Here is a 72,089-nt window from a genome sequence, read left to right as displayed (position 1 = left end):
TTTAGATTATGAAAAATTTGAAATTATTTCATTTTCTCTAGTGCACCAATCAATGAAAAGACAACAATAACCAACAAATTAACCTTTGTAAATGTACAATTTAACCAAAAATATACTAAACACAACAAATAATAGTAATGTCAAACCAAACATTAATGAAAAGCAAACCAAACTAATTAAGCCCTACATTCATAATAAGTCAAAGTGCTAGTGCTATGCAAACATGGATGATTTGCTAATTAGCATTTAAAGTGTTTGTGCTAAAGTGACTGAGGTAAGCTTTGGTGTTAAGTTAAAGTGCATAGAGTTCTACATGGTTAAAGTGCCTAGTCCTATGCCTGAGACCCAACCTTGCATTGTGCTGCAAACCCGGCCATATATTGCACTTAACTAATCCCACTCCGATCGCAATAATGCTTTAGCTTTACCACTACGCTCATCTGATAAGAACCAACACTAAATAGGGCATAACTAGAGAGCAAGAATATTAGCAGCAGCTGAAATCTGTTTCACAAGGAGCCATAGGTTAACTTCAAGAATACAAAAAAAAAAAAACCATCACCAACCAAGGTATACAATAAAAAAGGTATTTTCCTAGTATTTGGAAGATCATGCCCTACATGGGGCTAGGGGCGCAATCGGAGCGCCACCATTACCACCGCCAACTGCCTTCAACAGACACACCGTTACCCACTGAAAGCCTCAACAACAACATTGAGGCGTGCACACATTTTTCTAGTTTCTAATCAGTGACGCACGGTGTTGCATTCACAAACGCACTGCGGTGGGAAATTGTGGTACCAGTGACCACCTTGTTGCACTTTAAAAACATGCATTCTTACTGTGATTGGGCTTACTATAAGTTTAATGTCATTCTCTGGAACACTATCAGCAAATAATAAAGTCCATGGTGACAGGGAGATTGCACACCCTCTTCAAGAAAATGTTACATAGTGCAGATTTAAGAAACTAAATTAACCAACATTAGTGTGAAACTCAAAATGTGTTACAGGCATGTGTGACCAACTCCCTAAGATAAAGGAGAAAATCAAAACTTATAATTATTTTTTGGGTCCAGTCTGAAGGTGTTCTTATTGTGTTTCTTTATATTTTGAAATGTTATGGCAATAACACCAAAATACATGACTTTGACCTGACAACATGTGTTGTGTTAACCAGCTTTAAACAGCACGGTTGAACCCAGGCCTCCGGGTCCTTCTCCAACTTACTTTGAGACCACCACCATCCCTACCCGCCCTCCAGGGAACCAGACCACTCCTGGGTACAACAGTACAGGAGTGGAGGGAGAGGTGCGTCTGCTCAATGGGGGGAACAGCTCTTGCTCTGGACGAGTGGAGATCTTCCACCGAGGACAGTGGGGCACTGTATGTGACGATTCCTGGGGCTTGCTGGATGCCCAGGTGGTGTGCAGGCAGCTGGGCTGTGGCAGGGTGCTCTCTGCTCCTACGAACGCTCGTTTTGGACAGGGCACTGGCCGCATTTGGATGGACGATGTCATGTGTACAGGACAGGAGACTGAGCTATCCCAGTGTCGTCATAGGGGCTTTGGGAGCCATGACTGCAGCCACAGTGAGGACGCGGGTGTGGTGTGTGAAGGTAACGTCTCAGACTAGTCTTTAACAGGCTTCTAGTATGTGGAGTGGTTGTGTGAGCAGGACCTTATGTATCTCCAACCTTAACACAGTTTACTTGTGTCCTCAGCCCTGTCTCCGGTGCGGCTGGTGAACTCGAGGGACCGCTGCTCAGGCAGAGTGGAGGTGTACCATAACAGCCGCTGGGGCACAGTGTGTGATGATTCCTGGGGCCTGAATGATGCCAATGTGGTGTGCAGGCAGCTGGGCTGTGGCCGGGCACAAGCTTCACTTACAAATGCAGCTTTTGGACAGGGCACAGGACCCATCTGGATGGACAATGTCAACTGTGTGGGATCTGAGGCGTCAATAACAGACTGCAACCACAATGGATTTGGAATTCATGACTGTAGTCACAGAGAAGACGCTGGTGTCATGTGTGAAGGTAAACACACTGGGCTGTTCAATATATGGTGGCTATTCAATGGTTAAGTGTAATACACTGCAGTTTATGTTACTTGAGTGTCTGTAAGACTCCACATAAGTCTTTCAGCTTTGTGACTGTTAAAGGTTCACTATGTAACTTTTCTGGTGGGGGTCAGTTACCTGTTAGTAAGTTGTATTTATAAAATTACAGGTACTTTAATGCTAAAAAAAAATAAAATAAAATAAAAATAAAAATGACAAAGCTTTATTTTAGATTATGAAAAATTTGAAATTATTTCATTTTCTCTAGTGCACCAATCAATGAAAAGACAACAATAACCAACAAATTAACCTTTGTAAATGTACAATTTAACCAAAAATATACTAAACACAACAAATAATAGTAATGTCAAACCAAACATTAATGAAAAGCAAACCAAACTAATTAAGCCCTACATTCATAATAAGTCAAAGTGCTAGTGCTATGCAAACATGGATGATTTGCTAATTAGCATTTAAAGTGTTTGTGCTAAAGTGACTGAGGTAAGCTTTGGTGTTAAGTTAAAGTGCATAGAGTTCTACATGGTTAAAGTGCCTAGTCCTATGCCTGAGACCCAACCTTGCATTGTGCTGCAAACCCGGCCATATATTGCACTTAACTAATCCCACTCCGATCGCAATAATGCTTTAGCTTTACCACTACGCTCATCTGATAAGAACCAACACTAAATAGGGCATAACTAGAGAGCAAGAATATTAGCAGCAGCTGAAATCTGTTTCACAAGGAGCCATAGGTTAACTTCAAGAATACAAAAAAAAACAAACATCACCAACCAAGGTATACAATAAAAAAGGTATTTTCCTAGTATTTGGAAGATCATGCCCTACATGGGGCTAGGGGCGCAATCGGAGCGCCACCATTACCACCGCCAACTGCCTTCAACAGACACACCGTTACCCACTGAAAGCCTCAACAACAACATTGAGGCGTGCACACATTTTTCTAGTTTCTAATCAGTGACGCACGGTGTTGCATTCACAAACGCACTGCGGTGGGAAATTGTGGTACCAGTGACCACCTTGTTGCACTTTAAAAACATGCATTCTTACTGTGATTGGGCTTACTATAAGTTTAATGTCATTCTCTGGAACAATATCAGCAAATAATAAAGTCCATGGTGACAGGGAGATTGCACACCCTCTTCAAGAAAATGTTACATAGTGCAGATTTAAGAAACTAAATTAACCAACATTAGTGTGAAACTCAAAATGTGTTACAGGCATGTGTGACCAACTCCCTAAGATAAAGGAGAAAATCAAAACTTATAATTATTTTTTGGGTCCAGTCTGAAGGTGTTCTTATTGTGTTTCTTTATATTTTGAAATGTTATGGCAATAACACCAAAATACATGACTTTGACCTGACAACATGTGTTGTGTTAACCAGCTTTAAACAGCACGGTTGAACCCAGGCCTCCGGGTCCTTCTCCAACTTACTTTGAGACCACCACCATCCCTACCCGCCCTCCAGGGAACCAGACCACTCCTGGGTACAACAGTACAGGAGTGGAGGGAGAGGTGCGTCTGCTCAATGGGGGGAACAGCTCTTGCTCTGGACGAGTGGAGATCTTCCACCGAGGACAGTGGGGCACTGTATGTGACGATTCCTGGGGCTTGCTGCTGGATGCCCAGGTGGTGTGCAGGCAGCTGGGCTGTGGCAGGGTGGGTGCTCTCTGCTCCTACGAACGCTCGTTTTGGACAGGGCACTGGCCGCATTTGGATGGACGATGTCATGTGTACAGGACAGGAGACTGAGCTATCCCAGTGTCGTCATAGGGGCTTTGGGAGCCATGACTGCAGCCACAGTGAGGACGCGGGTGTGGTGTGTGAAGGTAACGTCTCAGACTAGTCTTTAACAGGCTTCTAGTATGTGGAGTGGTTGTGTGAGCAGGACCTTATGTATCTCCAACCTTAACACAGTTTACTTGTGTCCTCAGCCCTGTCTCCGGTGCGGCTGGTGAACTCGGGGGGCCGCTGCTCAGGCAGAGTGGAGGTGTACCATGACAGCCGCTGGGGCACAGTGTGTGATGATTCCTGGGGCCTGACTGATGCCAGTGTGGTGTGCAGGCAGCTGGGCTGTGGCCGGGCACAAGCTGCACCTACAAATGCAGCTTTTGGACAGGGCACAGGACCCATCTGGATGGACAATGTCAACTGTGTGGGATCTGAGGCGTCAATAACAGACTGCAACCACAATGGATTTGGAAGTCACAACTGTCATCATGGTGAAGATGCTGGTGTTATTTGTGAATGTAAGCTTTCTTAAACTACCATTTGAGGTTATGTTTATGAATGTGGATATTTCCTTTTCTCCCTTTGCTCATCATATTTATAACCATTTGTCTTCAAGTGAATGACGTATCAATCCCGGTCTACCAATTTCTCTGTGGACAAGATAAAATCATAGTTAGTCTAGATATGAGAACTGTGTCCTCCTCTGGTCTGGACCCTCTGTCTGGTCACCTGGTGGACCGTAACTGCCCCTTATCCAGTGTGCAGAATAACATAGTGCGGTATGAGGTCGAGCCAAGAGCGGGAGTCTGTGGGAATAGCAGAAGGGTAAGGGTGTTAGCTGTACTGTTTTAAACTGTATTATCAGTGTTTTGAATGATTGCATTTATCGTCATGTTTTTCAGACTAACAGCACACACGTCATGTACACTAACAGCTTATTCATCTACGCCCACAATGACTCTTTCCATGTTCCTGCAAGTCTCCCCTTCACATGCGTGTATCCCCTAAACATAAACACCAGACTCAACGTTGCTCTCTATCCTTTTGTGTAAGCATGACAAAGCTCAAAATCAAATCAGTATTTTATGATTCACTATGTCCCATTAAATGTAAGTGTCTTTTCATCTTTGCAGACCAGCCGGGGGCATTATTCAATCAGGTGGAGCCCCAAGAGCCTCAATGTCTCTGTACGCAGACCCAAGCTACAGCATTCCTTACCCACCAGGCACTGTGAGTGTGCCGGTTGGCAAGCCACTGTATGTCGGTGTCTATGTGGAGGAGAATGACCTAAGTTTTGTGACTGTTCTGAACAACTGCTACTTCACATACTCATCCAACCCAAATGATGCAATGAGACATCCTCTAATCCAAAACAAGTATGTTTATCTATAAAGACTAAAACATCAGGTTTAACATAAGAGCCAGGTGCCCTATTATGCATATATCTAGAGTTGTTTAGAAAGGACAAAACTAATATAAACTTATATTTTCTTTCCTTCTTCTATTCTAATTATGTTTAGTAGATTACATACTGATTAAGCATTAAGAATTTGTATGATTCTAATGATAACATCTATTCACATAGTGGCAGTTATAGTGGTGGAAGGCAAAAGCTTTAAAGAAAGAAGGAAGTAGCAACAGTTGATAGTACAAGTACAAGTTATGGTAAAGGTACTAATAAACTATTTTCTTGCATTTTAGTACTTTGATCTGTTACTTATGCTTGAGTTTGTTAATACATGTTCCATATAATACTGTGACAATTCTCTCGTAGGTGTCCTTCTGACCCTCAGCAGGTGGAGGTGGTTGAGAGCGGGACGTCTCTTCGTGCTCGTTTCTCTGCCCTCTTCTTCGTGCCTCAGGGTCAGTACAGGACAGTCTACCTTCACTGCCACCTCAGTCTGTGCAGCGGTGGTCCCTGTGTTCCAGTAAGTCTCTCCACTAATCATATAATAAAACTTGTTATTGTGGTAGTTTAAAACTCGGCAGCATGCATTTTAGTCTATTACAGTGCAAAAATGTGGTTGATCTGAACAATTTTATTTGTACAGGTTTGCTCTGGAAGGGCACCCCGCTCAGTTTCTGAAGGTGTAGCAATGCAGTCACTCACTGTTGGACCCATCACATGTGAGTAACAAATTACTTTATTGCTGATATATTAGCATTTAACAACCCAGTTACACATTTTCTTCTGTTTACAGGGGGATCTAAATGAATGTTGTCCATGCATCTGCAAAGATGTCTGTGGTGTTACTGTAATGGCAGAGCAGCTAAAACAACAAAGCCTGTGATTAAATGCATTTATGTGATACATGTTTCTGCCCTGTGTCTGTGAATATTTGTAATATTTTGTAGACAGTAGGTCTTTTTGTTCCTTCTCAACCTTGAAGAGAATTAGATCATTTAAACTAATGTATATACCATGTGCCCATTGTGTTATTATGTTTATTTGTCCTGGCCCAGATATAATTTCTCCCAAGGAAGACAAATAAAGTAACCTTGAACCACCTTTGCCTTCACATTGTTCATTCTGTGACACCTAGTTGTAAGGCATCGGGTTTAGACACTGACATTGGTTTGAATCTTGCTCAGAAAATCCCCTTGACAGGGGCATATTTTATTACCCAGCATGCCATGTGCTTCACTGCAGACATAGGTTACTGACTGGTGAGCAGAGGAACCAGTTTGAAACCAACAGGAGTTTCTGTCAGTGATAGTAGGGCATTGATTTTCAACCAGTGTGTTAAACTCTACTGTTCCTTCAGGTATTGCCAGGTGTGCCTTGGAAAAAACATCCAATCAAAGTTGATTCATGCATGCATTTAACTGAATAATTTACTATTTTGAACTGTCCTAAACTGAACTGGGTTGAGGAAGCAAAATGATCATCATTCCCCAAGATAAAGAACCAAACAAAGAGTTAAGGAAACTATCAAAATGGTGTAAATGGGTCTCTTTAAGTGGGTGGTGTGCCTGCCGCAGAAACTTTTCAATCAAAAAAGTGTGCTGCAACTCAGAAAACACTGATATAGCAGATACACCACAGGCCTGCAAGTCCTAGGTTTGCTGGTAAAAGTCCCAATTCTACCCATTTGGTATTGTAATAGTAACACTATAGACTCTTGTTTCATTTTGACCATTTTGACCTCTTCTATCTCTCATACTTATTATTTCAGTGTCTCTTAAACAGCACTTTGAAAGTACTGGACAATATGCTGTATCCTTATTACAACAGGATCTTGTTAAATGAATGACATCAATAGCACTAAACTGCAGAGACTGTATAAAATGTCAGTCAGTGTCCTTGAAAGGCTGAACGTTGAGTGGGGCCAGAACACACTTATTTTAGCACTCATTCACTTTATAAGACACTGCAGATTTATGGAGGACACACTTGGACATTGGACTGTTTTCAATGCTCAAGTATGGCCAAGAATTTGTATGTACTAGTCCCCCATATTTTTTAAAAGTCCAGATTATTATGTTTGTTAATTCAAATGTCTCTTATTTTAAGTGCAATTGTCTTATCCATGACACCACATTAGAAGGTATTTTAGCTTTACCTAAGAAGAAATATGTATCACAAATTGTTCTTCAATGATTTGTTTTTGTAGGAGTGAATTGTCTCTCAATATACACTTTTTTATCAGAAGGTACAAATGCTCCCACATTTTTGTTGTGGTCTCATTAGAGTTCACAGAATTTTCCCAAAGCCTCTGGACTTTCATTACACTTGATCTTCCTGTTTAAGATTATCTCTCAAATTATGGTCAGCGGTTAAAGATTAGGGAGAGGGGAACACTTCCATAAAGTGTTTGGATCGGAAATCAGCAGTTTTATGTGGCATTTACTTTATTTATCCAGTCAAAACAAACTCTATAATTACGAGGGTGCTCTGAACTTTGATGTTTTCTTTCGTACATTCCTGGAGAGCCGATGTATTTTTTCTACAGTGTACAATAAGCTACTTGATCCCTTATTGCAACAAACGGTGACTGATGGACGTCATTGCAGACAAGTGGGGTGTGTCCAAACACTTGAAAATGTTTCAAATAATGCCTTAAAGTAGAGTTACCCACTGCCAGAAATGAAGATGGATGACCCAGGAAGAGAATAAGAGCCAGAGGTCAAAGTTTGCACATCGTTCTATGGCTCACATTGCATTGTCACTTGGAACTCCACCTACAGTCCCAGGGCAAGAGCTTACACAGACACACACACATATTACTGTAAACGCTGACAGTTATTGCTCATATTAAGTTACCAAAGTCTCAAGTTATATTTTATTGAATAGAGTAATGTATCCTCTATGACAGTATGGTCTCTGTGGCATCATAGACTCATGAAAGGAAGGAAAGGAGAGTTAAAATACTTAAATAAATAATAATTAACAAGTAATAGCTATTATCATAACTTACATGAGTATTATCACAGTATCATAAAATAATTGTGAGCACATTTTAATATTGATACTTTACAGCTGTCATCAACGTTGCGTGCGATGCTAACTGTAGGCTCTGCTCTGTCTGAAGCTCTTTTTCTCAAATTCGACATAATTTGACTGAACACAATCATTGTGTTCTGGTCAGATTGTGTCACAGTCTGACCAGAAAGATCTGATTTAGCTGGAAGGTGAGATGATTTGTGCTCTTGAACAAGTCTTTCACACATGAAATGACTTTTGTTTTAAAAATCAAACATCCAAATAGGACCATAAACTCTCGTATTAATCATAGACTTGTGAAAATGTGTTTTTTCTTGAGTTTTTAGACAATCTAAAAATGTTTTGGTAGTTATTGCTAATGTGTGCATTGTGTCACTGTCACCATGGTAACTGATGAACATTCTGCCATAGAAATACAGACAAATACACCCCCAGCGTGATGTCACTGCAAAGTATCAATATTATTTTTTATGGTAAGAAATATAGGGTCAAGTGTAAAGTGTACACCAGAATTAAAAAAAAAAAATCTCTGTGTGAGTAGTCAATTGCTTATAGTTATTTTATATACACTTATTTATAATTTTGTATAAATTGTCATCTAGCAGACATTTTCTACAGTGCAAACCTCTGCTGTGGCAAACGGAATGACTCTAGCTCTAATCTAGTCCTTATGGTTTTCCTTGTTGCTTTATACGTCCAAAGAAAAGCTAAATAATGCATGTGTTACACTGGTGTGGTAGAATAGTCCTATGAATCACAGCTTTGGGACTTGACTGGAATTGGTTTGTCAGCGGGTCGCCTTGGACAATAAGTGCTTATTTCTGCTGCGTGGCTCTGAACCTGTCAGAAAGCACACTGCCACTGCTCCCAGTAGTGTTGGTTCATCACAAATACTTCACTGGAACTCGCACGTCTGACTGTTTGGACTGAGAGCAGAAAACAGTATATTTCTATGGAGTGTATGGATGTGTCATTCTATGGAGAGAATATATTTGATACTTTACAGCGACATCACGCTGGGGGTGTTCTACATGTATCTCTATGGTGGAATGTTACCCATTTGCAAAACTGTCACAAAGTTTAGAGAAAAAATATATGGATTTAGACAACACATTTTTAGGAGTCTGTGCTTAATGTGAGTCCATGGTCTTGTTTAGGTGTTTGATTTTCAATAAAAAGTAAGTAAAAATAAGTCAGCTCTTTCAGGTGAGACTGTGTTAACATAAAAGATCAGATTTAAGTCTAATAGAGCTTCTGATAAAGTACTGTCATTACTTGCATCAGCTGGAAAGTAACAAAAAAAAAAACTCAATGGTGCATGTTTAAATTTTTTATTTATTTATTTTTATCTTCATGATCATAAACATGGTGAATAAAGATGAGAGTAAACTGCCCTAAATGTCTTGCGATCAGCCATGCAAAATTGTTGCATTCAACACTACTTGCTGAAAGTATTTAACTTTAATTTCATTCATTATCCTTTTTTCAAACCATGGAAAAGAGGTATTTTCAATCTAGCAAATCATTCATCTAACTCAGGTGCATGCATCTTTAAGAACTTTTCCAGTCAGCAAAGTGAAGAAGGGGTCCACCGCCAACACCCAGTCAATCATATAGGCATTTATGGCTCTTTCTACCAGAATTCTGATCAATAAAATACTTACAAAGTGCTGCTTTTACATTACTCTATGGGGGGAAAAAACTACATTTTCTCATTTACAAGAATTGTACAAGTCAGGTACCCAAGCTTTAGGTAATATGAGTTGAATGAACTTGTTGGTTTTAAAGTGAATGGAACCATTTTCTGCTGACACATGTGCAGTGGTCTCCGTGTTGCCAACTGGCCGCTCTGATGATGATGACATATTGACAGAGGCTCCACAGGGTACCTCCAAGGCCCTGTTGCTTTTGCCTGGGCCTGGGGTGAGTGAATCCCACTTTGGGGAGATGTAGCTGGGACTGATGATGCCGGTGGGCCCCTGGATGAGGATGGATGAGGACATTTGGCTGTCAGCACTGCAGAGGGCCGGGCTAGAGCTGTCAGGAGCAGAGGAGAGAGGAGGAGACACTGGAAATCTCAACAGGAAAATGGAGAGAGCATTTTTTATGTCAACTGAGATGCACAGATATTTGTGTGCAAGGGATGCTTTAACTGCCAGGATGTTGCAGGAATGTTTGGTTGGAAACAAACGGATATGTGTTGTGGGAACATTTTGGAAGAACATTTCGAAAAATGGTTTCAAGAGAATATCAGTCAAAATCATTTAAAAACACTGTTTCATTTAGTCAAACAGTGTAGCTTTATGGTAAAAGTGTATGGTTCCTATACCTACTGCAGTACAATCAAATTAAAATTCAGTCCCAAATCCACTTAAGTGTATTTTACAGTTTAATTCAAATGCTTTGGCACATTTTCTGAAACGTTTCATGAATCTGGCAAATCGTCTTTTACTTTGCAAAACTATTCACACAAGACACAAAACAATTTAGATTATTTGAAAAATTAAACTTTGTGAACTCTTGTAAAAAGAAAACTTTGTGGTTCAAACACAAACAGTCATCAGATTTATAAACTCATCTAACTATCATCCAGACACTGCCGGAGAATGCTCCCACACTTTTGGACATGTAGTGTGAGGAAGTCACAGAGTTCAGGTAAATGTTCTAAATATGTGTAAAATCTTGCACAATCATTTAGGGAACAGAAAGGCACAATTTTCATGCCTGTGTTTTTTAGCAGTTGGTATCTACACTACGTCTGACTTGGACTCCAGAGTCTCTGGATGCTTCACGCAAGTCTTTTACGTTGTGTTTCTAGTGCTTCTGTGTTACTTCATATTGTGATTTCCATGTGTTCAGTTTTGTCCTTTGTGTCTTTGCCTGTAGCATGTGTTGCAAAAAAAAAAAAAAAAAAAAAAAAAACTGAGTGAACTCTTCAGATGCTGCAGTTTTTGACCAAATGCTTGGTCCCAGCAGATATACTAAAGTTGCATTGAAACAGTGTTGGACTTTCCCGTTTAACAGAATGTTAAAAGCCTTGATTGCTAATACTGTGCAAGTATTGAACTTGTCAGATTGAAACCAAGAAAAGAAAAATCAATCATAGCAAGTAGTCTTTTCAACTCTTCCTGCTGAGTAACCTATTGATTGAAAAATGCATCTTTGCAGTTATTAGATATCACAATCCAATCAGTACACAAGAGTAATATTAAAGATCAGCGGTTGTGTCAATGATCAAATGACTGCAATCTCAACCCGGTTCTTATTCTTAAATCAATGGACAATGTATTATAACAGTTCCCTCACCTTAGTTTGACATTGACGATCCAATAGTTGACATATTTTGAAAAAAAAACTCTTCTCCTCTGGCTTGGCTGTGGGCACATGCAGAGCCACTTTAGATGATTGGAGGAGTTGATAAGGGCCCAGCTTGAGACAGTCATTGATTTCACTGTCTTTCTCTGCTCTGTGCTCAGGCCTCCAGGCTGCAGCATCAGCCTGGTATCCCACCACAAACATAATACATTGGGATCCATGTGTTACAATAGCAATCAATATGACCCTCTGGAGAACCCAGTCCCCCCTCGCCCCTGTGGGTCCCACTGCCCCACAGGCTGCTTTGCCTACTGACTCGTAGAGCTTCAGCAAGAACAAGCTGCACTCATTATTGGAGTGTTCTTTTCACTGATCGCTGGAGGGGTGACCAAGCGTGCATAGAGTCTGATCACCCACTAGGGGGCACCAAAAGCCTGAATGTCTGTTTCTCAGTGTTACTTTAAACATGGGAAAATAATTGTTATTTATTAAAATAAAGTAAGAAGTGTATTTTTATTTATTCATTATGTTTTTTATTTTTTTATTAGTTTAATTTGGGCCTCGAATTACAGTTACTTATCTTACTCAAAATGTATGTAGACTATAGAGGACTTATACTATATAATTTAAGGTCTGTGTCTGTGGGTAAGGAACATGTTTTAATTTGAGCCTTTAGCACCACCCAGTCCTTTCTGCTGCTCATTCAGGAAATGGAGCCTCCATTTGAAAAAAATGTATGTGGGACATTTATACCTAAGACACATCACACATCTCCCACCTCATACATCATAGTATAATATAATAACAAAGAGAAAAATATATAAATGGTAATAAAAACATCTAAATAAGTCGCAAGAAGATAACAAGAGGCATGTAAGTAAGTAAATAAGTAAGTAAGTAAGTAAGTAAATCTTTATTTATATAGCGCTTTTCACAGACATTTTTTGTCCCCAAAGTCGCTTTACAAAGCATTATTCAGCATTATTCATTCACTCTATACCTGGGGATGGTAAGCTACTATTGTAGTCACAGCTGCCCTGGGACACACTGACAGAAGCGCATGTGTCAAATAAGGCATAATTATATAAATGTAAATGTACAAGTCAAAATAAAATAGAAAAATAAGTAATAAACTATAAAATCTCAGCTATATACAAGAGGTCATAGGAAGACACTGCAACAATGATATGATGATTGACAGGACATATGATTATCTGTTACATAATGGTGAGCTGTTGTACAGTTGTATGGAGTACGGTATCAATATAGTCCTGTATCTCTCAGTGTTTAAGTGGAGCTGTAGGAGGCTGTTGGAGAAGAGGTCCTCTGTCCCTCTATAGTCTGATGTAGTGGGTGAACAGGAGTGTCCATGATGAAGAGCAGTTTGTCCAGTGTCCTCCTGTCCCTCAATGTGACAAATGTCCCCAACTCACAGCCGATCACATGACCAGCTTTGTGGATTAGTTTGTCAATCTTCCCAATCTTCTTCTTTTACTGGTGCTGTTCCCCCAGCACACTACAATGAAGTACAGGGCACTGTCCACCACAGACTGGTAGAAGATCTCCAGTAACTTGCTTAGTATCCCCTTTCACCTTTGGCGTTATGTGTTCACAGCTTGTTTTTCATCATGCCATAAATATCTTCTACTGCAACTAGCAACAGTAATAGTTATGTAAGTCTAACATATTCAATAATCAGTTTAACCACAGGAATGTAATAGCTTTGTCTGAAATGCTCCACAGACAAGCAAGTGATGGACTCTTCTTCAGACAAGTTACACAAAATTTACATAAGTGATTTTAACTGCAAATATGGGTAAATTGGTTATTTAGCAAATCATTGGGTGAGTAATAACAATTCTTTGTTTTTCAGGAACGGAAAAAAGAGCATTTAATAAATGAATATAGCTCTTATGGGAATTGTGGCCTGGAATGTTTTCATTTTGTTCCGACTGTGCACCTTTCCTCTAATTGGGTTTTGTGGGTTCAAAAAGGAAGTTGTCAAGCTTCAGGGGTTTTTACTCACGCCTGCTCATCCAATCACGTTCCAGCGCACTGACCCTTAAAGGTGACGCCCCCCAGAGGCCATTTAAGGTACAGCTGTGCAATGAGTCACACCAGAAGCAACACTTCCCAGATTGTGAGGTGATAGGGCGACAAAAGGCAAAGGCCACACAGCTCGGTATTATCGGAGTCTCACAGCTTTCTTAAGGGAAAAAAAAAAGTTATTGCTATTATAGTGCTGCAGTACAACAGACAATACAAAATACATACAATACAACATAAAACTGACAATAGATGGTAAATAATGTGATTGAAAAGCTGCACTGTTTTATCATTTGTGAACAAAAAGTCTACAGTTTATGTAAAGAAGCTGGGGCAGGGCAAGGCTATGAAAAATATGAGTTTGTATCTCCCCAAGAATAATAATAATAATTAAAAAAAAACTCTAAAAGATTATAACCACAACAGCATTATAGTACAATACCTTTTATTACGTCTAGGGCTAATCTGCACAAAATACACTCAAAAGTGGAAGATGGAGTTGACCTCATCCTTCTGCTATCAATATTTTATCATTATCATTATTCTGGTACAACATAGATATTTTTGGAAAAGGCACCAGTGTGAAGTCACAAACCCAAACTTAAAAAGACTAAACAAATACATAGTTTGAGCTAAATTACATTATAGCAGATTGACTGAATTTGCAGACATACTCTTTAGATTCTGTGAACTAAACAATGTTTATTTCATTGGAAATTTAGCATTGACGGCAGCAGCCAGAAGCGTGCCTGTTATTTGTGACATTTTGCAGTAGATTCACTTTGACATTTTCTCAGGAGTCAATTTTATATTTGTACATAAAATAGGCTTATACAACCCTCCAATGCGATTTAATGATTTTCAGGTTCTGCTGCTGTTATGGTGCATTGGAAAGTAAAGTGCTTGGAAATGTATTGAGTCAAACGTAATAATCCACTTTGACACAGATTTTCCTCCATTTTTAAGCCAAGTCTGAAGTAGTGCTGCTGCTAAAATTATAGGCCCACCCTGAATACACAGATGTGCTCCACCTGCTCAGACAGGACACTGACTTATAGACTCAAAGTAGATCTCTTTTGATCCTTTGTTACAGTACAAGGTGAAAAAGTTAACAATCAGATGCTAATAAAATGTTCAGACATCAATGACACAGTGGGATAAATGGTTTTCTAATAGTTTCCATACAAGAAGTACAATTTAAAAATATTTTAATACTGTTAATAAACTAACTAAATAACTAATAAAAATTTAATACTGTTTTACAAATTTTCACCCAGTTACCAACTTAAAATCATGGTAATTGTTTTGATCATCTGTTACCAATTTGATACCTTGAAAAAAATTATAATAATAAGTTTTAATAAAATTTTTAAAAAACAATTTAAAATTGTTTGGGGTTTTTTTGTTGTTGCTTAGGAGCTGAAACAACTATGCAACTATGCAACATGCATGACTTCAACATTAATAATAGTAAAATATACTTTCGAGAAAAAAAAGACCTAAATGTAGACATGCTGCCTATATATCCATGTAATTCCAGCGTGCCTGTCTGTGCATGTTGTGTGTAATGTGTGTCTAAAAGCGGCTACAGTCTGCAGCCACTCTCGGGGAATTGAAATTAATGAGTGTAATCAGAAGCAAACAGCGAGCCAGGCAAGGGCAATTAATGGAGGCGTGTGAGTGGAGCAGGCTGAGCGAGCTGAGCGGGCAGGGCTGGAGATGCAGGATTAAGATGCTTCCACAGCAGATGTCCACAGAGGAGGAGAGGAGGAAGAGAGAGAGGGAGGGGAGGAGAGGAGGAGAGAAGAGAAGTGAAGAAGAGGTGACTGGGAGAGAAGAGGAGTGGAGGGGGAGAGAGTGGGAGGAGGAAAGGAGGAGGAAAGAGAAAACAAGAGCAGGAGAGGAAGAGGACAGGGCGAGAGGAGAAGAGGTGGGAGAAAGAAGGGAGGAGGAAACAGAGAATAAGAGCATGAGAGGAGGAGTGGAGGAGCGGGTGAGAGGAGAAGTGGAGAGTGGAGGAGAGGAGGAGGAGAGTGGGAGAGGAGAAGAGGTGGAACAGAGGAGGGGGAGAAGAGTGGAGGAGAAAAGGAGGAGAGTGGGGCAGCCTGGTATCCATACTCATCCGCTCATCCACCAACTGGAGGCTCTCTGCAGCCGGGCACAGTCCAGGCTCCTGGCACAGTCCCGATAACAGCCTCCTCTGTGTGAATGTGTGGAGCAGGCCCACAGGACACATGCACTGCATATGAAAGAGCAGCGCGCCACACTGGAGCCTCTGTGAGGGACACACAAAGAGATAAAGAGGAAAAGAGGAGGTCATTGTGTGGAGTTCAAGAGCAGCTTAATATGAGGGGTATTTCTGTACAGAGGTGGAGTGCAGTATTTACTTTACCATGTTCTTAAGAGTACCTTTAACACATCATACTTTGACATCTACTACTAATATTATTTTTGAAGTAAGCAGATGAAAATTTGCTTAAAGGTGCACTATGTAACGTTTCTGGTGAGGGGGCTTCGCATCTTTCCATAGATATTTGCTTTGCCTGCATAATCCAAAAACTTAAATTTTGTCTTCTCTTGAACATTAACTTCTTGGGTTCTTTTTGTTTTGTTTGTATTGTTGTTAAAAAGAATCCAAAAAGTTAATGCTTTGCCTGCATGTTCAACAGTAAGATATTAAATGTATATCTTGAAAAACCTGTGTTTGTACTGTGACTTGGCTCACTTCTCTCCACATCTAGGCTCCATCTTGGTCTGGTCACGTCAGTCTGTCTCCATGGAGATAAAAAGCAGTGACGGAATGTGAGGAAAGTAGTAAAAAAAGTAAAGTACTGTACTTAAGTATACATTTTTATCTGTACTTTACTTAAGTACATTTTAAAGTGAATTCTTTATACTTTTACTTTGCTACATTTGAGAGCAGGTGTTTCTTCTTTCTACTCCACTACATTTTGAACAGGACTAAAAACTAAAAGTTTTTTTTTTTATATATATTGTCTGAGACTTCCTATAAAGGCTGAGGGTTTTTTAACACATTTGTAGTTTGAGGAAACAAACTACAAATGTGGGGGGCATTGATTAAATTTTATTGTTTCAACAAAATTCAGCACAAATCTTTATCAAAATCACTAAATTTGAAGTTTTATTTTTTAAACAGGTACTTAAATAGTTTTACTTAAATAGATTTTTTCATGTGATCTACTTCTACCTTTTCTTGAGTACTAGTATTTCTTTGCTCTGGTATCTGTACTTTTACTTAAGTAACTAAATTGAGTACTTCATCCATTACTGATTGATTTAAAGGTTAAATTTAAGGCTATACTGTAGAACATTCATGGCAAAGCAATTATATGTTCAAGTTTACATAGTGCTCTTCTTTACAACATACCTTGTCACTTTAGTTTGAGTAAAATGATTTGAAAGTAGTTACATCCTGAGTGAGCACATGTTCATTTGCTGTTCTGCCTACCTCTGCAGATGTGAGAGCTGACATCACCACTCACTGAACATGAATGGACGGGGCGGCCATGACGGTGGTTTGTGTTGGCCTGACTGGTGTCTCCTTACACATGCATCATTATGTTATGTAAACAGAGGAAACGTGAGAGTACCCAGAGAGCGGAGCTTGTTCAGACAGGCCCAGGTCTGAGTGAAGAGATCCCAGACAGTGACAGCGGAGTTTAGTGTCAATATAAAAAACAACGACGGGCTGCTTCTGAGCACAGCTGGGACCAATGTGTTTGTATACATAAGCGCAGATATGTGGATATAAAGTGTACACCCAACCGAGGATGTTTCAATCAGAGAACCACAGAAGAACACCGGGGTTAGAGAGACAGCCAATAATTACACAAGCAAGCATTTTGGTAAGAGTATTTGTTGGAAAAAGATACTGCAGCCAATGTGGATAATCAGAGAGGAAAAAATATACAAATAACAATAAATGTAAGATGATGTAAAAAGAAAAACATATTGTACCTAAACATAAATTAGCCATTTTAAAGCATTACTCAGGCTTAACTACCACTTTAATTAAATGGGTTAGTATTAGTAATGGGTATTAGTATTAGTATTAGTATTAGTATTAGTATTAGTATCAGTATTAGTATCAGTATTAGTATTAGTATTAATAGTAATCTATTTAAGTCTTTAATCATACTTTTGTTCAGGCTAAGTGAATATATATGTCAGAAAGTCCCTCAAGTAAATACAAGTATTTCTTATCTTAATTAAGAAACACCTCCATATTGAGCTGTAAGTTATTGCCATTTTGCTAATAAATACAAAATACAAAACTATGATGCAGTAGAGAATAGAATATATTGATCCTCTACTACACTGCTGAAGTAATTTCAAAATGTGCCCCATTTCACAACCAAAATGTCTTGAGAGTGGTCAAAAACTGAAGTGAAATGAGCTAAAGAGAAATATAAGACGCAATAGCAATACCGTTAGATGTAAAAAAGTATTCAAAAAGCTTTAACTAGATGAAAAGTACAGCTCATTACCTACCTTTAACATCAGGGGAATCCACCTAAGAATAAGAAGAGGTTTTCCATGATCCCAGAACATAAGTGGTCAAGTGTACTCCCATTAAGAGGTAAAAGTCAATTGAAATAAAAATGGAGACATGAGTTTGTAGTTAAAGCTGACCTCGAGGCTGGCTGTGTGCTGTTAAACCTGCTTTGTCCTTGTGTAATATCCTTGAAATGTAAATGTTATTACTTCCATTTGCTGGCATCTTAAGTCAATGTACCTTTCCAGGAAACTACTTAGTGGATCTATCTGGGCCTGGGCTTCCACTATCCAACAAACAGATGTAGGGACACTCAGAACATAAGTGTGCCAACAAGAGCTTTACTAAAACAACAAACTTCTCTCATGCCTTTTCAAAGCATAGTTGCCTACAACTGGAAATGCAATACTGTTTACTTGGGCAAACAGAATAACTGACTGGGAAATATAGGTAAAAGATTAGTGCATTATGAGGAATTTTCAAGTCATTTCCTAATCTCATATATGTAGAAATAGTATAATAATATATTAAGAAATAAAGTAATCACTGTATAAAGGTTACCAAGACATGACAGGGCATTTCAGTAATAATTTGATTTCAAAATAAATATCTCCAATGACTGGACTTCATAAGTGTCAGGAAGAGTAGCCTTTTGTCCATAGAGTTGTGTCATCGATCACAAAAGTACTGTTCAGTTTTAATCATGCTTTACTCAAAGCCTGGTTTCTTTGTCATCATGTGATAAGAACTTGAGCCAATTTTAGACCTGATGTGGATTTGGTCTGGCTCTGGTCTAGTCAAGGATTAGATATGAGGCTTAGTCCTGTTTTAATCCCAGTTTTGATGTGCTGAAGTGTGAATAAATGCACCCTTACAGTCTTGCATGTACATTAGTGGACATATACATTTGAAGAAATTCAGTGATCCAGTTATTTCACTACACCTATTTATCACAGCCACAAATGTTCTGAATTGAGGATATTAGCCTATTATTCACATAAAGGTCCATTCATTTGTCTCACTTGTGTCAGGGTATAGGCCAGTCTCACATGACTCATTTTGTCCAAGTTCATACTGTCAAGAATCCAGCCCATTTCTCTAAAGCTGTTTATGTTTTAGCACCATTCCACAAAGGCGTTAATCCCCAGTTTCTGCTCTTGGCAAATGAAACACTTCCAGGTCAAATTCAAGAACCCAACAGTCACACTTTCATTCACTTCTCCTTCAGACTCCAGTATAGTTTTACCACCAGGAGAAATATTATTACGTATTGATTGACTGTTGCCGTCCATAAATCCTGCTCTTTATAATCCACTGGGCCCAGATAGTTGCTGTCTCTGACACCTTCACAAGAACAAATGAATTACTGACATAGGCTACTTCAATAACATGCTTTTGTGCCTATAAAGACACCATTTGGATGTATCTCTCTTTTGGAAACCTATTACTTTAATGGAGGACAAATTTATAGTTTTCTTAGTGGATGGCTAGAAGTGCAGCATCAGACCGCATTCGGATATTGATAACGTTTTCTCACTTAATAGTCTTAAAAGGATTTTCCCAATTCTCCTTTGGCTCAGGATCTTAAGTCAATCATCCTATAATTGTGTGGCTTGTCTGCCCTCTACAGGCTGATGTGGAAGTGCAATATATTTGGGCAACCAATAAAAAAATTATGTATAGGTTAAAATGTCTAATGTTTAGGACAGTTATGATTAGATTTGTTGATAAGAAACAACTGTACCTTTATATGGCTAGGGTTTATTGTCACAACTACTAGTGATGAAGTTGGGTGAGAGATGGCTTAATCACTCATCATCAATTAGAAGTAAAGATACACTGAAAATGTAATTGATAATTATTTAAGATTAATCCAATATTCCAATACATTTTCTGTAGTCTATACAACTAATGCACTCAGAAAGTCCATTCTTAGAAATATACTGCCCTAATAGGAAATGTGTCTACTTTCTTAGTTAAAGAAATCCAACGAATGATTTATAATATTGTTTGGCATTAAATAAGTGATTGATTGTCAGTCAGTGAAAATGGGCCCATAACAAACCAAACTAAGTGGCTGTTAGGTTAACTGTAGGTGGGAAAATTAAAACTGTATTTCCTGGTTGCCACCCATAAGCTGTTTCCAAGACATGTGAGCCTAAACTTTCCACACATTTCCTTATAAAAAAAAAAACACTTTACCATTAGAGAAAACAGGCCTCCAAAGTCTAAACCATCACCAGACGTGGTATTTTTGAAAGTAGTGCGTCAGAGCAGAAGCCACTGCCAAACCACCTATTAAAAATGTAAAGAGGCCAAGTGCCATAAAGACAGAAGGGAGCAGCTTGTCATTATTCTTAGTGAAAGGTGAACAGGCTGACATCAATGGCTGCAGTGGTTAGGCTCTCCCCACAACTATGGCACACTGGGCCTAGTGGCTCCGACCCGCACCAGCACATATTAACTATTATAGGACTCTTTGAAATGGCTGCCAAGAATAATTTCCCACATGTAACATTTGCCACAAAAACCATAGTCAAAGCAGTTTTTTCAGTGCCCCAGCAGGCCATTTATAATGCCCTATGACTCAATAGAATCCAAAATCAGATTTTAATAAGAAGAAACTTTTTTTTTTTTTTGCATATGGAAGAACTGAATAAGTGTCATCATTAGTTAAAGCATTTAATAGTCTATTCAAGTACTGAACATAAAACTTTAATTAGTGTATTTTTCATTTGAAATTAACTTCCATTGACATTTTCTAATTTGACAAAATGCTTTACCATTTTAGACATTCAGTTGAGCCTACCTTGATTTGTGAAATTATGCTGAGCAATTTCCAGAAAATTGCCTAGCATTATTTCCTTTTATTATTTCTCCTTTTTCCCTCTTTGTTTTTCTTTCTTTCTTTTTTTTTTTAATAAAGCTAGCATATTACAAAATCACATAAAAAAAAGAAAACCAAATAAGAAATGATCTATTCCTGCAAACAATAAACATTTGTTCTGCCCAAAAGCAAAAGAGTAGTACTGGTGAAAAGCCTAACTGAATGATACTCATATTCATATATTTAAGCTGATTTTTCAGTATAACATTTTGAAAATGAAAACATAGTAACTTTAATTAGAATACATACGAAGTTCAACATTTTGTCAATGAAACATTTTAAACAAAAACAGTAGACTGATGTTCATAGATGAAGTACTTATAATCTTTATTATGTAACAGTATTTACAAGAACATCCGTGTAGTAAGTGCAATAAGGCACAGGCCACCAAAACCAAATTTTTTGCTTTATGACATATTTCCCAAACAGAAATATATGAATAGTGCGCGCAAGTAAGGTTCTATAGCATAAAAACAGATGAAAATGAAACCTAATAAATAACAAATAAAAATTATGAATTTGTATCAGCTACAGAGAAGTTGTAAATCACTGGAGTTATAGTTTAATGTTGGAGCAGACATCTCTTTGTCTTTGAGTGAATCCTGTCCACGGATTTTTAAGTTGATAAACTTTATTTTCCAGTTGTTGTCCACCGGTGATTTAATAAGACCAAATATTTGCTCAAATATTCCCAGACAGGACTTGTCTCTGTGGATGGTCCCAGCCACAGCCACCAGCACCAGGCCGTGAGGCGACGCCAGCGCTCTCAGACCATTGGTCTCCAAGTTTGGACTAAAAATCAAGAGCTCCTCTCGGGTCAAGGCCAAAAGACGAAGACTGACCAGATCTGCGCCAGCAAACTCCTCCATCTGTTCTTCAGATGTTCTAGGAAAAAGGTTTTAAAACATCAGAAGGATGTTGTTATTTTCAACACTGGTCCAAGCTACATCTCCAGTAGTTACATTTGAGTGTAGGGTATATTCTTCAATACCCAGAGGTATATTTTAGTCCATTTACAAAATACACAAGAAGACAGTACATCCTGTCAAAGTACGTACCTGGCATGGAGACGAAGTTTAGCGTCAGGCCAAAAGTGCTGAGGTCCCCAGTCCTGATGCTCTTGTCCCAGGGCCGGGTTATGGCTGTTCAAAAGACCGTAGAACCACTGACAGAACTGCTGACCAAGTATTTGAGGATCAAAGCCTGGGTCTACAAACACTGTGTGCTGTCTGGCTCGGCTGTCACTGGGCTGTCCTTGAGATTCTTTCAGCTATAAGAAAAGTAACAGTCAATCTCTTGCTATATAGGTAATATATTTTCTGTTAGTGCGAAATTATTCCTTTCAGTGTAAACATACCTTCTTAGATGACCAAAGTTCGAGGGTCCTTTTGATAAGTGCGTGTTTTTCACTTGTTGCAGGCATAGCGATCCCTTCTTTGGCAAGATACTTAAATATCAGGTCACGATACACCTTCTTTCTCTTCAAGAGCTCTTCTGCAGATTTGGTGAAAGATAAAACAGTTTCCATTGCCTCTACAAAATGTAACAACAACGTTATAAACTCGCAAAGTTTTCCTTTTCAGCATGTTATTATAATCTGGCACAATTTAAGCAGCACACCCATTAATTGTCTTCCGCATTCATATGAAGAGAATAAAAAGGTAATATTTCAGGGAAATCGTACCTTTACTACTCGCCACAACAATCATCTTATTTGTGACGGTATCGCTAAGTGACATTAAGTCTGATTGTGTCATTTGTCTTAATATTTTGGTACATTCTGTGCGCTCCGTTACGGATAGTCCTGTCATTTTTCACGCTTCGACTTGTAAACAGTCCCCCGTTTAATAATGGTCCGTCCGGCTAGTGAGTCGTACAGAAACACACGTCTACACACAGTTCCGCGGACGCATAGCACAGGGATACACCATGGATCAATTAAGATACACTTATGGAGGTATTTTTCACAAGCTGTGTACTTGTAATACAATACGTAAAAAACATAAGTGCAATTAGCTATTTAAATTGTCATGGATTGAACATTTAGAGGAATACAGCACAGTAAATTGTCAACGGAAGCATAGCACGCAGGAACTCTGTTTACGTACCGCCCGTGAACGAATCAGCGCTAGCCTTCTGTACACGCACAGTGCCGCAGTGACGGGCAGCAAATGTGGATTATTTAGAGCCGAAGAGACGCTCGTGTTTTCCTGTTGTTTTCTGTAATAATTTTTATACCATCGGGATATGTTTTAAGCATATTTAATGCGTGGTACGATTTGATATCGTACTGGCAAACGCTACAAGAAAGTGACGCGCCATAAGGTAACATTATAAGTACCTGGCATTCCCTCTTTACTAAAATGGCTTTTCATTTCAGTAGCTTTCTGCCAATACATATAGCTAACTAATATGGAGCAAAGTTGTGCTGTTATGCTATACTATTCTAATATGACTGATCCAAATCCTGTAGTGTCATTATCTTAGACTTATTAGCAAGTGAAATCATTTATTGTACTGTTATCTTACATAAAAACCTGAATGTTGCATTAGAAGTAGGCATATATTTTGCAACAGATGTGTCATACGGAAATGTCTCTGGTGCAAACTGCAGTTTCAAAAGATTATGCAAACATTTCTTCATAGGTGATTTCACTTTTCTTTAAACAAATTTACCACCAAACACAATTACAAACTACTATTCTAATTTATGTTTGGGCTGCAATATTTAATGTGATAAAATGTGCACAATATGTCACTATTTTCCTGTTTCTGTTCTCACTTTCTCATCCTATCTGCAGATGGAGGAGATGGAGAGCAGTCCTCCGGGCCGGGTGACAGTGTACTCTATCGTGGGCTGTCCTCACTGTGTGCAGGCCAAAGCCACCCTAGGGCGACTGGGTGTTCCAGTGTGTGATGTAGATGTGGGGAAACATCCAGAGCTCAGGGCCAGGGTGAAGGAACTGACCGGACGCTCCACTGTCCCCCAGATATTTTTCAACAGTGTCCATATCGGGGGGAACGATGATCTGCAGAAAATTGTGAGAAATGTAACCTTTATTTAATCATATTTTAAAGGGATGTAACGATATCCAAATCTCATGGTATGATATTATCATGATATGTATCTCACGGTACGATATTTATTGCGATATTTTTGAAGAGGCTAGTATAATTGTAGATGGGACACTTTTTTGCTTTTAAAATACCTTGACAAGGTTTTGGTGTGAATTATTTCTGTCATAATCCCAAGAATTCAAGTAAAAAACATATTTCTTCATGTTGTCTGCACTGAAGTGAATCATGGGATATGTAGTTTCCGATGTTCATAAACTGTTGCTACTATAAAACCATGTATTTAAGCAAATGAACTTGTGATTTGATATATTGTGACAGCCCACGATATTATTGTGAGACTTTTGACAATACAATATCACAATATTTTGGTTATTGTTACATCCCTAAAGCTTATCTTTAAGTTATGACACAATAGTTGTAAATGTATTGAATTGTCATTCTATCCATTTTGTAGTTCAGATTTAGCTGTTATCAGCATTAACTCATAACCACAATAACCACAATACAGATATAAATGTGAATTGTACAGCATATTCAACATACCTATTACACAAACGAGTATATAATGTTGTATTTTAAACTTAACAGAATCCCACAGAACTGGAGAGGTTGGTTCAATTAGTTATGAACGAGCCAGTTTCCATAGATGCTCCACCTTTACCTATGGAGAGTCCTACTGAAGATACTGCTGCAGAGTCTGATGGAGGTAACTGAATTAACATTTTTGTCCACTTGTTATTGCCGTGCTTCATTATGAAATTCCTCCCTTCACATTCAACAGTAGTAACATACTGTGTGTAGTTGGGCGTAGAGTTGCTTAGTCATCTTTGTTTGAAGTGGAGATAAGAAGAGGCAGTGATGATGAAATGGTGCAGGTGGACAGCAGTGAGAGGTTTTGGAGCAGCAGGTGTGAGAGTGGGAGCTGAGAGTCACTAATGCCACAGAGACAGAGTCAGTTGATACAGAAACCTGATCTGGATAAGCCCAGAGCGCCAGGGCACAGCGAATTAGGCCTTCATCTGAGCAAACACAACCTGTCTACACTCATCTGTTTAGTGCAACTGAGTGTCTAAAATGAGATTAATAGGATTTATAATATCTTACAGGGGAAAAAGCTAATATAAACCACATTTTGTCTACTGTGTTGATGAAAACAACAAATGTATGGATATTACACTATATTATATGTTTTTATTGGCTTTTTAAAAATTCAAATTTTAAATCAAATGCCATTCATTTTTATCCTGCCTGCCTTAATTCTCCTTCCTCTGACTTTCTAATGAATTTAACATGGATTTTTACAATATTAAATTTCTTCCAATTACTAGGGTAAAATTGCTGCCCTCTCTGTAAAAGAGACTAACTCTGGATACCTGAGGTAGTAGTTTATCATTACAGGACCTGGAGCCATGCACAGTCAACTCATTGTGATAGTATTGTCCATCCAAGTGTGCCTATGCTTCCTTCCACATAAAGAGGTTTGAATGAGGTCACATATTGATAACTAAGAAGGCCAGTTGTGAGACAGTCTGGCTAGGGCCTATTGATAAGTGTGATAAGCGTAAAGCTGACCAAGGAAACTGGTAGTGAAGAACAGTTCTGTGACACTAAACATTACACAGAACTAACCACACTAATGTTAACAATGATAGGAAGTATGGCTGCCTGATCATAATTTGACTCATAAATGAAATCACAATGATTTAAAACAACATTAACCTATAGAGAAATGATATACGTAATATATGTTATTAGTAATGTTTAATGTTTTTAATGTTGATTTTTGTATATTTTATCAATTCAATAGAGTTATAATTGAAATTTTTGTTTAATTAATTGCACAGCTCTAACAGGAAGTGTCCTTTTATTCCACAAAACAGGGGATAGTAAATTCCGTAACAACACAATGGTCCTTTGTTAATTCAGACTCTACTAGAACATACCATATATAATTTGTTGTATTTGTACTTGGCATTGCATACTTGTGCTCCCAGACTTTATGTGTGAGAGAGATGAGTTGGCAAACCTGGTTGAGGACTTCAAACATGGCAGTGTGATCGGGAATCACAGGAGGGGGCTGACTGTGCACAAAAAGAGCTTCTCAGGTGATCAGCTGCTTAATTGGCTGCACAAGGAAAAGGGCATGGGTAAGTTTAGGGCACTTTCTTTGGGTTATTACAAACAATCGGCTATTAATAAAGGCTACAGAGCTCAAGAGTTCCACTGCTGTGCCAAATGTGATAGCCATCTTGTGAGTGGAGGAAGATTCTAAAAGAATATAATCTAGAAAAAAAGAGCCTGTAAAGTAATGGAATATAGGGTTTAAATTGAAAAATTTGTGGTATATTTGTAGTAATACTGCCTCTGTCAGGATATTTGTTTCTCAGAATTTTGAAAACATCTTCTTGAGTATAATGTGTCACTCACAACATGGCTATCTGAACTTTACGTTGGTTACATAAGTTTGCCATGATGACAATCCCTCTAGCCTTTATTAATAACTTAATGATTACAAACATGAAGACATACATTGAGAAGGCTGCTGATGTTGTTTTGTGTATTAGCTGGAGAAGAGGCATATAACACTGGGCAGGCTTTGTTGGAGAAGAAGTACATGGTGAGTGTGTGTTGCTCTGGAAAACAAGAGGACAGTTTTGGAGGGACTCTGTTTAGGTTACTGGAGGACGACCCCCATTCTGCCCTCAACGCAGGACAAACCGCAGCCTGCAGTCCTATCCAGGGTAGGTCAGAACCAGGTAGAACAACACACCCTAGAAACAAACTAACAGGGGTCGGCTTTTTAACCCACTCTGGTGATGCTGCTGCTGCTTGGTGTGTAATCTTGGGTTGTTGGGGAACTTTGGTTCAGTGCATTGCCTGTAAGTTGTGCTGCTGAAAGTGTTACATGCTGAATGGGTTTATGTGTCTGCTTGTATACATGCATCCAAAAGAGGTGGGTGATGTTGATCAAAATTAATCTATATTTAATTTTTTTTTCAGATTATCCATTGACAATGTTCTGATAGTATTACAGTAATCCATCAGACTTGTGCTACAACAACTAATGTGATTGTTATAACATTGTAAATGTTTTTCCTTTTGTAGCTTTTTTTGTTATTATAATTTTATGCTTGATATTCAAATTTTGATGTTCTATTTTTTGATATATCTCCCACCTCTAATGGTTGGCAACTATGTTAACTATATGCAAAAATGTATTGTGTTTCAGTTTGTGTTTAAAATATGTAATTTTTCTCACTTTTCAAAGCTGCACTTGTCCTGTAATAACTTAAAGCTACAAATTCTACCAGCTTGATTTATGTCAAAATTAACAAAGTTTCTGAAAAATTTACTAATTTTAATCATTTTGTCTTACTGCTATGATATGTTGTACTAAATATAACCTGCCATATTCTCATTCAGCTGCTGAGCTTTCCCTGATTTTACGGGATCTGATCCTGAAGTTGTTCTCTCAACATCTCTCTGCTGATGGCAAGGTACTGTTCTTGTTCACTGACTATCTTTTTGTGTCAGTGAGAGGAGTTGTGGAGCATTCTATTCATTCATAAAAGGACATAGATTTAAATCCTGTTTGTGTTGTTTTTCAGTTTGTGGACTACAAAGGCATGTCGGCTAACCCTGCATTTGAGCGATACTGTGATCTGGCCATTCAGCTGCAGAGAGTAGAGCTGCTGTCTCTGAGCCGAGAGGAGAAGCTGGCCTTCTTCATCAACATCTACAACGCACTGGTCATCCACGGCTTTCTGCGCCTGGGAGCACCCACCAACATGTGGCAGAGATACAAGGTAAGACTTTCTATGTTTGTATTTATTATTGCATTCATTACTTTTGAATACACATTTTCAAACTGATCTTTTGCCATAGTTCTTCAACTATGTGAGCTACTTGATTGGAGGTGAGGTATTCACGCTTCAGGACATTGAAAATGGGGTTTTGAGGGGGAACAGGAAAGGGTATCGCACAACTACGGAGACCCTTCTCCAAAACAGACCCACGACTTCAGGTTTGCCACATTAATAACATTCATCAATAACATTATTGTACTAACTTTTCTTATGAAAAGTAATTGTGTAATTCTGTTTTTATCTGCTAGATGGCACTACCAGAGGTCGAGCCTCTCATTCATTTTGCCTTGAATTGTGGCGCAAAGGGCTGTCCACCAATTAAAACATACACCCCACAGGTACAACTGTACAAGTTATTCTCCATCTGTCTTTTACATGCAGAAAAGAAAACACTAAAATACAATCAAATGTACTGTTTTGTCATTAGGACATTGACAGCCAGCTCAGGACCGCTGCAGAAGCCTTCTTAGAGAACGATGATGCCTGTGTGGTGGATTCTGGGAAGAAAGAAGTTCGACTCAGTCAGATTTTTAAATGGTACAAGGCCGACTTTGGAGGCACAGATGAGAAGGCAGGTTTGATACTAGATCTAAGATATTTTGTGTTGTACTTTTGTTGCTTTCTCACTGACCATGTCTGCTTTGTCTTGTAGCTGCTGAACTGGGTGCTGGAGCACATGGCCGACTCTCCGAAGAAGTCCAGCCTGCAGGACATCCTGTCCGTGGGGAAGACCAAAGTGAGCTACCTCCCCTACGACTGGACCAGCAACAGCAGCCACTGAGCACGCTCACACACAGCCAGCTTTGCACACCGCCCTTTGTCCTAGCCTCACTGTTGAGTCTACTCACTTCAGATTAAATCAAATGGTTCCCTACCATGAAAATATGTATGCAATAATATCACTGTCCAGTGCACTGTAGTCATGTTTGTTTTGTTTGAGACTCATTATCTGTGTATTTCTGTTTCAACATGAAAAGTGTTATCATTTACAAAGAGCAAGCAACTCAGGAGTCTTAAAGGCTATTCATTGTACATTTGGGGCATTACTGATCATTTTAGACATGCAGTTTAGGCAGTCATTTGACCTCTAGCATGCTGCCTTTGCCTTATGAAGCCATTTTACAGCCAGTGAAATAACAGCTACACTTCTGACAATGCAGTCATAACATTAAATGCAATCTACACATTAACATGAAGGTTGTTTCTGCTTTGGTGCATGTTGGGCAATGATAATTATTTATCTTTAGATTAAATCAACTTTTCAAAGTTTAAAAGAAGATGTATGGTATTTTCTTCTACTGAATATTTTACTCAAGGTACTACATACTCAAGGTCTTCCATTTCTAAAATATAAGTGCTACTGTTCTCTGGCAAATTTAAGTACCGGTAATTATGGGGGGGGGGGGGGACAGCTGGATTTGCCTGTAATGAACTTGCATGGTTTGAAACAGTTTTTAAAAATACATTTATACTGATAGCTTTTTAAATAAACTTGGCCTTACTTACTGTTACTTAAAATTTTAAGACTAGATAAATTATAGATTTCTAAGAGGAAACAAAGTTGATGATGCATGTTTCAAGTCCATCATTTCATCACAGCTGGAATGCATGAGCTGCATGATATTGCATAACCAAATAACAGAGTGCGTCTTAATCTGCCATAAGAAGGCAATTCAATTTAAGTAGTAAAGTTCTAGCTCAAAGAAACAAGCTCATGCTCGAGTTATTCAGTACTTTTAAAATGTAGCAAAGAAATGATTTTCATGTTTAACTGTGTTGTTTGAAAATGTTCTGTGCCAGGCATGTGATGCAAAAACCTTAAGCACCTCTGACTACACTTGTCTTGTTTCACAAGCAATATGACAGAATAGAAATATGCAATGTTTATTATTAAATTATCAATACTGTACTGTCTTTATAACACTTCTTACCTTTATTAAACTGCTTCTGAAAATAAATTAATGTCAAATGTTCATCATTTGTTTATTGAAACAAATCCAACCTTTTTTAAAGAAAAATAGATGGACTATTTTCAGATTTACAAATTCCGTCTATTCACATATTTACATAAATAAATAACCAATGCAAGCTAAAACTTTAGAAAGAAAATCCAAACTTATCATTATATAAGTCAAGTCATGTCCTATATACTACTATAAACAAATAATCAACCAAATAATCAATAAGGTTGTACCAAAGGGTACAACCTTATTGAACCCTTTACATAAATGTTAAAAACATTGAACACTGATTCGGTTATGGCACTAATAATTATGTGATTTGGTTTTAGCTGTACACAAGTTAGAAAAAATAAAGACAACCTTTCCTGTCATAACTGGCTTAAAATGTGAATACTTTTTACATGTGTGTAGAATTGGTAAGTCATATTTTGCTACTACTTCTTATGGATTACCATGATGCTGGAAGACTACAAAAAATAACCATGCAGAATGTAAGCTCACCAGGAGACTTGCTGAAATCACCAACAAAATAAAAATATCATTATTGCAACTTGCACAGTTCAGTAATTCATCAGGTGCCAATTGGTAAAAGTTACAAATCAAGCTCATACAATCAGTTTAAAGTACTGATCATTTAGTTCATACATACAATTTTCAATGCAAAACACTGCAAAAATTAAGTATTTTTTGTGAGGTTTCTTGAGAATAACTATGTAAAAGTTGTCAAACTGTTCAGAGAATTCATTTACAGAAATAATTTCTTTGATGAAGCAGTAGAAACACCACAGCTTCACATATAAAACAAAAATAAAAAGGTATTTTAACACACTATTCCATTTGTATAAAGAAAAACAATGCAGCCAACCAATGGGTAGTGTGAAGAGTGCAAGAACCACCTCATTCAATGCTTCAGTTCTCATCAACCTAAAAAGATAACATAATAAAAAATATTAGTTTCCTATAGACTGTAAAAATGATATCATAACAGCATTTACTTACTTTCATCGTCTGAGTCAAAACCAAAAAGTGCAGAGCAGGTGTTGAGCGATTTGTGTTTCTTTAATTCTTCAGGAGAACCAAAAAACGACAGACATTTTTCACAGCGGTGCCTAATCTTGGGCTCTGGTTCAAGCTTTTGTTTGGGCGCATCTGTGACAGCAGATTCCTTTTTGCGCTGGTTCCAAGTCAGGATCTTCTTTACAACAGGAGCAGAGGCAGTCTGTTCCATTTTCCTCTTACGCATCGACAGCTCTGATTCGGTCATGTACATGGATGGAGGGGGTCGTAGAAGAGGGGCTTTGAACAAGGGCTTATATGCAGGATCGTTGGGTTTAAATGTTTTGTGTTCCTCAATTAGAGGAACCTCTGGGCCACTTGTTTCACACACGCTTGCTATGGTAGTGTCCTCCATGCGGTTTTTGACATTTATAGGGTCCGGTTCTGGTGGTGCTTTTTGTTTTGAAGAAGCTTGTTTTTGAGTATGGGACAGTGGGTCTGTTTGTTCATAATATCCATTAACAGTTTTAGCACTGGTCTCATCATTCCAAGTTTCTGAATCATCATTACTCTTTGAATCATTTAATTCTCTATCAAACTGTTTCAAGTTGATTTCCTCTCTTGGGGTATTTTTATTCTGTAGCCACAACTCTTCAACTTTGACCCTCTGCTTCCAAGGGGCTTCCTCGCTGTGGCGCTTGCCTTTGTTGGTGCCAGTTTCTAAGTCACTTTTCAAAGGTGTGGGGATGTAGTGTCTCCACTCGTGGTCGCTCAGACCAAACATGTTGTTAAAGACGTTCTCGCAGGCCGTGTACATGCATTGGGGTCTGAGTGGCGTGTGCTGGGCCTCGTGGTTTCTCAGTTCCTGGAAGGACTCAAAGCGCCGCCCGCAGCTCTGGTGGTAACAGAAGTACTGAGGGTGCTCCAGGTGAAGCTTCAGGTGGCCCTTGAAGTGTGGGAGAAGATTGAACTGCCTGGAATAAAGAGCACATTTGGCAAGACGTTTTAGTTGAGACTGGATAAACACATTATTTTAATCTAACACAATCTGCTGATTTCAAGAATTCATTTTAATTGAATTAATTATTATTCTTCATAATAGTGGATACTTTGTCAAAGAAATCTACATATTTTTATTTTGTATAAATCCATCAATCTTTGTAACCAAAGGACCAACACTATCTCACTGTGGATCCTTCTACAGATACATCTTTACTGCTCTTAATGTTTGTGTACTAGGTCTGAATTATGGTACATATCAGGGGTCAACTGTAAATGTTTTAGGTTCATGGGCAAAACCGAAAGCATGCCAATACAAACGTGTGAGCATATTTAAAAAATAAATAAATAAATAACACATTAAAAATAAAAGTAAATCATAGATAAGTGTCAATGGAGGCACTTCTTGCCGGAACTACACGTAGGGTTAAAGAATGTGCAATTTCGAATAAAACATAAGGCTTTAAAGGGCTTTCCTGTATCTCTTATTTATGTTCAAAGGTGGATGTCTGTTGGGCTTATGTTGTCATGTTGTCTTTTCTTTGTGTTAAACCATGTGAGCCCCATGACAAATTTCTCCCATGAGGGACAATAAATGATTATCTAATCTTACAGAGACTCCTAAATGGTATAATAATGAACCTAACTTCGGATATAGTTGATTTGAATTTAACTAGCACTCTTCCACCAAACCTGTTCCAGTCTGTGCATTTTGACCTAGTAATATGTTCTCCAAATAAACATGAACCAAGCACATGGGAAAATTTACCTGTGGCAAAGAATGCACTTTTGTTTGGACCATTTGAAGATGACCTCCTGAATCTTCTCCTCACTCAGGTGGTACTTCATAGCGTGTCTTGTCATGGTGTGGCCGATCTTGTAGAACACTTTGTCACATCCCTCGCCAGGACACAAGTAATACACAAGGTCTTTACTGACAAACTGTGCTTCCATCTCTGCCTCTTTGCCCTCCACGGCACCATCCTCCTCTTTCTTCGCTCCCTCCTTTTTGGTCTCCTCTGCACTATCCCCTTTTCTTTCTTCATCTTTCTCAGACATGTTTTCAGCCTCTTCTCCTTGGTCCTCTTTCTCAGTTGATGCATCCATTTTTTCATTTTCGCAATTCAATCCTTCCTGACGCATGGGCACATTTTTCAGTATCACCAAATCTCCATCAATCACCACCTGCTCCTCACTCAATACGAAGTCACGAGGTATAGCATTCTGGTTAAATTTGCTGAACACGTATCGCTTTTTAAAGAGATTGAGAACGTGTCTCGCAATCCGCTCCTCTCTTTTTAGCTCAGTGAATTTGAATCGGCAAGGTTTTGGTTTGGTAGTGGATCTGGGCTCCTTGGTTTCAGATGGTTTTAGGTTTTCATCTTCTTTTGGGTTATCATCAAAAGGTATGGGTGGGCTTGGAGTTTCTGTACCATTGGCTGTAGGGGTCTGCTGAGATGTGCCGCTGTCTGGCACTGCCTTTTTCTCGTCAGTGTTGTTATTGTTGCTTGGTTTGCCAACATGATTTTCTTCATTGGTCTCATTTGTTTTGCTATCTTCACCAGTTTTATTGTCACCACCAGGTTTTTGTTTGCTCATTTCTTCTATATGTTCTTGGATGTGCTTGCTTGCCACAGAGAACTCCCTAAAGCGTTGGCCACACAGGATACAATGTTTACGTTTCTTCTTCAGGTGCGAGAGGGCATGTCTCATCACATTCAGGCCCCTGTAGGTTTTGTTGCAGAATTTACACGAGTGAATGATGTGGCTGTATTTCTGTGTCCGTAATAATTTCTCCTGCCATATGCTCTTCCCTTTTACCTGAAACAAGAAGAAATCAGTCAACTTAAAGCGACTAAACAAATGTACTTCTTGAAATGATTATTAATTTAGAGTAGAAGACTAAAACATGGCAACAACTGATGAACCTTACACAATTCATTAAATGTCTTAGCTATAACTTCATAAATGTATTCATTAATTTGTATTAATTGTCATGGTGCAAATAAAAACAGTTCTCTATAAAGTGGAGGGTCCACTCCCTGCTTCTCTCTATGTTAAGGTTATTGCTTTGCTCAAATGTTGAAAGGTTTAGTATTACATTTTCTCTTATATGTAGACAAGCTGTGGAACATTCCAGGCAAAACAATAAAATCTCCACTGAGAGAAGCACAAGGCAAAACCCCAGCAGAAAAAGTAGATAGCGCACCTTAAAATGAATTATAACTGCCAATGGCCAATGAGTGTGAGCCTACCTCCTGATCAGACTTTGCCTCTTCTGTATCCACTGATGGCTTTGCTTCTTCAGATCCATTGGGCTGTTTTGGTGCTTCAACTAACTCCTTGGGTTTGTCTTTAATGGGATCTTTTGACTTTGTGCTATCTTTAGATTTTGCAGACTTTATTGTCTCGTTTGATTGTTCTTCCTCATCCTCAGCTGTGTCAGAATTGAGGCAGTAATTATGAAAAACCTCTACGGCAGAATCCATCAGTTCATACAGCGGTCCATCCAGCTCAGGATCCCCCTCTACAGCTGGGACAAGAGCAGAGTCGGCTTCTTTAGGAGGACTGGTTACTGGCACTGTTTGAGAGTCCTCTGCTATATCATTTATGGACTCAATGCCTTCCTCTTCAGAAGTAGCTATTATACTGTCCTTAGATTGCATTTCAATTACAAGCTGAATTTCATTGTCAGGATAACTTAGCTCAAGTCTATAAAATGGTTTCCTTCCTCGTTTCTTGCCTTTGTACATGATCTTTTTGACTTTTAAATACTCTTCACGGTCAAGAGTTTGAACACCCTGTAGCCACTTTTTGTGTCCTTTTCGCGTCAGGAGCTGGCTCTTCACGCACCTGGTCAAGTACTCTCGTTTACGGTTTAATGGAAATTTAACAGGCGCAGCGTTTTCTCTATTTTTGTGGTTGTGTCTGAGTGAATACGAGTCAGATTTGCTTGAATAATTGGGTTTAATGTTATAAACAACCTCTGGATCATCTTCTGTATTAACCTCGTTGACCACTTTCTCTGTCTCTTTCTTCATTTCATCTTTTCGTCTCCTCCCTCGTCTTCTCTTTGGTACATTTTCTGTTTGGGTCAGAGGTTTAACTTTCTCACTGTCTGGGTTCTCCTTTGGGCCATTCACATTTCTATTACACGCAGAAGGTTTGAGAGATTCTAGTTCTACTACTTGAAGTTCGTCAGCACAGTTGTAAACTGCCTGAGCTGCACAATATTTCTCCTCTTCTTCGATTTCATTCAGGACAGCCGCCTGCATGGCTTTGTCACTGATCAACTCCAAGCAGTGCGTCCTCAGAGTCAGAAGGTTCCAAAACTCAGGGTCAAAACACAAATGCTCCTTTAGTTTCTGAGGAGTAAAATACAAGAATGGTCACATGATTGATCTGATAAACTTAGTTTAAGACAAAGATGCAAATATCAAAAAGGAATTCAGCATCAACAAGCAGGCCATTCTTTCCAACACTTTTCAGAGGAATTTCAAAAGCAGGGTTCTTGTTATGGTAAACAAAATAAAAGGTCAAAAGTTATATTCTGATAGTCTATCTCCACTGGAAACTCAAGGCATTTTACATCAAGGAACCATAACCCAGTCACGCATGCATAAGGCCCAAGTACACAATTATAAGCATGCCATAGTGGAAGCTGGGAGTGAACCTTCAATCCTTGAATTAGTGGGCAACTGAGCTGTTAATTCATGGCAAGAATCAAAAATACCACTCACCTGTAGAATATGGAAGCGTATGCAGGTCCTGAGAGGGCTGTTGTGAGGGTGCAGCTCATCATCAGGATGCTTGTACAAAGAGCAGACAGTGCGGTAGGCCTCCAGACTGCGCTCCTGACAGAACACCAGAAGGGCACAGGCTCGGCACATCTCCAGGTCGTGTGGCAGCAGGAAGGCAATAGTCTTACACACCAGAGACCGTGTTACTGCATCAGAGCGGAGGTCGCACAACTGCAGCGCCCTGGCACACAGCTCCACGCACACCTGAATCCCCTCCTCACCGAGCTTCAAGATACAAATGCAACATTCAAATTCATTAGAAAATATCAATAACAATTATTACATTAAATGTCAATCTAATAAATATATTCAGCATCATGCCATGGCTTACCTCTGTATGAACCAGTTTGATAAAAGGGAAGATGGCTCTGACATTAGTTGCAGAAAACGACAACTTCAAACACTCGGAGATAAACTCGTGTCTTGAGGGATGAGCTCTGAGGTACAATCTGCTCCAAATGAACACCAGGTCCCTGCAAGAAAAATAAATAACACATATTTTATCCAACTGTGGAAATCCTAAAAACAAGTCTAATTTTACATTTGTGCTTTATAACTCACCAAATGTAGTACATGTCTCCATTGTGTAGCTGCTGACTAAGAAAAGTCTTACAGAGTGACAGCAGGAGCTCGTCTTTTTCAACACTCTCTGTGTTACAGATGATCTCTACAGCGTCACGCCCATCAATTTCTGCCACCTGAACATAAAAAAAGCACATTTTGCAAGATACTTTCGAAAGAAAGGCTTGTTTCACTATTCAGACTGACCTCTTTGAGAAGGTGTTCATGCAGCGATGACTTGTAGAGGCAAGTCAGGTAGGCCTGATGGAAGAATAAATGTTTTCCCATATCCTGATTTTCCAGGCAGCACTTACAAAGTGCCATCGCTTCCTGTAAACGCTCACAGGCCTGCAAATACCGAACTCGCAGCTCAAGGAGTATGGGCAGCTCTGAGCTCAAGTACTCCTCAACTGCATGACAAGAAAAAAAAAAGGTTAATAGTGGAATCTACAAGACCATCATCTTACTTCTAAAACAATAATCCAACCCTCTTTTTGTAGTATGTCTGCTTCCTTTAGGATTCTCTGTAGTACAGGATTCTCCCATGGGCCCCCAGACTTGAGAGTCAACTTGACATGGTGTAGGTAAATATTTCTGTGTCTCAAAAGTTGAGAGTGGCATTCCTACAAACAATTATTTTTGTAAATAATGATTTGCAAAGATTAGATCAAAGTAATATAAATGTAGACATTATCTTTTGTTACCAGAAAAGAATCAAAAATATCTTTTAGAGGCTGCTCCCCATATTCTTCTTTGCTGAAAAACAGCAACAATTCAAAGAAGCTCCTGTAGAACAACATGAGAACCAGTCAGACACACACAGTTGTATTAGCCAACAAATTCATCATCGATTCACTCAAATTAGTACTTACAAAGCCAGACTGCTAAGGACATAGTGAATGTGTTGGCAGTCATCAGGGAAGACAGCAGTGGCTTTGGTGAAACTGCAGAGAGCGGTCCGGAGTACTTTGAGCTGAGGGAGGGGAACATGCCATTGTCCAGTGTATTCTTCAACCAGCTGTGAAAATACAGAAGAAAATCTGCATTAAAATACAAAACCAGCGACCAATTATAAGATTATAATAATGAATTATAAAATTACAAAGAAGCAATATAACCTGCCACATTGGCTGCTGTTTGTCAATTGTGCTTATACCATTAGTATCTTTATCATTACATCTATAACTAACTCTAGTTACCCCCGTAAAGACGAGCAATACCGAAACTAGTACAGTGCACCTCGAACAGCAGGTTGGGTCATCATGCATCCACACCAGACAAAAAGCTGTCAAAAATATGCTTTGCGTTTGTATAACTTAAGTTGTTTATAATACAAATTGGTTATAGTTGGAGGAGAATAAAACTAAATATCTATACTATTGGAATAAACGATTAGCTTAGTAGACAGGTGCTTAATAAATTAATGGTTACATATAGCCACCCGGCTAAAGTGGTGTACTAGAATATATCAGGGAGATCAGAAATGCAAATACAGCCCTCTTAGAATGAACCAAAAGGGATAAACGTGTTATAATGTTCCACCTGCACCACAGTAAAGCACAATCCAAAAAGGGTTTGGTTAAAACAATACAACAGAGGACAGCTAGACGAGCGGCTAGCATTAGCATGGCGCTATAAACACAGCTCCGTTCCGCTCAAAGTCTGAGGAAAGTGAAACTGTCGTACCTTACAAAACGCAGAACAGTACGCTTTACTGTTGAGAGACGCCTCGTCTGTACAGTGTGTGGTACACAGCGTTTCTAGGGCTAAATCAAGCCCGTCTGTCTCCACATCACTCTCGCTGTCCGCCATACTGGACTCGGAATCAGGCGCATAGTCCAAGTTGCCAAGTAGAACGAGGATTATCCCCCTTTCAATGCAGAACTGAAACTGCCAACATGGCAACCACAGAACTTAGAGTTGTAAATTTACAACAGTTAGCTAAAGGTTTGAATGTGTATTGATTTGTTTGGATTTACAAATATGTATAGCGTGTGTATTAAACATTTAAATGTGTGAATCAATGCGAATGCTTTGAAAATTTGATATTTTCCGAGTGAAAAATAAATGTGTATATTTAGGCCACTGGGCTCATAACACCATTAGTCAAACCTACTACATAGGGTGCATGAAATAAGTGCACCAGTCAAGCCTACTGCGCGAATGTGTTCATTTTATATTTAGCAAATACTTTAACCGATGCCCTGGCGTAGTCTTTTAAGTTATTGGTTTTTAACGCAAAGTACAGCGCCACCTAGTGGAGGGTGGTGCAAATAAAGTTAAAGGGACGTTATCTCATCCTGGACGTACCATGGATCTAGGATGGGGGAAAAAACAGGATACTAAAGAAAATATTACATTATTATAGCAAATGGATTTACAGATTTTTCAGATTGTTTCCCAAATCTGATATTTTGGAGGGACAGTTCCCACTGCAGTGTCAAATAAAATGTGATTCAAATCAAATTTCATGTGTGAGCCATAGACCTGAAGTGTCTTGGTGTGCAGATGAGAACAGGGCTGGAGTCGGGCTGTTTTTTTATGAGAAAGACCAGTGAGTGAGCATCATTTTTCAGTAGGCTGTACTAATCAGAAATGTATATAGCCTACTTTTCTTTTACCAATAGGTAAAATTTCTTGTTTTGTCTTGTCATACTTTCTTCCCGAAATAACAAGTACCATTAAAACCTCACTATACTTACACTAGCTCCACTACTGTTGTCTGGCAGGCTTTTCTTGTTAAATACCTTAAAATATCATACATTGGTAATTTCGAGAATAAGGCCTTAAGAGGCTAAACGTTTTATTTCCGTCTTTTTCAGTGAAAATGTGGCACTTGCTACATTTCAGAGCTATAAAAGTTATATAAACGTGACTTGCATGTTCACACTACAAAAGATCTGTCGAATCTGATTTATTTCCACATATGAAAGTGGGCTGGTTCACATTTGAAAACATTACATCTGCCCTATTTACAATGACATGAAAACAACACGTCACATTTGGGCAAAACTCTGATTCGACTTGCAGTGTGAAAGAAACGGCTAGGCTATTGATTTTATGATCTGTCTTTACGAGGCTTCAGAAATGTAGAAATTAATCAAACAAAGCAAATTAATAATAAGACTAAAAATAATCTGACTAAATATGTGGGGGAAGATGATAATTTCCCCCTTTAACATGTATTTAACCCTCACCCTCTACTCGGGGTCACATTGACCCGAAGATTTTTTTCCCCCCCTCTCTTGGGGCGGGTCAATCAGACGCCTGGCGAGAATTTATTTGAAAATAATGTTTTGGGTCTGATTGACTCGCCCCAAGAGAGCGGGAAGGACAAAAACATTTCTTCAGGTCAGTGTGACCCCGAGGAGAGCGTGAGGGTTCAGTTTTAAGACAACTGTCTTAATTACAATTTCTCAACCATAGTGATGTTAGTCCTTCATGATTTTTACTCTGATCTGTTGAAGCTGTAGTACACTTTTAGTCCACAAGAGTGTGCCAAGATACCAAGATGATGCTGACATTTGGAAGAAGATAGAGGGAGGCTGATGCCTCTCCAGATTCCAGATTGTTTTTTTCTACGTAGAGTGCAATCCATGTGTTTTTTATAGGAAGTCAAAATAAGACAAAGTGAAGAAACACTAGGGCCGCCTTTAAGTGCGAATTGTTTATTACTGATTATTCGAACAGGAGAAAGACAAAAAAAACAAAACAAAAAAAAAAAACAACAGTGTACAAATACTGGCCATATCTGTCAAAGATGTACACAGTATAAATGTCACTCTTCATCTCCCTGTAGAGAAACACCCTCACACTTGACTCAGCCACAATGTTTTCATCAACATTTATGTGCCCTCTTGGAGGCAGTAAAGAAATAGTAGTTCTATTCCAAGTACATGAGTAGGAGTGGTGTAATGAGGACCTCTCACTGGTGGCTCTCACAGTCATTAATGCTGATAGGAGAAGATGTGAGGGATGGTTACTCAATGGCTTCAAGATAAATCAATATATTAAATTTTAAAGCTTATTCAACAATAATGATATTGCAAAAATCAATACTTAAGTTATATAAAAGGACTCATTACATTGGCTCTTTTTTTTTTTAATCTTGTAACATTGGTCAGTCCCATTAATTTTAAAGCAACACCGTGTAATTTTCTGGAGCTATCATGTCAGCTGTATGATTTCATGGAAATAGAAAAAAAAAGTGGAACATTCTCTGTGGAGACAGATGAGTTTTATGTCATAATGTAGAATGTGTAGATGCACAGTAAGAACAATATTTCTTGGCACAAAACACTTGGCACTTTAAAAAGTTTTAATAAAATTTTAGATTTAATGTGAAAAAAATATTAAACCGGTAAAATAAAATCGACATGTACTGAAAAAATATGTTTGTGGCAAAACCAAATTGAACATTATTAACCATCATACTGACAGTTATTTGAAATATTGCACCCATCCTCACATTCTGTTCTATTGTGGTGTATTTTACAGATGTCCTGTATTCAGCAGTGTGGTATACATAAATTGGGGTCAGATGTATTGGTTTTAGTTATTTCAAGACTTAAAATGGGGCTGATGGCAAAAGCTCAGAAAGCAGACCTCAGAAAAGGTCATCCATGGCCCCATTTTCTAAAAACCAACATGTCGGTGTGCCACAACACACAGCAATTAACATCAAGGAGATCAGGCTATTCTATTAATAGAAGGTCTTGGATTGGCTAGTGTGGAGCTGATGCCATTTGGGCTGTTCAAGTGTCCAGAAATGGGCGTCAGTCCTCTCCTTTATGAGATCATACTCTCTCAGAAATGATTCAACCGATAATTTGTGCCCATCTTGCTATTAGTCTGTCCTTGCGAGTGGTCCCTTCTCGAGGAAAATTGTATAGCGTATATGACCATGCATAATTGTAACCATCAGAGATAATGGCTGCACCTAATAAGTCTTTGGAAAGCCTTTTTGAAGTCCTCGTTGAAGATGGTGTAGATGAGAGGATTGATCAGTGAATTGATGTAACCCAGCCATGTCAAAAACGCCTCCATCTCCATCGAAACAGTGCACGATCCGCACGTGTTGACAACCACCTCCTTGACGAAGAACGGCAACCAGCAAATCACAAAAGCGCCGATTATCAAACCTAGCGTGGACGCTGCCTTGCGCTCCCTCGCTCCAGAGATCCTTGGTCCTTGGGATAACTGGCTCCTCCTTGACTCGTTCCTGGATTCGCTTCGTGATTCAAGCCGGCGAGATTTGAAATGGGAAGCCTTTACAGAAACTCGCACTCTTGGTGGTTCTTCTGTCGATGGTTCAGAGATAGACTTTTCCGCTGGGCTTATCGGCTCCGGGCTTTGGGCTCCTACCTCTCCGGCGCCCTCTCCTGCTGGATAAGTGGAAGGTATCATGCTTCCATTGGTCATGCATGAGTGCCGACTTGCCCTGCTAGCTTCCCTTCTCATATATAAGGTCTGGGCGGCACGGTAGATCTTATAGTACAGTATCAGTATCAGCAGCAAAGGTATGTAGAAGGCTCCGAACGTTGTGTACAATGTAAATGTAATGTGGTGATGCGTGATTATGCACTGATCTTCGTGCTCTGCATCTCCACTGTAGTAACGCCACAAAATCGGAGGAAGAGATATGAGAATGGACAAAAGCCAAACCACAGCCACCATAGCTCCAGCTCGTGCACCAGTGCGTTTGCGAGAATACTCCACCGCATCCGTAATTGCCCTGTATCGGTCAATAGCAATGGCAGCTAGGTGTAGGATCGAACATGTGCAACAGGTGATGTCCACACTTAACCAAATTGTGCACACCGCCTGACCCATGACCCAGCGCTCCTTCTGAATGTACATTATACTGAAGGGCATGACGAGAACTGCCACGAACAGGTCTGTCACGGCCAAGGAGCAGATGAGGTAGTTGGCGGGGTGGTGGAGCTTGCGGGTCACGCCGATAGCGGTGATAACCAGGCAGTTGAAGAAGGTGGTCAGGATAGCCAGTATGGAGAGGGTGATGGTCAGCAGGATCTTACTGGTGGGGACAATGGGGGTCTCCAGGGATTCATATCCACTGGTGCTTGTGGAGTATTCTCCCTCAGTCCAGTTGGCAAAATCCATTCTAAAAATAAAGATGGAAAGAACTGCGTTAGAGACAGATATACCACTGAACCTGATTTTAAATCATCAGCCCCAACCACTCTGATGTTGAACTATAACAGAGAAACTGAAAGTTTGAAAGTCTGAAATCACAATGCTTTTTTAAAAATGTACTGGCTATAACATTCAGTCTCTTTTTCACAAACAGCTGCTTATTCAGTGCATTGTGTGGAGTAAAAACACTTCCCTTAACTGGAATTATGTAAAAGCTGGCTGGTGCAGGCTCTTAAAATCTGTGATTTTCAAATTTGTCATTCCCAACTGCCAGAAATATTTTGAAGTGTAGACAGTGAACATTACCGGGTAATTAAACAAGAAATAAATCAAACAATCCCTCTTTAATTAACAGTGAATAAAACTAAATCAAAACAAGGACCAAATTAGTACACTTATAAACATTTTGTATCAATATTGTCAGTTTAATCAGTGTACTAGACTAGACATATGTTTGAATGAATAAGATAATGGCCAACTGCTTTCAAGATGGGTATATATGTTCTTTCACATTCTCAATGTTCATGACAAAGATTTTTCTGGTTCTTTGTGCTTTGCTGTGGTATTCTCTGTGCGACCTTTGTCTCATTTGTAAAGAAGTAAAGAGCACTGTGCCCTCTCTGCAGCACTGTCATCTTACGTAGGTTACGTTGTTTGCCTGGAATTAATTATTTTTTTTTTTTTTACTTTTTATACTTGTAATCTGTGAGTGTGTGAGACTGATAAAATAAAAAAGAGAGGTTCAATTGCATGACGGGGAAATTCTAATTATTTTAAACAAAACATACAAAAGCATAATGGACTGTTCCACCTCTACATTTTGTGAACTGCTTTTGTACATCATCTGTAAAATTGAAAAGGAAAAATTTTCACTCAAATGTCTTTCTGAAGATAATGGACATCAGTGGTACTGGAGGTGCTAAAACATTAAATGCATCATGGCCTTGAAAATCTATTAAACTTTGCTAAAAACATTTGAACGATGAAAGAATAAAATGGTACCTGTCTGGGTTTTGACTGTGCGTGCTCTGGTTTTAGTGAGGTGCAGATTGGTCGGTGCAGCGTGTGAGCCCTGCCATCACATCGCTGTGTTCACTCATCAACACCTAAAAGACATACAGAGAGAACAGGGCTGAGAAAGGGGACCTTTAAGGGTGTTAACAACCAAAACATCAATACACTGTTACAACCAACTACTACTTTTACACTATAGAAAACGTAGAGGGCTGAACATGTGATACAATACTACAAAGGACAAAAATGGTTTCTTTTCTGTTCACTATCAATGTACTTGTAAATGGTCATATTTTTATATATAATTTTAGATTTAGATCAAGGAAGCACTCTCCCATTCACACACACATTCAGTCAATGTACGCAGACACTGGCACAACGACAGCATTCAAGTGTGGGAGCTGGAATCACACTGCCAACTGTATGAGCTTTAGTAATTTCTGGACTATAATATCTCAGATAGAATACAATTAACATGTTTTGGAAAGTGAAAGTGAGTGAAGTGAAAAAAAAAAAATGAATAAAAAACAAAAACATGGACACAACAAACCTTCTCAGGACATGTTCTCAACGTTTTCAGATTTTAGAATATGATAATAATACTCCCAGATGGGGCGCAAGAGCCAGTTTTTCATATTGATTCAAATGTACTTTCCTGAGAGACATCCATGCAGTAAAGGCACAATATTGAACCTGTAGGTGGTGGTTGGAGGGGGCCGATGGCACAGACTTTCACGCTTGCTTCTGTCAGTCTGTCCCAAGGCAGCTGTGTTTATAATAGTAGCTTGCCAGCACTGAGTACTCACTGTATTACAACAAAAATCTGCATTTTAACAGTATTAATTTCAGCTACACCTCCATCTGTATGAAATATTATTGGTCTACAGAATGTTGTGTTGTCACGTGAAACCCAGCAACTGCAGAGGTAAATGTAGCCTATGTTCTCCCTCCAAACCCTTAAAAAGTGGTTAAATTGGACCACACTAGAGATGTATCCACGCAGAACCAGAGCTCCTCTTCACAATGCTGGAGCAGAGCCAGACAGTAACAGGTTCAGGACAGGAGCCTCTTCCCAGGAGGTGTGTGTTTTGTGTTCACTGCAAATTGAATATCAACAACTCACTCCAAACACAAGAGCTGAGATGTCGTGGAGAAGTGAAGGGCAAAGTGGTTGTCAGTAGTAAATCAAGACTTCATTAAAGATATGTGTTTGTTGTCTAAGAGCTGCAGCTGCACACCATCTTTCATAGCATGTTGACAATGATGAATGGAGATGGTGAAGGCACACTATTCCTAACTCTAACTCTCATTTTCTATAAATATTTAGACCAGTTGAGTCACAAGTTATGCAATATGTTACGCGTTTTCCATAGAACAATGACATATACACTGGCTCCAGAGAAAACAATAACAGATTTTTTTCTTTATACAATAGAATATATATTTTTAAAGGTGCATTGTGTAACTTTTCTGGTGGAGGGTCTGGCATCTGATTTGTTTTTCCATACAGATGTTTTTGCTTTGCCTGAAATTTTCCACAATAGTGTTAGACTTATCTATCTTGCATTTATTCAATTCCAAGTGTTTTTATTGCTTAAAAAACATGAGCAGGGTTGCCTCTCCATAGATCTGACGAGCAACTTGGCTTGATGGTGTTATTTTTTTTTGTCTCCATTGATATGTTTAATGCAATTCTGGACAAAGCAACAACATCTCCACGGAGATGAGGACGTAACAGACCCTCCACCAGAAAAGTTACACAGGGCACCTTTAACACAAAATAAAAGACTGCTTTAGGGGTGGGCAATAAAGCAGAAATTTTCATTCAATATCCTATTTGTAGCATTTTTAGACTTAATTAGATTTTTTTGTATGAACAAGATAATGTTACAATTTTGCATATCTTCTGAATCACAACATTCACTACAACATTCACATATTAACAGTAATTTGATATAACGTATTGATACCTGTTCAAATCAAGTTTTCATTTTCAACATTTTTCTGAGCCACAAACAAAAATTCCAATTGTTACATTTGGTGGTTGATGATCCCATTGCTACATGGATCTTTAGTAAAACAATAGTAGAGAGTCATGTTTAACTCCCTATGGTGCTATTAGACCTATATTGTATTTTTGAGCCATGACATTATATTAACCCTTACCATTTAAATAATGTGTTCACTTCTGACCATAAACGCCCCTATGCTATATACAAAATCAATACAGACACAAATGCAGTTATCAATGCATTAATCCATGGGGGTCACTGAATTGACATGTCCAGATATGACCATCACCGAGGCTCTTCTCCACGCTACCATTTCCTGAAGACTGAAGAGTGGGAACTGTTGCTATAGAAACACAGGAGTACAGTTAGTTAATGTGGTTATGAGGCAGAGGCAGCCAAACTCATGTGCAGGGACTAACTAGATCCCCCCTGTGCGGGACCAGGGCTAAGCCAGAGGGTATAGGCATTTGAGGTGCTGTCGACCTGAACAAAAGCTTTTTATACACAATTAGGGCATTATAATTGTTCTCCGTGCAGTTTGCAGATAAGCACACTTACAATGAGACAGACTTAAATCCTCAGGATATAGGACAATATATTCTATTGGCTGGATTGACTCCCTGGTTGAACCAAGCTCTGTCATTATGTCCTTAGGCAAGACACTTCACCCATCTTGTAGCATGAAAGTGGTGTGAGTCTTGTTAATGGTCAGGTGGTCAAGATAGGCAGGCTTGCTTCCCTCAGTCTACTGGGGCAGCTGCGGCTACAATAGTATGTTACCATCATCAAGTGTGGAGTGAATGAATAATGCACTGTAAAGAGCTTTGGGTGTCTTGAAAGGCACTATATCCAATGTAACTTCAGTCCTCCAGAAGGTGGCACAGCAATAAATGTGGCTACACCACTATTGATTGATTCATTCATTCATTGTTATTTCGAGTTTGTGCCAAGAGAGAAACAATAATCATGTATACTACATATACATTGTAAACAACAGACAACAGACTATCTTAGAGGCTTGCAGTGGATGCTGAAAAATCACTTCTATACATTTTTTTATTGCTTTTTTTTTTTTCTTTTTTTTTTTAAGGTGGAGAAGTGAACTATATCGGCACTAACTGAGTTTATAGTAATTCTGCGATGATCAGATTCTGGCTCTATAGATTGGCCCAACGATTAAGTGTACCTCAACCTTATAAATCAGCAGAATGGTTCCTCAAAGTTTCTGAAACCCATTATTAGAATGGGTGGTGGTGGACATCTTGATTCGTTGATGGGACCTGGATTTGTTTGAAGTGTGTGCTCATCAGTGGGCACATTTACATCGCTAGTAAAAATCAACTAGAATTTTAATAACAGTTAAGGTACACTTCAGGAAATGTACACATGGAAATTTGTCCTCTGCATTTGGCCCACTCAATTAGATAACATTTTTGGTGTGAGGTTACATGTTCATGTAAAGAATCTGATCATCAAAACACCAGGAGAGTGTTAATTAGAGGATTTTTGTTGGGTGGATATTCAGAGAGAAACCAGATTACTGTGTACATGACAATCATTCTACAGGAATCAGATTTGATGATGACATTTTTGAGTGCTTTTAAACATAGCCAGTGTCTGTCTCTACTCGGACTGTTTTCTGATATCTGATATGACGAATGTCCAAATGTCCTAAAACTGTTAGCTCATGTACAGTTCTAGTTCGCCGCATGCAGTCACAGATGATACAGTGTATTGAAATGCAAATGTTGTGTAGTGTGTAATAAGCAGAGGCTATAAATGGTTTCTGTCTCTGACCATAATCGCTACATAACTCCTCCTGGGGGCGGTTTTCAAATAGGAATCAACCACAGGACCAGTGCAGTGCTATATTGTATTTCGTAACAGATGTTATCACAATATGAACACCTTTGTGAGGTTAGGTCTCCAGGGGCTGGAGCTGTGGCACTTGAGACAGTTATATGCTACACTGAAAATTTTATATTCTGTCATATTTATGGTTAAGACCTGTCAAATATAGGCTTCTTGTAAACAGAGGTTTGTAAGTATATGCTGTAATAATAAAACAATTACAAGTTGTTTGAGGAAAATGTTACTGTCCTAAAAACATGAATAACAGAACTATAGTTCATTTTAAACTGATTGCAGTGGTCCAAAGGTATTTCCCACTTATCTAATGCATTCCAAGCATTCTAATTATCCGCATCTTCCAGAAACCAAAGCATAGGTTTGTAGTGACAGTAAAGCTAAGTAAGATAACAAAAACAAAAAACTGGCATGTGCACTTTCTGTAACATAAAAAAAAAAAAGTTTTAATTAGATGCAGACTGTACACAGGAAACTTAGTTTCACCTCAAGAGCTGCTTATACTTTACTGGGACAAAAACTACATTTCAAATCTATAAATCCATGGGAAAAATCGGGTGTAAGGTCTTTAAAGACATATTGTGTTTGAGTCTCCCATATAGTCATAATCTAAAATTGTAATATTGATCTAAAACAACGTAATAAAAGAAACAAGTCCACTGAAATCCATGTTAGAAAACTGCAGTGCCCAGTGAAAGCTGACATCGATGTAAACATCATCACAAACACCTATGGATAGCAATTATATTTTTTTTCAATTGTACAAAAATGGCTACATGACACTAAGAAATCCTACATGTATCACTGATTAAGAAAAGAAAATCATCCAGTTAAAAAACAAAAGCCAAACCAATATGCTAATTAGCTCTTTGTCTAAGAATTTCTGGTAAATTTAAAGTCAAACAGAGAGAACATTAGTCAATATTTTTCACAAGTAATTAACTTTCAGTCTCCTGATTTCTGTTCCCTTTCCTCCCTCTGTGTCATAGTATGAATATAAGCTCCAGCACTGAGATTGATTTTTTGAGCTTGCAATGATAAAATGACTTTGTAAAGTTGATACTCAAATACCTGGATGTAGCTGACATGTTGTTATAAAGTCAGGGGTACACTTCATTACATTGCCTTTGTACCGAATCACATTTGAAATAGAAACCCTTTCACTCCGTTTCTGGGGCAAATGGCTACACTCCAATAAAAGGAGGCAATGAGGACTATTTAGTTTCTTCACAGGACTAACTTAAATAAAATTGCTTCCCTTTGCATTTCAAGGCTAGAATACATATCAGAAATAGGTTCAATACAGCACTTAAAATGCAAATAAGTGTTTCTCTGGACAGATGCATGGCAATTATCACTATTTTTCAGTTGCTGGCTGTCTTGGTTTATATTATGTGAAACTAACTTCCTCTCAGATCTTCAAACATTTTATAAGTTGATGTTCAAATATATATTCACTAGGATATAAAAAATACATTGTAGACAATGGAACACACCAATGAAAATAAATATATATTGGATGTACTGTTATAGGTAATGGGTATAGTGTCTTGCTCATAAACACAAAAACAGTGTATACTGGGTGACTCAGACATGCAGTGTACAGTGCAGAGCATGTCCTTTCTAATCTTCAACTCCACTATGTCCAATAGGTTATGATTATGTAACGGAATTGGATTATGTCATATGTCATTTCAGATGGATGGGGCAAGAGTATTTAACTATATGAGCAAGACTAGGCAAATGTATTTATATAGCACAATTCATACGCGAAGTAACTCAAAGTGCTTTACAGATAAAGAAAGACATTAAAATAAGATAAAAAAAAAAAAACATAAATAATCATCATAAAATGAACATCAAAAGAGAAGAGTAAAGAATGAAAAATTTCTCAGTCATATTCACAGCTAATAAGAGCCTGAATTTAAAACATTGTCAAAGTAGGACCTGTGTCACATCTTCAAGAAGACGTTTTAGCTGCATAAAACTGAAACGCTGATTTCATGATGTACTTCCTGGGTTTTTTTTAAAGGTCAGCCTCTCAGACTGACCACGCCTCCTGTCATCCGGTGTTCTCTGGAGGAGGGTGTCCCAGGTGTGTGAAAGGAGGAAGGTTCCATCATCACGGTTAATGCTGTCCGTGCCCTGTTTCTTGATTTCAATGGCCTCCCTGATCCAGTGTTTGAACTTGTTCTCCAATCCAATGATCCAATAACCAATGATGTTTTTTTTCTTGTACAGTGGTCTGATATGGCAGATTTTCCTGCCCAGCTTAAAACAGGAGGCATGGTCAGTCTGAGCGACCTGCCAGGTCCGTCAGGCTGACCACGCCTACAGGAAGTAACAACAGCTGATACACCACACGTCACCACCAACACCGGTGACAGTTCTGAAGATGGCTTGCAGTTTGCAGCTGAAACATGTCAACAAGGTAAATACACCACCTATTACATTGTCTTTAAAATAACCCAAGAATTTAATGTACATAAAACAAAATGAACATTTTTGTATTAGCTGATTCCCCATGTTCACTCCTGGCTCTGGAAACCACCAGCACACGGGGGATTCACTGTTTTGAAAGAAATAACCAAATTTATGAACAGGGATTGACTCCACAAACATGCCATAATAATCTTTGGGATTTAAATCCTTTTTTTACACTTCTTTCAACGCACATGAATCACATCTTTGAGGTTGAATGTCACTTTTGGGTTGTTTTTATGCTGACAGAAGAGACAATTAACTCTGTGCCAGTTTTTTAATTTTTTTTTTTCATGTGTATTAGCCCAGTAATTTCAGAGGTATTAACCGTAAACTGATCAAAACATTGTTATTTTATACGGCAAATCCCGCTATAGAATTGTGTCCTGTCCTCCAGCTCAGTTTTAAAGGGATCCCAGAATGTCATGTGAACGTAATTTGTTGTCAGTGTATTACTATAGCAACTAAAGATTAGTGATTCTAGGAACTTTAAATAGTATCTAGACATATACACTAAACAGAATATGCATGACAACTTTAATGCTCACAACATTTAATAAAGGAACTGTTTAATGATTTAATAAAGGATTTTTTTTCTTTTTTTTATGTTTTTAAATCTCATAAACTTGACCATTCTTTATCACTAGATAGGACATAAACCTGTTCAACTCAAATATAGCTTTTACTGGTAACAATTATGAGCATGAGAATGAGTCTATCCTTTGGGTTGTCAGTTTCAGTGCTGAAATCCAGTTGGTTTAAAACTAAAATTCCTCTCTCTGATCTCAAACCTCACTACCTAGAGACCAGCCCGTGCAGACAATCATGAAATAGTGCTAGTGCAGCCTCTGTAGCTCAAAGAGTGAACTCTGGAGGTTCTGAGCTTTCACTTGAGGCATGGCCTTTCAATTTACTGCAAAAAACTTGTATGTGGCATCTATGTGCAGGTTTAAGCACTGGCAACACAAGTTTTGTTGTGATTGTAATACCTGTTTAAAAACAGAGTGCAGGATTCATATTGTTCTTTTAAAGTAACAACTTAAACTTCGAGGAGGAGGGACAGGGTTTGGTGTACTAAAGAGGGCATGAGAGGTGGGGTCTGGCGTTAAAAGTAACATTGTCAGGTATCGACACTTTAACCTCCACTCCTTCAGCTAGATGTTTGTGTCAGAAACATCTGGCTTTTGTGAGGGTGCTACAGTGTGATGTCTCATAGAACTTGCAGTGGCCACTGGAGGCAACACATACATATGCATATGCACACATACATATTTTGACTGCTTTTCATCAGAATACTGCAAACTGATCTAATTTACACTAAAATTCCCAAAACAGCACACTAAACACTAAACAAAGCTATTAAAACGCCATGTACACAGTTTAGCAGCAAAGTTAATTTCATTTTTTAATAATTCATAAATAATTGTAACATAGAAAAGTTCAATCATTTATTCTTCACTTTGTGCTACACTGTGTTAAAATGCAAATGAGATTCCACAGAGAGACACATGATAATTACAGCCGTACATCTGTTGAGCTCCGACACTCTAACCATGCATTCTCAGCTTAGCATGGGAAAAGCATCTGAATGTGAATGGTGCCATAACATACAGTCATATACAGTACGCTCCTGCAAGACTGAAAAGACCTGCTGTTATGATTGACAGCATATGTTTACCATGTCAACCTCCTCATTACATTGTATTTGTCAGATATGCAGTTTCAATAGCTTTAATCCTGGGTACAGAACAATCAGACCCATTACATGGGCTATTATGTTAACTATTTACCTGCTGAGAATCAAACATCTGGTAACAATGGTTCATATATTGTACCGTGAGCTGTATAGAGTCACAAATATGCTCTATGCAAACCCTACGGAAAAAAAAAAAAAACTTTGGAGAAGCCACAAAGCAAGCAGAGGACAAAACAGAGACCAGTGTTGTCCATGTCTGATCAATAAATAATGAAGGGAAGCTAGAAAAGAATATGCTGAAAGTTTGAGGTATCAAAAATTTAACTTTGCTAGGACATTCACTCGGGCAATACTGCACAAGTCAGAGAGAGATGCAATAATGTGAAATGTGTCTGCCAGGCATTATTTTAGGTTCTTAAATCATATTTCATGATACAAATGTTAGGGGGTTGTTGCACCAACCTAGATACTTATACAACTATGCTAATGGCTATGTCTATTTAGTACATGTCCTAACCAGAGACTGTATAAAGAAATGGACTAACTGAGTGTGACGTGACCTATAGCGTTCAGCTCCAATCAAATGAAGCTCATGATGCTATGCAGTTATGGGTCCACATTAGGAATAGCAATTTATTTATGTACAAAAGTGGAGTTAATATGATTGATTGAGACTCAGGAGAAGGACCACGTCTCAGTCTCCTCCTGCTCCTCTCTAGCAAACCACAGCTCAACCACATCTTCACTTCTTCACTTACCCACAATCCTTATTTATACAGGACTATCCTGAGAACACCATCTGTTTCCATTCTCTCAACCCCCTCCCACCCCGTCTCTTGTCCATCCTTTACCTGAAGACATCATCTACAAAGGAAGGGGGGGGTCCTGAATCGGCTCGACTGACCACCTGAGACAGAGCCCCCATCGAGAGTCTCCTCCCAGCCATCACATCTATCCATTGTCACTAAATATCTTTATCATATTCCATTGTTGTAGCGTGGTCCTTGCTAGAGAATAGCGAAAATAAAAACACCAGGATCATATAACGCAAGTTAATATGAACATTTTAAGACCAATATGACGAGGCTCACAGCAGCAGTTACAGAGAGAGGGGTCATAATTTTCCTATGTAAAGTCAATTGGTCGAAGTAGCCAGAAGTGCCCCCAAAAGACTTTTTATTTGGAATTCAGCAGTGGGTTAGCTATGTCCTAATTGTAACAAATACTGGTAACAACTGAGACAACAATTTATTCACTTACGTCATCTGGCTCAGGAATCTAACCAACAAACCACAAGAAAAGATCTTGCAGGACCAAAATAATAGATTGCTTGTCCCTGTGGAAATCAATCCTGTGACTTCACCTTTTTCCCTGTGTTTTTGCCATCAATCTGTAACCAATACAGACTGTCTGTGTAATCCCTCAGTTGTTCAAGTAGGGTCTATAGCAAAAGAAGAGTAAATATGTTGTGCCACTTATCAAGGCTGCTTCTTCAGTTCTACAAAGCAAACAACATGGCTAATCACGATGCTAATAGCTGCAAGATGACTTATTGGGTCATGAACTATTATGCAAAATATGACTCAGGTGACAGATCGGTTGAGCTGATCAGTTTGAATCTGCACAACTTTTGGTGTGAAACCGAAAACATACATGTTCCAACTTGCGATAACCAAGTGACAAAAACTGCACAATGGTTTAGCCAAAAACTATTGTATTAGCATCAAAGAATGTCAAATGGCTGCTGTGATTGGCTAAAACTCTGCTAGTCTCTCTTCTTTGTGAACAACCAAAGTCATTCCAGATTTATAATTATAAGTCAATTCAGAGGGCTATTTAGCAAATAATTTAGTTCTTCAGATTTGTGTCTTATTGTTCATGGTGATACCACATTAGTGCTACAGACCAGCTGCAGTTGGATAAAAATGAAACATTATGGAAACATGGTGGAATTTTTTATTTTATTTATATATTTTTTTGGAACTACACTCAATAAATGTAGCTTACAGCAGAATCTAAGAGTACAGATTTCCCTGTGCAAGTTGTAAAACATGTCTAATGCCAATGTTCATTTAAGGCTGTTCCTAAAATGTAGACCAACAAAATGGTTACAGTGTATTTTGTAGTGAGTAGCAATTGAGTTTTATAGCGCCATTGTAAAACCTATGAGAGCTGTACAGAATCAACAGCATCATTTGTTAAGGCAGTAATAGCCATTGTCCCCATCATGATGTCTCAGCGGACTACGATGCTGTATGCAGTCTCCAGATAACTCAGACTGACGAATCTCAAAGTCACCGTTTCACATTTGAAGAGCAGATCATAGATTAGTCTATCCACTGTGTGGATCACAGAAGCACATCTCAGTGCACACACATATATACGCAAACATACACACAGGCTGTCCCCATAAGACACTTTGTCCCAGGGAGGACACTGAGCTGTGGGTTTGTTGTGAGGGTTGTGTTTGAGTTTGTGAGTAAGACAGTTCAATATGTGCTTACTAAAGTCCCCTACAAACATGCATTGCCTGCTCAGATGCAGGGTGCTATTTGTACCCAGTCACACCGACCTGTACGTGACTCTTCCAGGCCCCTAGTGCTAAGTAGGTGACATTATACAGTGCACTGTGCATAAGGCTCAGTTTTTTTCTTTTCTTTATTTATTTAAGGTGTGCGTTTGATACTGAGGAAAATATCGGCATTTACATTGCTGAGAGTGTGAAAATCAAGTTTCTTTTTTCTGATAGCTTTCAGTTGTTAGCTGCTGTGCTAATACCTGTTGTGTATGTGCATCATAGACTGTATAAAAAAGTGGACTAAGCACGTGTGGCGTCACCCATAGCTTTTGGCGCTACTCAAATGAAGCTTGAGATGCTAACGGTTACAATTTGGACCCAGGCTCTAATTATGAATATGCCTTTTTTAACGGACAAAATAGCAAAATGAAAATGTCAGGGTTGATATAACATTTTAAAACCAAAATGACAAGACTCGCCTTTCACTGTTGCAGTTACAGAGAAAATGTGGCGGCTAGCACGTTAGCTATGTCCATTTATATATACAGTCTGTGATGTGCATTATGTAAAGTAAGGAAGTACCACAGACTTTAAAGGGCCCATCACCTTGTGATGTCATTTGTTATTTGGAGATATAGACAAACTAATAATAAAGGGTTACTTAAAGGTGCATTGTGCAAATTTTCCAGTGGAGGGTCCATCATATACTTGTCTCCATGGTGATGTTATTGCTTTGCCTGGAATGTTCCATGGTATGACATCAAACATATCCCTCTAGCATTTATTTCATTACAGATGTTTCTGTAGCTTAGAAATACAATAATTCTCTATGTGAATAAGGTTGCCTCCCCACAGATCTGACCTATAATATAGCCTATAGTTGTCTCCCTTGAGATAGGTAGGTTTGATCTGCACCATGTAACACTGTCGACAAAGCAATTACATCTTCATGAAGCAGACCACTGACCCTCCACCAGAAAAGCTGCACCTTTAAACATGTTAAAGAAAATAACACGTTTTTGATGAGGCAACAACATTATAGCATGTCTTAAAGTTCACAAGAATCCATTTTGTGTAACTTAAATGGTAAATCGTCACATTTATATAGCGCTTTTCTACCTTTCAAGGCTCCTAAAGCTCTTTATAGCAAGGACCACTCATTCATAGGCAAGTGTACGCGAGGTGGGTTAATGGTCTTGCCAAAGGGCATAATGAAAGTATTCATCTGTGACAGCTGGATTTGAACTTCAAACCTTTGAATCAGGACATCACTCTTTATCACAAACAAATGGTTCTTACATTGTTTTGATTCCAAGTCACACAAAAAGCACCAGAGCAATCTCAACCTAAACTAAATAATACTCAATTGTGTCTTGTTTCATTTGACATGTTGTCATTAGAAATAGTTGACACTTCTTTAATTAAATTGTAGGTATCAGAATAGACCCACAGACAAGCAATATGAAAAAAATCAAGATTTATTGCACACTTAATTACAACAATCAAGGTTAATTATAGCATGCTGTGATTATTATTAGCCAAAGATAACAAGATAATGTCAATATTGCCCGTCATTGTGTGCTAATCTACAGAGATGTATTTTGATTGCACCCATGTTTTTAACTTGAGCCATCTGCTTTACAAAGAAAATCGATCAACACCTCAAAAAAATATCTTATTTGACCACACCACAGGAGCATCCAGAGGAGCAGCCCCACCCCAATATATTCCAAATATTGAACCACAGTGAGTCGTGATAATGTTACACCAACATGAATGGATCACAGGATTTAGACCATAGACTGAAAAGGAACGAGGTGCCAGGCTGTGTGGTCAACCATGAACTGACGATTGGCCTTTGAGGAAGGCTGAATAAAATGGAAGCCAGAGCAAATTACCATATTTGGATCAAATACAAACATGTTATCTTAAGAATGAGCCTGCAGTCTGTGAAGCTAATGAAGGTAAGTCAAGCATTCCTCATGTTTGTGCATCTGGATAAACACAAACAAAGGCCCATCGTTCGTGCTTATACTCTTAATTAAGAAAGGTAATGAATCACATTGTACGTTAAATTAAAGAAAAAAATATATATTTAAAATATATATAAAGACATCTAAATTATCAGCCTTGTTGCACAGTTTAAAGGTCGTGTTCTAATGTAGTTTCCTTTGTGTTTTGTTCCATTCATGTTTAACACAGAATCTGCATATTTAGGCTGAGTTCTTCTCTCAAACAGAAAACAACCTGTTCCACCTTGTGATGTCATGTGGTAATAAAGTGCTCCACTATGATTTTAAACTCCATACACCTTCAGCAGAAAAGTTTGGATAATTTCAGCCCTGGAATTGCCAGAACTAAAGGAGCTGTTAACTTGCAAACAACCACAAGAGTCTCACAAGAGTCAGTTTTGTGCAATATAGGAACTTTAAATATTGTGCAACTGCATCCATAAAGCACTTTCACAGTTTGACATAGCAGTTTAACCATTAATACCCAATAATAAAATTTATAAAAATAAATTCTGAAAAATTATTTTGCAAAAAACAAAACAAAAAATAGCTCAAATGTTGGTTAACATGCTCTTCTGACCAAAACACGAATCACAATGAATGTTAAATCATGCAACAAACTATCATTTAAATAAAAAATCTCTTAGCAACCCAGATTTTCTCTTTTTTAATGATAACTAAAAGCTCTCACCCACAGACACAACAAAACACCAGCTCATATGAACAAAGGTAAGACTTTGTTATTAAAAAGAGCCTGAATCTGTCTGCGCGCAATTTAAAAGTGAATAATCGTAACGAAAACTTGATTTACCCCAAGGAAGAATGCATAATATTTTGAAAGCACAACATAAAAATACTCCAAACCAAAGATGTTTTCTGAATAATAGAATCAGACATCCCTGTTATTTAAAATGACTCTAAATAATAAGTAGGCACACCACAATGACTACACATAAAATGCATTTCCTTGGTATTGTAGTGTAGTGGGAGTCACAGAGCAGAGCAGCACTGGTTATGAATGACAAATGAGTTTTATCTCCACAGTCTGAAACTGTCTCTTACCAACAAGAACGGAGAAGGAGCCTAACCAAAGCAGTTTCAAGTCACAGTGTGTAAGTATTATCATGAAACTGGTCTCGTGTAGACTAGTTCATTTTGCATGTATTGTTTAAAGCCAGGTGTCCGCTGCTAATTTTGGCAGTCTGTGATAAAAGATTACACATTGTGGGGAAAATCTTGTGTCATGATTCTAAAATGCGGATCATAGGTGAGACAGAGACAGAAGATTAAACTTCCAAACAATTTACGATTTTAAATTCCTCACATCTTGCAGTGTGATATTAATAAATCTTAAAAGACAAACTGTGCAGTGGACACCAGGCTTAAAGCTGCGTTTAAGTTCTCTTGACTTGTCAGATTGTTGAGTTGTTTATTTTCCACCAGATGTATGAAATATAATGGTCTGGGGCAATTTAATGGACAAATACAGGAACAGAAGGCACAAAGGATTAGTTAGATTAGTTAGAATTATTTATGGTTATACAATGTTAAAAGAGCATAGCAAGTTTCATCTTTTTAAGTTAAAGGTCCACTGTGTAACATTTCTGCCTGCCTTTGTTCTGTAGGTAAGTTTGATGTTTTACACCATGTAGTAATCAAACTTACCTATTCACCAGGCCAATTCCATATTTTCAAGGTAACTGTAATAGAATACATGCAAGATATATATGTTTAAAGCCTTACTGTTCAACATTCTTGCCACAGCAATATCATCTCCATGACAACAAGCAGGTGGCGGACCATCTACTGCAAAAGTTACATAGTGCGACTTTAATTTTGTACACTTTGGTTAGAATTCTTTTGAGGTTTTTGAAAGCACAGGGAAATTTATTTATGATAACTAATTTGTTATCATCATTTTATTGTGGATGAAATAAAACCGTAATAAACACATACACAGTTCAAGATAAATTTGGTTGGCAATGTCTGCTCTCTGTTCATTTGTGTACACTTTACACAGTATATTTACTGTTGTATTGTGGTTTCACCTGTCATGTGCAGATGAACATTTCTCATAAAAAAGGCTCTCACTTCCTGGGCCGTGCATATTGAGTTTGCCTGTCAGTTTAACTGTGTTAACACACCGCACCAGAGTCAACATGCAGCTGCAGAAGCCCATATCAAGACTTTAATATGATTGCACACGTTTATATGGACACATCAATCAGCCTCTGTATGAGATGGAGCCTGTGCATTCTATATAACACTCATATAGGCTCAGCAAATTCACTTTATAATTTATTTACTGGGATTTCTGAGTGAAGCCTGCATGTTCTCCTTGTGTTACTCTAGGTCCTGCTTCTTTTTAATTTGTTGCACAGAAAGGCATGCAGAAAGGCATATAGAGGTGCTGTATCTGAAAAGAAGTATTAGTTCATTTGAAAGTTTGAACATTGAGAGTTAGAGTTACTGCTCACTTTCCTAACACACTAATTATTCACCACAAGTTTATAAGTGCGGGTGCTAATAGCTCCCTTCCTGGTTCTCCGACAATAAACACTTAATTAGAGGCAGACAGCACACACCGCTCTTATTTTGACCCTTGAGCTGCTTTCACAACATACTTTACACTCCCACTGGAAATAATTGTATTTTGCCAAAATCCAGATACTACTGTGGAACCCTCTAAAAAATCATCAACAACTGAATGAATCAAGCTATGGTGAGGTTTCAAAATCATGGATTAGGTTAAATCAAACGTGTTTAATGCCACACTGTGGAACATCCCTGTTAATCTCCATGGAGACAAACTTGCACCAGAAAAGCTACATAGTACAAATCACCTTAGAAATCATTAGAGTTTTAAATGCCAGAAGGGCAGAAATAGATTATACCAGGGAGGGCATCTGGCTTTAGACCTGAAGATATAAATCATATATTCAGATAAAACGACAACAAAAAACAAATATTTCTTACAGGTTGTTGAAAATAAAGTACCAGACATTAGTTGAAAGTGGTGATAGAATACACGCGCCGTATATGACTGTTTATTCCGAGCAGAGGTTAAAGAGAAGCTACCATTTACACGATAATGAGAATGTTTATTTAAATATTTCCCTGTGCGCTGCTGTAGCTGTGTAGATATCATTAGCGCCTGCCTGCTAGTTAAGTGTTACAGTGATTAGGAATTTTAATCGGGCGATCAAAGCACAAACGTGTGTTGTTAAGTAGTAAATGAGCAGAACTGTCTCTTTACGTCCTGATTTGAAAATGCACCCTGCAATGTTAGACTGGATTTCATTTCTATTTTTTCTAGGATTCACTTAAAGGTCCTATATAATGCAATATTTAATCATGTGAGCTTTAAGGCAAGTTATAATGTTGCTACCTCATCAAAAATATACCTGGAGTTGTTTCATTCACACATGTTTGAGGAATCTTTTACTATTAGTCTGTCTACATCTCCAAAACTCAAAATGCTCTGTTCCTCCTTGTGATGTCATGTGGTGGTAGTTTTTAAGTTTCTAAGAGAGAGTTACTTTTTACATTTAGTTCAGAAAAGATTAGCAATTCCAAGGCTGAAATTATCCAAATGAGTCTAGTGAATGTGTTTGGAGTTTTAAAACACACTAGTGCACTTCTTGTATTACCACATAACATCACAAGGTGGAAAAGAGTGTTTGAGAGAAAAACTCAGCCTTAATATACTAGGTTTTGTGTTAAACATGTGTGAATGAAACAAAACACAACTCCTTGCATGTTTGTGATGAGGAAACAATATTATAACTTAGCACAGAAAATACTGTAATATAGGCTCTTCAGCTTTTGTCTGTCTGCTTGTGCTACTTGGAAAGACTGAGGAGACATTTGGCTATGTTGTCACAAAGCTGTTCTATTCTTTCACTCATTTGTAAGAACAAAAAGAGCTAAGAACTAATTGGCTCGAACACCGTGTTGAATTTGTACGGCTGGGTGAACCCTGTCCCCATAACGGCTACCAGTGATTTCAGACACGTTTCTGGACTCAAGAGAATAATTAAATACCCTTTATATGTTCTGAACAGATTAAGTTGACGAATGGCCTGTGTTGTCTCAAATGGATATGCAAATAGCTAATTGTATTCAGCCAAGGAGTACAGTGGCAAAAGTTTGGCAAAGAAAACCTTAAAAGTGATGAATGATTTTGGGAAGTCAAGTTGCAAAGTCAAAAAGTAATGAAATCCCTTGTCTGAAGATTTAGTTGTGGTAATGGGTGATGTAATTTGAGTTTTCTGGCCAGAACAATCCTTTAAATTGACAAATGATCAAACTACTTTGGTCTTGTTTTTGGTAGCAAATGAAATGAGCTTTGTAGATTGACTTGGCTTTTTCTTGGCAACTTTTCTATTGGTGGGTCCTTTACCTCCTTGTCTCCACGGAGATATGCTACACAGCATGGCATTAAGTGTGTCTTTGCATGTAGTCAGGACACCACCAGGCCATGTTACAGAGGCAAGCCTGTCCCATAAAAAAAAAACACTCAAAATTAAATTTAAGCAACATAGATAAAATGTTAAATGACATACTGTGGAAGATTCCAGGCAAAGCAATAAGATTTCCATGGAGACAAGCAGGTATAACGTAACTGGTAATATAGTATTTTGACTGTTCAACCATGTTTTGTTTTGTTTTTTTCTGACACAGGGCTGATTAATAGGAAATAGCTTTCGTTCTTTTTCAGAAAAAGCGTTTTATACTTAATTTACCAAACACTTGGCTATCTTTGGAAGGGAAGAGAAAGTTGGATGTGTGCTTAAATATTCAATTACAAAGTGAGATGTTCCCAAAGCCAGAGTTGTCAGGCACGTCAAGTCATGCACAAAGCCAGTTTAGAGTAAAAAACTCATTCATGAAGAAAACGCATTAGTGATGAGGATTAGGTGGTTATCGAATACAACATAATGAAAGTGGACATGTGGTATATAGCATGCTAATAATTGAGGTGCTATTGCTTAATGCTAAGCTAAATTAATTGTATTGAGCTTTACCTGATGTGCACTTCCTTACACCAGCAGGGGGTAATAGGTTCGCTAATGCATTACCTTCAGGGTATCTACTCATTGGAGACAGCGCCAAACAATCAACAGGCTTCAAATACTTTGTAATATTTTATGAAGATAAAGGTGCACTATGTAACTTTTCTAGTGAAGGAGCACCTTCTTGTCTCCATGGAGATTTTATTGTTTTGTCTGTAATCTTGTACATTTATTTAATTACAGAGCATTTTTGCTAAATGTGGAAAACATGCAGTCTTGGAAAACGTGCATTCTTACTATGAGTGTCTTCTCTCCTCAGATCTGACTTGGCTTGATGGTGTCTCCATAAAAAGTGAAATGCAATACTGTCAAACATTTCAGGTAAAGGAATAATATCTCCACAGAGAAATGTGAAATGTTCCATACTACCCCTTTTATAGAAATCATTTGTAAACATTTGGGATAAACAATCATCGTAGCAGACTTAACCAAGTTTGGCATGGTTAAGTGTTTTAATATGCTAATAAGGCACTGTGTACTCAAATGTGTGACAATTTGCATAAATTTCAAAATCTGAAAATTGAAGGTCTGATTCGAAAAATATTTCCTGATTTTGCTAACATAATTTCTGTGTTTTTACTGAGCCAATTCATTTTTCAGTAGATTTGGATTATTCTGTTTTAGTGTTAACTTTCTACATGTTTTCTGGAAAATGTCAAGCAAATTACACTGGTAATCAAATATCAACAAAACTGTAAACACTTTCAAAAGATGGGAATAAAACTAAGAGATGTGAGATGTGTGGGTGCCAGAGATGATGATGAAATCTACTACACAAACAATTATAATTAGACTTAGTGAAAAAGGCAAAAAATGCAGATGTTACATTTGGTGCTCCAATCATGTGGATACAGATGAGAGCTAAATGTTCCTTTGATGTGTCTACCTCCTGCTCCACTGAAAACAGCTGATTAAGATGTAGATGCAGAGAAGTCTCAAAGTAACTCCAACTTAAATCAAAATGCTCAGCAAGAAATACCACGTGTCGCTGTAGGGGCTGAATAAATGACAAATGGGACACACTACGAAAGAACTGTTCAGATTTTGGAAACTATTTGTTGCAGTTTGACTTAGTGTAGACAGAACCCCTCAACTGCAATCCATTAGCTCTCATGTGTACGCCACTGTTCCAGCCCAAATTGCACACAGCAGATAATAAAGAGAAGAAACACTGATGAAAAGTCAGTGGTGCATTGGTCCTGCAGCTCTCACTTGGCATAAATAAAGACAGCACATCTCCACATGACAGCAGACAGGGAAACAGGAGTTTTCTTCTTATACTGGCAGGGGTTATTGCAAAAAAAAAAAAAAAAAAGTCCATTATTTAGGATCAAATCAACAGGCACTGATTCAAATACAGAATGAGTAGCCTAATTCAATTATGACAGTGTATAGATTAGTTGGTTGGCCGCATTTAACAGTTTAATTTAGGAATTGGGGTAGGTATATGTTGTGGTAAAAATTATGTGGTTTAGGGCTTCTAAATCACATCATTGATGATCATAAAAATAAACAAATATGGATTTCAATGGCTTTCCTCGACATAAACATAACAATTTCAACAATTGTTATTTAACACATAAAACAATAGTTAAACTTCTTCCCACACACTCTGCTGTAAACCTCCTGCATTCACTCAGCGCTCAGCTCTATTTGCAAATATCAGCTCTCCAGTCAATCAGTAATATTCATAAAGCCATGGATGCTGCTGTGGAGGATGTGGAGAAAGGCAGCGGTGACTTGAACAGTTTAAATGAAATGGAAAGATACATTACCAAACCTAAGACAAGGGCCACTATGTATTGTCAGTGCAGACATTAAAGGAACTGTATGTAAGATTTCATGTGATGGAACATGATGGCCACGTTAGTTATGTTACAGTTTGGTGTTTTGGTTGGATTATCCAATCAGAAAGGAGAATGAGCCTCACACAATTAATTGAATATGGGTGTCTCGATGCTGAAATCCAGTTGGGTTAAACCTAAAATACCTCTCTCTGATCTGGATGGTCAATACCTAAACCCCACCTCCTGCAGCCCATCATGAACCAGTGCTAGTGCAGCCTCTGCAGCTCAGGGAGGGAACTTTGGAGGTTCTGCCATCTAACACACAAGTAGATGACCAGAGCTTTTGGCCTTTTTCTGTTTTTCTGTAGCAACAAGAGAAAGTGGTGGGTGTCTACTGTCTCTGCAACAGTTATTTATGGATATTTCATTGCACTCTCTTATTCGACTGGCTGTTCATAGGCAAAAGCAGCAATTTAGAAATAAACAAATAATCATAGCAATGAAGGCTATACTAAAATTAGGGAGGGTACTAAAAACGTAATTAAACATGTATGCCCCTAAGAGTTTTCCTCTAACTGGAAAATTAAAAGCTTTTCATATAGTGAGATAGTGATTATGTTTTGTGTTCTTATACTGTCCAATTGTAATATAAATGCACTACCACAACTGGATACTCAAAATAATCCATAGAATTGCTGAGACACTATTGATATGTTTTTATGTTAACACAAATTCTTAAAGAAATGTTTGAAACATGAGTTACAGCTCGATACATTGCAACATGGAGATAGGCTTTCAACAATTACAAAGCTATTTCTATTGATGTCATTGTCAGTCATGTTTATATATTCTAAGTGAAAGAACAGAATATGGAGGAGAAACATTTATACTTATTGTCAGTGTGCCTTTTGGACAACAGCCATAAACAGCCGATCGAACAAGTACATGTAATCCTCCTACATACTGCACAGACTTTACATGTATGCTTTGAACTGCACACTCAGATTAAAACTACACAGGCTGAAAAACCTTTGGTGATGCTTCTGCATCTTATTTTAGATCTTCAAATAAATCAAATGTCATTGTTCTGAAATGAGGTGTAATTCTGTTAACAATGCAAGAGAAAAGAGAGTAGATGGCGAGATTTAGTAAAAGAAATTTTAATGTGGTTCCTCTACAGCTTGGTGTGATTTCTTAAAAATTAAATTGTGATTTGATCCCCTTGACATCTGTTCAGATCTGCAGATCTGCCCACCTCAGTCACAACCTCTGAGTGAGTGACTGGGGTGAGTTTAAAGGTCCTACATTCTTTTCAAAACATTTTCCAGATGACTACTTTTGAAACTTATTCTACCATAGACCACTTCTGGATGAATGAGGGCTCACATATTGACTCAATTTGTAAAAGTAAGCACTATTTACCGTCTATTGCTATACATTATAAAGCATCAGACTGACCTTCAATGAGTCATCAAACTTCCCACTTTTTAATTTCTGCAGAGGATTAACTGTTTGTGACCATGGACGAGTCTTGAAAGGTTAAATATTAAATCTGGTTTAAATGTCAGCCTCTGCAAACTACTTCATAATGTTTTGTATTGGCAAATTCACAATCTGCAGAGAAGACCTCCGCCACTGGAATTATGATTTTTATCTCTCTCAACACTCGCATCACTGAGATTCTCTGAGTATGAGGTGTCCAAGGCCGTTGCTGTGCAGAAGAGAAGTCCCTTTGTGAACTTCACTGAAAACTACTCATTTCTCATGATGACTATGCTGATTTTAACGTAAGAAATGGGTGATGGACACAGTTATTTATTTGGGTGGCAGAGTGGTAATGGTCAATTACCAAGGTGGGGAAACTGTATAAAGTAAAGGCTGCTTATATAAGTTTTCTGGTGGGTGTTCCATCTTATTGTTGTAACAAAAAGTAACATTCTTGTCTCTGTGGAGATATAAAGATTCAACACCATAGTGTGGAACATTCCATGAAAAACAAAATGTCTCCATGGAGACAAGGTGGTGGATCCTTTACAATAAGTTGCACAGAGCACATTTAAGGAAATTCTCCATAACAGTAACAATATTATTTTGTAACAATATATATATTTTGTATTTGGTAGAGAAATCTCAAATAATTCATTTTAATACATAGTCTATCAGTATTCACAAGAGTTAGTCTTAAAATACATTTCTGCCTGGTGTGTCAGAATATGGATTCAGAAAAGTGTCTACTGCAATATGTTTGCAGCTTTGAATTCCAGCAGGGGCTTGTACAACATGCTGTCCTTGTACATTATATCAGCAGTCAATCTTTTTAATCTATGTTTTCTAATATTGCCTGGGCACCTATAGAAATTGGAAGACAAGAACCGATAAGAGGTGTGTTTTGTTACGTTATAGATAAAATCAGCCATTTTATTGTCTTCCATTTTGGAAGATGATAAAATGGGAAAAGTTAATGTATGTCGATACAAATCATTAAAAATAATAATAATACAAATTCTAACAAAGCCAAACCAACATTTAACCAGCTCTGAACTAAGGACAAGGCTTAAAGCTGTGTTACCCAATATTTCAACTGCAAGAGGAGGAAGTATAATATTTAAAAATGATCAAACCCTTTGGCACACCTGATCTGGTCATATTTACATGCATGAATTTTCTAGCATGTGCACAGCTTTAGAACATTTTTTTATTTTTTTTCCAGACAGAAAAGTAAAGCAAGGGCAGACTGCCAAAAAACAGTCAATCCTGACTTGCTTATGGCTCTTATTTCCAGGTGCAATGGATAAAATTCTTTATTATTAGATAAAGACAGTGCTCATCGGTCTGAATTTGTCACAAACTGCTGCTTTTACAATATGCCCACTTAAACTGGATCTAATTCAGGACTAACTCAGCTGTAGACCAGATCCGACACAGCCAAATGACTCCCAATAACATTGGACAATAACCTCAGTCAAGTTCACTAGCATTATCACAATATAATCACAATGTACTGCATTGAAAATCTTACATTGTACAAATCGTGTTATGCTTGATGAGCCTTCACAGTCCAGCTGCTACTGGGCTTTTAGGCTGCTCCCATTATGGTCCCATTTGATAAGAGGGTCTTGGGGGACATTCCTCAGACCTGCCTCTCTGTTGGACCCTTAGCTGATGGATGTGCTCTGCTTTAGCCCCTACAGGTTACTCAGAGGTAAGGGCTACAGCTTTCACCTTTGGATGGGCCTTTTAACCTGGAGAATAAATATCTAACCAGAGTAGAGTCCTTTGCCATATCGCCTGTGTCACTGTGGTGGAAAGTGCCTATGTGAGTATGTGCTCAACTAAATCATATTTGCAATTTGTCACAAGTTTGACACAAGTGTGGGTTAGTGCTCTAGTAATGGTAGAAGTAGTACTAGCAGTAGTGGTAGAAGCAGTAGTGTTAGTACTACTGCTACTAGTAGTACTACTACTTAGTAGTAGTAGTAGTAGTAGTAGTAGTAGTAGTAGTAGTAGTAGTAGTAGTAATAGTAGTAGGGCAAGTATAGTAACCTAACGGTGAACAATAAAGTGGATAAAAATTACACTAATCTGAGCAAACACTGGAGCTGCATGGAAATTTATTTATTTTAGTATGGATTTTCCTTGTATCTCTTTGTATGACATTATTTTTTTGTTGTTAAGACAATACATATATTCAAGCAAAACAGTAGGGTCATTGCCTAGAGTATCACTTCACATATTATTTGTAGTAGTATTAGTAGTAGCACAAGTATTAATTGGAGTAGTAGAAGTTTAGTTGCAGCGGTAGCAGTGATCCAGCCGCATGTGTCACTTGGTAGATTTCCTAAGATGATCCTAAAGTCCTACCAGGAAGGACATCTGACATAAAAACATGACAATACAACCACGATGATATTATGATATTCAAAATGACCCCAAAGGTAAAAATAAAGTACTTTGTTTGAATACTTTTACTTCTAAAGGTTTACTTGAGTAATTCTAGATGTCAGAATTTGAATAATTTATGTCTTTTACCTTTGTTTGTTTTTGCCTGAGCTTCCACATGACACACAAATAAGCCAAAACAATTTGAGCAGACTAGTTTGCAATCTTGAATTTGAAGTCCCGTCTTATGTTTTCAAAGATCCATGAAAAACAATAAAGGCAGCCAGTCAGTCACATACTTCGAGGCAGTTCTGTTGACACTCATTTCAATACATATCTGTCATGGATTGGTGAAAATTAAACATTGGTTATGAATGGCTATGGGCTTTTTAAGATTGCAAAGCTGATCTACTGTGTTATTTCTACAGTTGTCAACACTTACAGGCAAATAAAGGATGTGGAAAGCCTGGAAATACATGTTTTGATCTTCGGGGTGAATAAATAAAATGTATGCCATCAGAATTTGATTGAAGCTCTTGTCTTTCTTGACATTTGAGTGAAAAGCAGAGCAGCAGATATCTGTCAGTCTTCTTGTTAAAAGCCAAGGGCATAAAAATAGGGCAGAAGAACAAACTTGTTTTCGAGGCTAAGCGTAGGTTTCTGAGAACAAGACTTTTTGACCAATAACTTGTGAACAGTTATTCAATTCACTCATGGTGCAGCAGCAAAACTTTTTTTTTTTTTTTTTTGCTTGTCTTGTGATTTTTCTGTAAAGTTACACATTATGGCCTTAAATGCATCTATCTTTCATTTATTGGATTCCAGGTGTTTTTGTTGTAACCCGCCTGTCTCCATGGAGATTGAGGTTTTATTCTATTTTATGGAACATTCGGAGCCTCTACCCTGTAATGAACATATGCAATTAAAGCATGGCTCTATCTAACGGGGTTAATTGTCTGTTCTGAAAGTACAAGTACAGAGTTCCGAACCAAAAGCAACTTTTTCCATCACAAAAACACACAAAGCTAGTGTAAATGATAGTTATTGTTTATATATTCTTTGGTAATTTTTGTAGGCCTGTAGTCAACTGAAGAAATTCTTGGTCAATCAAAAAGATTATGACCTGGCGCAAACTGCCCTCACAAGACTACAAATGCACAGAAGTTCATGCAAAACCAACTATTTCATTTAACTATAAAATAAAAGTACTAATAAACAGTATTCATATGTAAATAGACATATTAAACTCAAAATTAACTCCTAAATCTTCAGCAAAGTCACATATAAATTATTTTACTTGAAATAAAATAATTAATCGCCAAATATGAGTTTTGGTCGACTAAGACACCCCTCGATCCATAAATCAACTAAACCACTAAGTGACTACAGCCCCACATTATGTAATTGTTAATTAATTGATTTATCCAACTGACTGATTAAATGAATTGCATAGCCCTGCCCACCTCTATTCCCAACTAATCTTTATACTTGTATTGCTAACTGATAAAATACTTTTTATTGACTATAGGTTAATCCTCTTGACATGAATCTATATATCTTAAAATCAGTTCCGGTCCAGTGCCTCTGGATGGAATGGGTCAAATTCAGGGGAAAATAAAGTATATCCTAACCTTAACATGTTTCATTGTCAGTGTCTGTGAATGTAGCAGCTGCATTAATAAAGAAACAGTTCAGAGCTTAAACAGTTCAGAGCTTAAATGTGGGACCCAATCGAAACTATTGAGCTGTATCCTTGTCTCGTTTGACTCAGGGGAACTTATAATTTATTGTAATTCATGTTACTGTGAAATCTGTGCACTTTTTAATCAATAACCATCTAATTCACAGTTAAAAAACTGCAAGTACTGAATACTTGTAATTAAACCCAATATAATAGCCTACCTTGACAATTCATATCTGACATTAACATTCAGGTCAGTATATGTAATATCCACAGTTCATTGCTTTAAATGTAAAATATACTTCTTTGCAGAGGATTTGTCAGCCTCACAGTTTCCCATTTAGCCCTGTCCTCCAGAGTCACTGAGGTGCAAATATTGAGGTCATGTGCTGATTTAAACAAGTTTTAAATACTCTGCCACTTTTCAGCATGACAGCTTTATCACTAGAGGCATAAACTGACTTTTCATATATTTAGGATTTTCTTTGTTTGTGTTTAAGAAGACTTAAAACTCATCATTGGATTAGTCTTAAGGAAATCTGTCCCTATCAAATAAAAAGACAAATTATTTACAAAACAGAGTTCTACAATAATTTAAGATATGAAATCCAACCATTAGAGGTTAGTGAAGGAACCAACTGATTGTAAGAGGATTTTCTTACATTGTTAGTTATGTGCCTAATTAAATAAGACATATTATCCTTTTGTCAGCAATATAGTAATAATCTATGTCATTTTCCATGATCCAAAACAATATACTTAAAGATATAGGTCTGCTGACTTCCAATTGAAAACTGTGGTGCAAATTTCTGCCTGCCTCTTAATAGTAACGAACTGTCATCACAGCAAAGCAATGTGGTACTGGTGTAAAATGGCTATATCTATCAATGAATAAGAAAACTGGGTGTGGGAGGATGGAAAAAAGTGGAATTTCTGGAGCAATCACATCCTGACTGCAGGAGAATGAAAAAATATTTAAGCATGAATGACTCTAAATACAACTTTGAGAAAGTAAATGAGAAGGGAAAACATTACAATTATTACAACACTGAACGTGCTTAAAAGTCCATTTGCAGTATTTACCCCTAAATTACAACTGGTCCATCTGGCATTTCTCTCTTCACCATTGCCTTGGAAGCTCTTTTGGTAAGTTTTTGTACTTTTTGTTTCATTTAATTTGGAAACATTGGGAAATTGACTCTTTTATCGATGTTATAATGTGGTTACCTCCTCAAAAACATACAAAAAAGTGGTGTTTTGTTTTGTTCATATATTTGAATAATTCTGGTTTATTAGGATGTCTGAATTGCAAAGGCTCAGAATGCTTTGTTCCACCTTGTGATGTCATGATGTAGTTTTCATAGTTTTCAAGTCAAGAGCAATGTTTAACCTTTTGTTCAGCAGAGATTGGCAATTCCAGGTCTGAAATCATTCAACCGATTCTACTGAATGTGGATGTTTAAAAACACAGTGGAACACTTCCTGTATTACCACATGACATCATCAGGTGGAACAGAGTGTTTTCTGTTTGAGAAAAGAAACAACATAATAACATAGATCAGAAAACAGCGTAAAACAAGCTCTTTAAGTTACAGTAATACTTTGCAGCTAATGTCACCAATATTCCCTGGGGGTGTGATACTAACTACTAACAGGCTCTGCTCTGTCTGAAGCTCTATTAGACTTTAATCTGATCTTTATTTTAACACAATCTGACCATAAAGAACTGTTTTAGTTGGAACTACAACAGGTGAGCTGATTTTTACAAGTTCACTCTCACCTTTTTGTTGAATCAAACACCTAAACAGACTCATGAAGGCTCATATTGTTCACAGACTTTTGAAAATATGTTGTTTAAACCAATTTTGCTTTCTCAACTTTTTTGCTTAAAAACGTTTTTAAAAAGAATTAAAATAGGTACAACTTTTCTGACTGCATTTGCTTATTTATGAATTGTGTGTCCATGGTTTTGGATGAAATGATTCTACCACACACATACATGTAGAACACCCCCAGCATGATGTCGCTGCAAAGTATCAATAGATCTCCTTTTTGAGTAAGAAAGTCAGTTGACAATCCTCTCATAGTGTTGCTCTTGCTGAGTTGTGATCTCCTGGGGGAAAAGTGTAGTAGCACTGAACTGGAAGGCAATATAAATAAGAGCGAGGAGCGAGGTGTGTGGAGCACAATATAAACAGCAGTAAGCAGCCTGTCACAGAGGTGTCCTGAATATAAATACCACTGTCAACCATTTGAGCCTGGTATTAATATTCCCACTTAGAGTTCGGAAGTGATGCGGAACCAGCACTGTTGTATGAGCAGAAATTAATATTCTAGCAGTATGTGAGAGCTAATGTTTGAAAATTGTAAAAAGACCAATCAGGAGGTGAAATTAATTTAGACTCGTGTGAGAGAGAAGTCCACTTTGGCGAGCAGTTCAAATGAGAAATGTCAAATGTGTGTTGCACTCTGGCCCACATATCTCCAACTACCACAGCGTGTCCTTGGCTTGACTCTGCTCCTTTTCACTGAGGTTCATTTTATTATTTTTTTAATAGATAACTCCTCCACGGTAATTAAGAAACATGAAAGAACATGATTACTCTGACCACACGTGCCACCACTCATATCCCATGCGAAAAGATAGTTGCTATGCATGGTATTGGCAGGTGCTTTTGTAAGTAATTTAACAGTGTTCAGACAGAATTTTAAACTGTAGAGAGTTGTTGGATCCATTTTGAATTGACAAATTTCCAATAAATTCAGTCATATGTGTGAAGTTATAGTATGCTTTGTGCCAATTAACATCTAGATCAACATGTAGTTATGTGTATTCTGTTTTACATTATTAGTAGTAGTTTATTTGCACATTATTTATCAATTCAAGTTATGTAAATTAAAATTTGTTATAGTTATAGTAGAGGATTTTGCATGCATTTTAATACAAAACTCACTGATGTCAGTATTACTTGGTACTGGAACAAAAATCAATATTATCTCCCATCTTAAACTAAAAACAGTCTTATCCACTCCACAAAGCACCCGAAGCAAATCTATTATTATGCCAGACTGTTGATGTAAATGTCTGTGTTGATATAATAATGTGTGAAATAAAACTGACCTTACATCGCATGAATCGTCACATGTTGAGGGACTATTTTCTCAGCAGCAGCAGCAGAATTTTACTTTGCCGGTACAGCAGGTGCTAGGTGATATCAGTCCGCCGCTGCCAAGCTTTCTATCAGGAAGTACAACTGATCGCTGATGCTGCTCAGACAAAAATCTTTCAAATGCAAGGTTAGTTTTACTTCTAAAATTATTCTATCGACACAGACATTTACATTGACAGTCTGGTGTTATAACTGTTTTGCTTCGGGTGCTTTGTGGAGTGGGTTAGATTGTTTTTAGTGGCAGACTAACTATGGCTATTGACATGCACTAGCCTAGCACCGAGCGACCTCTGCAAATACAAGGACTGGATGGAATATTTTAAAAAGTGTCTCAGCACGTCTCCGACACTCTGGCTAACTAGGAAATGAGGTCCTTATGTTCAAAATTCCAGACTGTCCCTTTAATATGCTGAGTAATGACAAAGGAAAAGGTTATTCAGTCAGATTTATCTCAGTATAAA

At 38.1% G+C, this 72,089-nt stretch overlaps 5 protein-coding genes across 5 annotated transcripts in view; 2 read left to right on the top strand and 3 right to left on the bottom strand.

Moving 5' to 3' along the window:
- LOC110156180 (deleted in malignant brain tumors 1 protein-like) overlaps positions 1-6,314 on the top strand; it is an 8,579-nt gene extending 2,265 nt beyond the window's left edge. Inside the window, exons 5-15 of the mRNA XM_055149075.1 lie at positions 1,180-1,617; positions 1,723-2,037; positions 3,466-3,661; positions 3,711-3,910; positions 4,016-4,330; positions 4,429-4,637; positions 4,715-4,860; positions 4,946-5,188; positions 5,587-5,740; positions 5,864-5,939; positions 6,014-6,314. Coding sequence (XP_055005050.1) covers positions 1,180-1,617; positions 1,723-2,037; positions 3,466-3,661; positions 3,711-3,910; positions 4,016-4,330; positions 4,429-4,637; positions 4,715-4,860; positions 4,946-5,188; positions 5,587-5,740; positions 5,864-5,939; positions 6,014-6,027 — 2,306 coding nt within the window. The 3' untranslated portion in view covers positions 6,028-6,314. The remainder of the gene's footprint in view (positions 1-1,179; positions 1,618-1,722; positions 2,038-3,465; positions 3,662-3,710; positions 3,911-4,015; positions 4,331-4,428; positions 4,638-4,714; positions 4,861-4,945; positions 5,189-5,586; positions 5,741-5,863; positions 5,940-6,013) is intronic.
- A 15,008-nt stretch (positions 6,315-21,322) lies between these two features.
- Positions 21,323-22,892, bottom strand: cunh3orf38 (chromosome unknown C3orf38 homolog). The gene is made up of 4 exons (XM_020920407.2): positions 22,705-22,892; positions 22,378-22,553; positions 22,079-22,290; positions 21,323-21,905 (listed from the first exon to the last, which is right to left on the bottom strand). The coding sequence occupies exons 1-4, from the start codon at positions 22,829-22,831 to the stop codon at positions 21,545-21,547; spliced, it is 876 nt and encodes a 291-aa protein (XP_020776066.1). The 5' UTR covers positions 22,832-22,892; the 3' UTR covers positions 21,323-21,544.
- A 225-nt stretch (positions 22,893-23,117) lies between these two features.
- zgc:152951 (uncharacterized protein LOC569013 homolog) lies at positions 23,118-29,154 on the top strand. The gene is given in 12 exon segments (XM_020920335.2): positions 23,118-23,345; positions 23,822-24,061; positions 24,687-24,804; positions 26,093-26,245; positions 26,663-26,839; positions 27,522-27,595; positions 27,707-27,904; positions 27,984-28,067; positions 28,069-28,122; positions 28,213-28,302; positions 28,392-28,535; positions 28,617-29,154. Coding segments are annotated over 11 exon segments (1,461 nt in total). The 5' UTR covers positions 23,118-23,345; the 3' UTR covers positions 28,746-29,154.
- A 1,388-nt stretch (positions 29,155-30,542) lies between these two features.
- LOC110156084 (zinc finger protein 654) lies at positions 30,543-38,106 on the bottom strand. Its single transcript, XM_055148263.1, has 12 exons — positions 37,968-38,106; positions 37,154-37,299; positions 36,986-37,067; positions 36,769-36,904; positions 36,489-36,691; positions 36,282-36,418; positions 36,052-36,193; positions 35,661-35,945; positions 34,176-35,285; positions 32,690-33,741; positions 30,925-31,895; positions 30,543-30,849 (listed from the first exon to the last, which is right to left on the bottom strand). The coding sequence occupies exons 1-12, from the start codon at positions 38,091-38,093 to the stop codon at positions 30,845-30,847; spliced, it is 4,395 nt and encodes a 1,464-aa protein (XP_055004238.1). The 5' UTR covers positions 38,094-38,106; the 3' UTR covers positions 30,543-30,844.
- Positions 38,107-41,201: 3,095 nt separating this feature from the next.
- Positions 41,202-42,404, bottom strand: htr1fa (5-hydroxytryptamine (serotonin) receptor 1Fa). The gene has a single exon (XM_020920268.2). The coding sequence runs from the start codon at positions 42,402-42,404 to the stop codon at positions 41,202-41,204; it is 1,203 nt and encodes a 400-aa protein (XP_020775927.1).
- Between the last annotated feature and the right edge of the window lie 29,685 nt (positions 42,405-72,089).

Source organism: Boleophthalmus pectinirostris, unplaced genomic scaffold, assembly GCF_026225935.1.
Source record: "Boleophthalmus pectinirostris isolate CB_2022bp ecotype Guang Dong unplaced genomic scaffold, ASM2622593v1 HiC_scaffold_1, whole genome shotgun sequence".
Classification (NCBI taxonomy): domain Eukaryota; kingdom Metazoa; phylum Chordata; class Actinopteri; order Gobiiformes; family Gobiidae; genus Boleophthalmus; species Boleophthalmus pectinirostris.
Note: the sequence above shows the minus strand (reverse complement) of the source record. Positions and strands in the feature narration are given on the sequence as shown.

What these genes read in the sequence shown, in the direction of transcription:
- cunh3orf38 (XM_020920407.2), bottom strand. Translation starts at nt 22,831, where the DNA reads ATGACAGGACTATCCGTAACGGAGCGCACAGAATGTACCAAAATATTA. An exon ending in AACTTTGGTCATCTAAGAAG is followed by an intron (nt 22,291 to 22,377) that starts GTATGTTTACAC and finishes CTTTTCTTATAG; the next exon opens with CTGAAAGAATCTCAAGGACA. An exon ending in AAACTTCGTCTCCATGCCAG is followed by an intron (nt 21,906 to 22,078) that starts GTACGTACTTTG and finishes CCTTTTTCCTAG; the next exon opens with AACATCTGAAGAACAGATGG.
- LOC110156084 (XM_055148263.1), bottom strand. Translation starts at nt 38,093, where the DNA reads ATGGCGGACAGCGAGAGTGATGTGGAGACAGACGGGCTTGATTTAGCC. An exon ending in AGACATACTACAAAAAGAGG is followed by an intron (nt 36,692 to 36,768) that starts GTTGGATTATTG and finishes CTTGTCATGCAG; the next exon opens with TTGAGGAGTACTTGAGCTCA. An exon ending in GGAGACATGTACTACATTTG is followed by an intron (nt 36,194 to 36,281) that starts GTGAGTTATAAA and finishes TTTTTCTTGCAG; the next exon opens with GGACCTGGTGTTCATTTGGA.
- htr1fa (XM_020920268.2), bottom strand. Translation starts at nt 42,404, where the DNA reads ATGGATTTTGCCAACTGGACTGAGGGAGAATACTCCACAAGCACCAGT.